The following is a 72,089-nucleotide window of genomic DNA, read 5'->3' on the forward strand; positions in this document are numbered from 1 at the left end:
ATGGGGCTTCCTGCTGCCGCCGCACGATTTCTGTTCTCATCCTGAAGCAAAGTTCTTAACCCGAGGTACTATTTCTGGGTTAGCGGAGTCTGTAACCTGAAGCGTATGTAACCTGAAGCGTATGTAACCCGAGGTACCACTGTATATAGATTTGTGAGCCAAGGATTGCACTGAAATCAGAGAAAGGGAACATTATGACAGAGGGTGATGACGGGCTTCTGGAATGGATCCCGTTTGCAACCAGAGGTACCACTGTGCTGGGCTGCCTTCAGATGTCTTCTAAAGGTTTTATCTCCTTGCCTCAGGGGTCACATAACTCCATACCCTCCAATGTTTCTCTGATGGAAATAGGGACGTGCTAAGGAAAAGCAGGACATTCTAGGATCAAATCAGAAATTGGAACGGCTTCTGTAAATCTGGGACTGTCCCTAAAAAAAATAAGGACACTTGGAGGGTCTGCTATCTCTGCCCTAACTTTCCATTGCAGAACCAAACGTTTCCACCAGTTGCCCCTGCAAAGTTGCGAACGCAGCTGATCCAAGAGCACAACTGCAAAAGGCTTTCATTTGTATGAATGGCTCTGATTTTGAATGAACAGCTCTGATTTCCCTAACAGCCTCATCAGGCTAAGGTGTGCCGTTTTCGCCCTTCCTTCCTGCCCTTTCTGCACTCTCTCCCTTTGCTGCATGAGCAAGAGTCAAAGCGCACAATCATAAAGAAATAATTCTCTGCACCCTTCCGCCTCCATTTTTTCCCCTCGGAATAAATCTCTTAGATGCTTTCTACTTCTGAAGGCGCAGATGGCTTAAGCCAAATGGCATTCAAAGCCGTTCTCCATGCGCTTCTGCTTTATTTATGTTGCCATGTCTTATGTGCTAGCGCTTGCTGAAATATTTATTTGCACTCTCAGCTCTGCACTCCTGAGTTCCTTCTTCCTGTACCTTCTTGCATATCAAACCCTGGCCAGCTGCAGCTTGTCAAGCAGTGAGAAGAAAAGGGGACTAGACAATGATGGAGTTTTCTGGAGGAGACACATTAGCTATATCCATTTCAATCTGGTTTCAGGTTATTATTTATTAAATTTCTAGACTGCCCTTCCTTCGAAGGTCGCAGGGTGGTTTACAGTATAAAAACACAGAAATACATACCATAATAACAAACAAGAACAATACCCCGCCCCCTGTATTATGGGACAGAGACGGCTTTGCTCAGCTTGGTGAATGACTCAGACTGCAGATTGGGCAAGTGGAGTCTGTGCTTGTTGGTTCTGCTGGTCTTTTAATGCCATCAACCATCGGGTCACCTTGCTGGGATGGAACTTGGAGGCACTGTTATACAGTGACTCTGTTCCTTCCTGGAGAGGCAAACCCCCAAGGTGGTGACTGTTAGCCTGAGGGTTCTGTGCTGTTCCCCATGCTATTTAATATTTACATGAAACCACTGGGTGAGGTTGTCTGGAGTTTGGGGGCTCAGGGTCACCAGTACCTTGGGTTAAGAACTTAATTCATTCTGGAGGTCCGTTCTTAACGTGAAACTGTTCTTAACCTGAGGTACCACTTCAGCTAATGGGGCCTCCCACTGCCGCTGCGCCACCGTCACACAATTTCTGTTCTCATCCTGAAGCAAAGTTCTTAACCTGAGGTACTATTTCTGGGTTAGCGGAGTCTGTAACCTGAAGCGTCTGTAACGGCACCCAGCTTTAACTCTGCATTCCACCTAAGTCCAACGAAGCTGTCTTGGTTCTAAACCGGTGTTTGTCATTGGTAATGGACTGGACAAGGGCGAACAAATTGAAACTTCATCCAGACAAGGTCAGTTAGAAGACAAAACAGGGAATACGGATTCAGCCTGTGCTGGATGGGATAACACTTGACCTGAAGACACAGGTTCGCAATTTGGGAATGCCCCAAGACTCAGCCCTGAGTAAGGATACTCAGATCTCTGTAGTGGACAGGAGTGCATTTGCACAGTTAAACCAAGTGCCAGCCACCTGCATTCCTTGAGATGTCTGATTCAGCCACCGCAATACACACCTTCGTTACATCCCATTTAGATTACTGCAATGCACCCTATGTGGGGCTTCCTTTGAAAAGCACTCAGAAACTTCAACTGGCTGAAAGAGTTGCAGCCAGATTGTTGACCAAGGCTGGCTATAGGGAACAGATGACTCCTTTTCTGCAACAGTTCCACTGGCTTCTGGTATGTTTCCAGGCACAGTTCAACATGCTGGTGATGATCTATAAAGCCCTAGACAGCTTAGGTCCAAGCTACCTGAAAGACCATATTCTCTCATACAAACGTACCTGGTTTTTGAGATATTCAGAGGAGGCCCTTCTCTCAAGTCCCGACACCCACACAGGAACACTCGGCCCCTGATAGCCCGATCCTCCATGAAGTTGGTGCCAGTAGTTCCATCTCGTGGAAGCAAATTTCATAATTTAACTGCATGTTGTGTGAAGAAGTCCTTTCTTTTGCTTGTCTTAATTCTGAACTGGGTCCCATGACATAAAAATATAAGAAAGGCCCTACAGGATCCAGCTGAAGGCCCATCAATTCTAACATCCTGTGAGGAGCAGTGACCTAACTAAGCCTGGCAGGACAGCTTACTCTATGGTATTAACCCATTCATGCATTAATTAGACTTAAGCATGTTGGTTGCATGAGGCTGTCATCCCACAGTATGCCTCTGCATGCCAGCGGTTGGGCATCACAAGCAGAGAGAGCTCTGTTGTGCTTTGATCCTGCATGTTGGCTGTTGTGAGAATAGGATATTGGACTAGATGGGCATCCTGTTGGCCACTATGGAAAAGAGATTATGAAGGAGGCAAAACTTTCCTTTAAAGTTTCCATTTTTGTTTGTGCTTCATGCTTCCAGTCACTGAATCATTGGGTAGAGTTTAGTCAGACTCTTTGGGCAGGTCTAGATAATGATTAAATATAATGATTCCCCTGATGTTTAGGAATCCAGCTACATTGATTTTCAGGCATTTGTCTTCAGGGACAGATCACATGTGTCTGCAGTTAGCCACGCATGACAGAAAAATGGATTTAGTATTGCTCCCAAACACAGCTTTCCAGCTTTTGCAGTGACCCCAGTTCAGCACATATTTAACTTCAGCATTCATAGGGGTGTCAAGGTAAGCATATGAGCACATCTCCCCCCTTGGGAGTTTTCTCTCTCGAAAATGGGGAAGGGAAATAATTTCCCACTCTATAGCTCCTGCACAAAGTGATGTAATCCTGCATGTCTTCGACTAATTTGTTTAATTAAAATATTTATACCCAAACCATTCCATCCATTCGGATCCGTGAGACAGTTTAACAACTGAAAATGGTACAATTGAATAGCAATAATAGGACAGCTGTAGGTGGAATCGGCAACAACATATTTCATGTTCTTGTTCAGAATTCCAGGAAGCCAGTTAATCTTCCCTCCACAGTATTTCATTTGCTCCCTCTAACACCTGGTTATCTATCCCACCCACAAATCCCCCACCCTCCCAAAACAGTCAGTCAGGATTGAGGGCAAAATGTACTGGAAAGTATGGCTAATCTTCCTGCAAACAAATCAGAATGAATGCTCAATGACTAGCTGTCATCATCTAAGCTTCTCACAAATGTTGTATGAACAAATCAAGACGGATGCTTAATGAACAGGTCACCTGGAAGTGACCCATGGCCATCATTTGATAAGATTAAGTCCAGGAAACTTTTTCTCCAGGGAGTTTCCTATTTGAATAACAGGGAGAAAAATATGTTATTTGATGATGGATGGGGATAAATGCAGTACATATGAAGGGCTGTGTCAAAGAAAGTTCTAATCAGGGTTGACCTATCGAAATGAATAAACCTAAGTTAGTCATACCTATGAACTTCAGTGGGTTTACTCTGAGTAGGACTAGTATTGGATACAAACCAAGGTTTTTGAGTTTGCCTTAGCAGCTCATAGGTAGGGCAAAATGTCATTGTACAACAAAGTGTTGGGGACCACATATGCTAAGATGTACATACAGCTTGTATTTTAGTGATGACCAATGGTTTCTAACAAGTAGATTTGACCAGCAGGCCCAGGGTCTTATTTCTTTATAGTTTTACAAAAGAAAATAAGCATTTTAAAAAACATGTCCTGTCTCTATTATGCTTTTCAAAGCAATTCTACTTATTCCCACCGTCTCCATCTGTTGTTTGATTGAGGATATAAGTGCTAATTTTCAGTCTCAGCTGCATTTATTCATAGAGTTGGCAGGGACCACGAGTGTCATCTAGCCCAACCCACTGCAGAAATATTTTGCCCAGTGTAAGGTTCGCACCCACAACCCTGATATTAAGTCTTGTGCTCTACCAGCTGAGCAAACTTCCTCCCAGGGTGAAATCTTTCCCAATTAGACCTATTTTTCCTGTTGTCTGAGTATTGCCAACACAGACTGACATTAGCTTTCAGGCAGGCATCTCTCCCAGACCTACCTGGAGATTCCAGGCATTGCACCTGAGACCTTGTGCATGCAAAGCAGATGTTTGCCAGCTACAGCAGCTGCCACCACCCTTATTGCCCCCATTATAGTCCTAGATCACACACACATATGAGACAAGGGTTACATCCATACTATATATTCATAGCTTCTCCACAGGATCCTGGGAATTGCAGTTTGTTAAGGGTGCTGGAAACTGTAGCTCTGTGAGGGGTAAAATGTAGTACAGGATTCTTTGCAGGAAACCATGCACCAAAATGTGCTTTAAAGTAAGGTGTGTGTGTGTGTGTGTGTGTGTAACCTACATGTACTGAGATGATGATGGTGATATTTTTGTAGTGGGGTGATAAGAGAAAAGAGCCTGAAAAATGGCAACTGTAGTGCATTTTTTTATTTTAAAAAGGGCAGAAAGAGAGAGAAAAAGTAATATAGAAATGAGTCACAGAAAGAGATAGATAAGGCATGGCAGGAAGAGAGAGGGTGAGGGAGGGAAATGGGGGTGTCAAGAAGAGAGAGAGAATGGGGGGTGGACAAATTTATTGACAGCAGCACGAGTTATTATAGCTAGGAAGTGGAAGGGGCAAGGTGAATATAAAATGGAAGAATGGTATAAAGGGATATAGCTATTAATGATAAATCAACGTGTGCTATTAAGGTAAGATAGGGAATATGCCGGAGAAATGATTTTGAGGAGATATGGAAGGGGTTTGTAGAATTTGTACTGTTAAAATGGAAAGGGGTCAAACCATCGCAAGAGGTGTTGAAATTTTGGGGGGTTGGATAGTTACAATGGAATGGTCTCGGGGGTGGGGTGCACATTTTTATTCTTATTTATTTATTCTTATGGCTTTGTCCAGACTAAATGTCTTTCCTTCTGCAGTGTTGGATGGCAGGTTGAGAGGAGTTCCCTACCAGGACAGACTTTGCTCATGTGCTCAAGACATCAATTCCATAAAGCATATTTTGTTGCACTGTGCAGAATATGAGCAAGCCAGGGCTGAACTGATATTACCCTTGCTGGTACCTTTCCTGGGAAAATCAGAGGCTCACTATGTCAGGTTCCTATTGGAAGACCGGACAAACACTAGAACATTAGCAGTGGGAAAGTTTTTAATCGGTGGTTGCAAGAACCAATGATCCTTATATTCTGAACAAAATGCTTGTTTAACCTGGAGGTAGGCTGTATGAATTGTGTATTGCTTTGTAACGATTTGTTGGGTCTCTGGACCGTAATAAAGATTGATGATGATGATGGCTTTGTCAAAATAAAAAAAATAATATAATATAATATATATAAAAGAATGTGGAGTGGAAAGAGAGAGACAAAAGGGATGGCCCGCCCACCTTTGACTTTGCCTGCACTTCTGAGGACCTTTGGAAGCTTAAGGGATCTCCCCTGAGGGAATGCAACAGGAGAAAGGGCAAAATATAGGCAGTGATTTACACCAGAAACTGGAGCAAATGGATGGAGCAAATGAGATTATTCTAGCTCTCAGCAGAGGCACCAGCTTCAGCCATATGAGTTCTGGCTTTGCTACCAGGATGGAACTCTTTGTCAAAAGCGGGCGCTTCTCCCCTTTGTCAGTAACTCCTTAAAAACATCCCTGCTGCCCTAAATGTGTTAGCCGAAAGCCAGCTGCTTTACTCTATCCCTCTCCTGCTTGATGAGGTTAATAATAACTTTGAATGCGTATGTACAGCATTAGCTTTTTGGGTAACATGCATAATTCAAATCCCCCAAAGAACAGTCGAGCTTTGAGGAAGCAAACTTCCCTTAATGTACTGGGCAACGCTCCAGCTTTTACCAGCTGCTGAGGTTTGATGTACAATTTTTGGTTAAGTGAATAATTTATCACGGATATTATCTGTAGTGTATCACATCCCGACAGTCTGTAGGCCTGTACATATGGCTCTCGAGATGGCAGAACACTGCCATATGCTTCATGGACCATTAGCACTTCAAACTCCCTTAAGATGTTCCCCCCCCCATTTTTAAGCACGATAGAAGTATAGAGACAGGGAGTGGAAGCTCCAGCCCTGTGGGAGTTGGATAGTGTGCCTCTCAGTAGATCCTCTGGCCCAGAGGCTGGCTATTTTGGCATCCCCCCCAGATGTTGCAGGACTGCCATTTGCAAAAGCCCCAGCCAGCACAGCCAACAGTCAGGGTGAAGGGAGTCATGGTTAGAGATGTCTGAATATGTCAATTTCAGCTCTTCCTTTTACCACCCTAAGGTCTAGTTCTCCACACTTCAACATCAGTTTGCAATTTTCAAAAAACACAAATGTCAGCATGAAAATTCACCAGCATTTTTGCGCAAATTTCTCCTAATATGCATGAGTTTGCGTACAATTTTGTCTAAATATACACCCTTTTTTTGCAAGCCACATCCCCTAACATATTGCCTTTTTGCATGTTATTTTCACCAACATGTGCACATATATACACATTTTGGCCTGGGAAATGCATTTTTCTGTACACACAGGGAACCACACTGCAAAATTCAGGAAATTGTGAGTTTTGAAGGATTGCTGTGTTGCGGTTTGTGTATTGTTTCAGTAAGTGCAAATTAAGTAAATAAATGCAAACTGAACTGAATTCACCCCCCATCTCTAATCACAGTCAAGAACATCAGGAGGATTAACTGCCCCTGCATTAAGAACATTAGGAAGCTCCCTTCTAAGCTTCCTTCTACCAGAGCAAACTGTGGTCCCATCTACGCGTACAATTTCACATAGAAAAACAAAGCTGTATTGTAACTTTTGGATTTTTTTAAAAAAACAATTGCAACAGTTAAGAAAAGGCCATATAATTAAAAACATGTTAGAATGCAAAAACAATAAAAAACACTGTCAGATGTCAAAATAATTAAACACAATTTCATATGTAACAACCATTTTGAACCAGACTAAAGACCTCCACTTAAACAGTTTGTTGAAAATGGCACCAAAAATACACCAGAGTACATCCAGTGCACATTTAGAGAACATGACTTCCCCCAAGGAATCCTGGGAATTCGACCTCTCACAGTTCTAAAGCTCCATCACCTTTAACAAACTACAGTTCCCAGAATTCATTGGGAGAACCCATGTGCTTTAAGTTAATGCTGTGGATGTGATCTGTTTTTCCACCGAGCTCAATATTGTCTACTTTGACTGGCAGGGGCCCCTCAGGAGACCTGTTAATTCATCCTGATGTCCATTCACAAAGATTAGACTATATCTGGTCTCTATCAAACATTGACTCTGATTTGCTTGTGGGGAGATTACGCAAGAAGCTTTTGTCTTGAAACCACCCTGATTCGTGTCTGTGGTGTCTGCACATGTTCCTGTGAATCATTTGTTCATTTTATACTTTTCAATACTGTATATTGCCCCATCACTTTCCTAACTGCAAAACATCCATTTATTTATTTTAAAGTGGATATGGGATTGAAGAAGACTTTTATCTTTCCTTACTTACCTCCTTCCTTCTGCTCCCTGGCTTTTGGTGCTGCAACGGCAGCAAGTCACATGCCAGTACAGTGGTACCTCGGTATACAAACTTAATCCATTCTGGAAGTCTGTTCTTAAACCGAAACCACCGCCTGTGCCCTTCCACTGTTCAGATTCTGTTCTTAGATGGAGGTAAAGTTCACAAACCGGGACACCACCTCCGGTTTTGCAGAGTTCATAAACCAAATCATTCTTAAATGGGACTGTTCTATAATAATAATAATAATAATAATAATAATAATAATAATAATAATAATAAAAAATTTATTTATACCCCGCCCATCTGGCTGGGTTTCCCCAGCCACCCTGGGCGGCTTCCAACAGATCACTAAAAACAGAATAAAACTTCAAACATTAAAAACTTCCCTAAACAGGGCTGCCTTCTTAAACCGAGGTACCATTGTAATAAGGTGGCAAGCATAGGATGCCTGCAGACCGTCAATATTTTGCAGGAGGGATTCAAATCAGTGGAGGCTCATGCAATAGGGATAATGGGGCACTGTTGCACAAAACTCAAACAGATCCCACTTGGACATCTTCTTATTTGCAATCAGCCCATTGGGGTGGCCCTGACGGTCAGCTTCCTCATCCTTAATCTCAGTGTTGCCCCTTGAAGAACTCAGCAGGGAAAACAATGGGGACAAAACTAGAATTACTCGGCTCTGCCCGTCCTTGGCTCTGGCTCCAGCTCCAGTTGATGTCTCTGCATTCCGCTGCATCAGTCCAAAAGGGCACCAGCCACAACTGATTCAAGTGCATATCAGAATTTAAGGTTCGCACAATTAAGGTGGATTAAATTGCTCTGTTGCCCTGGAGTTGCAAATCTACTTCAAAAATAAAGACGACTTTTTGCAGTTAAAAATACGCTGGGGAAATGTGCTGAAAAGTATGGGATGAACAAATGATTCACGGGGAGATATTTGAACACCACACAAGCAAATCGGGATGAACACTCTGTGTCATATGACCACCCAACTAACAAAGCAGTAAAAGGTAAAGGTACCCCTGACCGTTAGGTCCAGTCGTGGCAGACTCTGGGGTTGCGTGCTTATCTTGCTCTATAGGCCGAGGGAGCCGGCGTTTGTCTGAGACAACTTCCGTGTCATGTGGCCAGCATGACTCAGCCACTTCTGGTGAACCAGAGCAGTGCACGAAAATGCTGTTTATCTTCCCGCCAGAGCGGTACCTATTTATCTACTTGCACTTTGACGTGCTTTCGAACTGCTAGGTTGGCAGGAGCAGGGACCGAACAATGGGAGCTCACCCTGTCGTGGGGATTCGAAGCTCTAGGCTCTAGACCACCCTTGTCCCTTAACAAAGCGGAATGAATGCCTAATGATGACTTTGACATCTGCTCACCTCTGTGCAAGAAAATCAGGTCGAGTGCTTAATGCGATTTGCTTTCAACTGTTTTAAATACTATATTTTAAATTGTTGCAACCTACCTTGGGACCTTGTGGTGAAGGACAAGTAATTAATTGAAACAACAACAATTACTCAATTAGAAGGTCACCTGGAGAGCCCATTTCAATGCTCTTGACAGATGGATTGTCAATGTTCATGCACATGTGGCAGCAGCTCAAAAGATTTGGCTGCCTGACCCCATCCCTGCCCCACAAAAACTAGCCAGTCTGGCAGCTGAACTCAAATCTTATTTAACCCCGAGGGCGATGCACCACATCTGAAAGCAGCAGTTCTGCTTGGAGGCACAGCTTGGCCACAAGGCATCCAAATCTCCACCCTCCAAGAAAATGGAATGGTCAGGGGGCTCAGAAGGGACAGGAAAGGAAGCTACTGCCACTGCCCCTCACAAATACCCAACGTCTGCTGCCTGAGGCAGCTGTATCACGTGGACTAATGGTAGGGCCGGCCCATAACTTAAATGAATGTCTGTTGGAGAGGAGTTGCATCCACACCTCTACCCAACTTCAGAGACTTGAACCCAGAAAATGACTCTGGTGATTCACAGTGACACATGTTTATCAGAATAGAAAAAGGCATCTTCACAAAAGGCGAAAACCCAAGCAAAATGGAGACAATGATTTATCAAGCCCTGGTTCCAGTAGACAAGGATTGTCCCTGGTCAATAGAGTCTGTGATGGATTATGATATCCTTGCAGAACCACAGCATTAAAGCAAGCCCAGAACAGGAAGATAAGCATGTTTTCTTCATTTCCTGCATTGGCTAGCATCACCAGAAGAGAAGAAAAACAATAAATATGACTCAAAGACCAAGTGTGACATCTGGTGGTTCGAGGCAGACTTTCAGGTGAGAAATTCCAAAGTCCACCTTCAGGCAATGCATAAGAAGATATGAAGAGCCCTGCAGGATCAGGATAAAAGGTACATCTATTCAGACATCTTTTTCACACAATGGCCAGTCTGATGCCTGTGCAAAACCCACAAGCTGGACATGAGCACAACAGCACACTCCCCACCTGTGATTCTCAGCTGATGGCATGCTGTGGATCCTAGTGTTGCAAGCTTTGGCGTTCTCTAGAATTCTTCACCAAGCTAGATCAGGGGTGGGGACCTCAGGCTTGGGGATGGGAGGGGTGCTGCTACATGTGGCCTTCCAAGGATCTTTGTCTGGCCCTTGGGACGCTCACACGAGCCTGCTCCATACCTACATTGAGTGCTGTTGGTAAGCTGCAATATGTCTTCTTCTTCTTTGGTGATCACTCGTAGCCAAGTAAGATTGCCTTCCATAAACACGTTTTTAACAGTGAGTCTGTAAGTGACTGTGGAGGCCAATTCTGGATCCACACATCCTTCCACAGTGGGGACATAGGTTTCTAGGTGGGAGTTGATCATGGTGAGGGTTGGCCAAGTACGCCTTTCTCTTAGCATGTTTCTCCCTTTCGTCCTGAGTTTGAGCATCTTCAAAGCCCATGACACCTATAAAATTGGAGAAATCGAGAGAGATATAGCCGCACCAGCAGCATATCTCTTCTTTCTCATATCCAAAAATGCAAGAAGGGCTTTTACACTCACCAGAAGCTCGGCTCTGCCCTTACTGGTCCTGGAAGGATCCTATTAAAAAGTCCCATATGCTCAGAGACTTTGCGCCTGTCCATTGGGGGAGATAGGAAGCTCAGAGCACTTGTTCTTTAGATGTCCCTTTTATGAAGAGGCATATAGTGAGACCCTTGCTGGTGAGGCTCGCTGACCTCCTGGAAAAGCAAAAATTTGACCTTTCCCTGTTAGGCAAAGATCATAAGACAACCCAGATGGTCGCCAGATTCTGTGTACAGATCTGTAGACACAGATCCCCCGACCCAAACTAGTCCGTTAAGAAAATCCCCGAACTCGGTTCCATGGGTGACTCTGGGTCATCTCTCTGCGGTAGCTTATCTTAAAGTTTTAAGTGTCTACACGCTTATCACATTTATAAATTTAAATTTTATTGTTGTACATTGTTTTAAATGTTTGTTTTCCTTCTGGGATTGTACCCCCAAGTGTGTTTTATAAGCTGTTCTCCGACCGTAATAAATTATCTATCTATCTAAGCCCATGACACCTTTGGTAAAGGCTGCTTATATTACATTTTTAAAGATTTGCCTTAAGAGAGTCTTAAAACCTCTTTTGCTGACTACCAGCATTACACTTTCCATATTTAAGTTCGGAATAGAGTAATATGTGTTTGAACTGTGACAATGCCTCTTGTTTGCTGGAATAGAGTTCTCTCTCTGTGTGTATCAAAACCTCTGACTTTTGCATTGGGGGAATGCAGCTTACAGAACAGAGATAGGAGTCACACCTGTTGCTCCATCAACATTTCTCTTGAAAGAATGTGGCCCTTGCACACCATTTTGGAAACAGTTTGGCCAGCTTCATAAAATCATTACCCTATTATGGATTTGGGGCTTTCCCCTTAGGCTCCAGCACAGCAGCCTTGGCTTTTGGAGTAAAATTAAGATTCCCCGCCTTGATCCTGGCTCTGAAGCAAGGAGTGAAGTAACTTGCAGGCTCATTTTCTCTACCATCATTTGAGGTGAGGGGCTGGTGGGTTGAGAATTCGGCAGCAGGAGGTTCACCTGAAAAGGCAATTTGATCCCATTGTGTGGGGTAGGGAAGGAGAAGAAATTTGATTCAATTTGTGTTGAAAGGTGAATCTATCAAAATTTGCCCTCTCGGAAACAAAACGAGAACCAAAATGCAACCATCCTTTGGAATTTGCCCTTGCCTGAATTTTGCAACACAGCTCTCCAAACAACCCACATTTACAAAAATGCATATATTAGGGGAAAGTGTGCATAAAAATTAAATATATTAGTGAAAATAACATACAAAGGTGCATTATATTAAGAAATGTGGATGCAAATCAAAACTACAGAAAATGTGTTTATTTTAGGAGAAAGATGTACCAAAATGCTGATGAATTTTCTTGAGTGTTGCTGTTTTTTAAGGAAATTTGCAAAACGCTGTAGAAATATGCAGGTCTGAATTGGATAATGGATAAAAATGAGAAATGAAGAGAACCGAAACTGACAGATTTCACCATCTCCTAGGTTGTTGTCTGTATTTACTCCTGCTTGACCCTAAGGTCCCAGGGTCAGTTACAACCTTAAAACACAATATTAAAACATCTTGCTATCGCAGAAATAAGGTGGGTCCTAAAAATGTACACCTCAAGTGGTCAATTGCCAGGAGAAAGCCTTAGAATTAAAGGCAAATGACTAGAGATGGTCTGAGACTTTCAGAGTGAGCTTTTTCAGCTCAATAGGTATGGAGTCATTCTGAGTGGGTCTCAGACTTCCCTGAGGTGGGCTGACACACTGCTATATATTCTGCTACCCACCAGACTTTGCAAATCTTCCCAACTTCTCCAAGCAAAGAATGCCTTAAGTTGGGGGAACAAGGAATGGTGTGTGTGGGTGTGGGTGTGTGGGTGTGTGTGTGTGTAACAGGCAATGGGGAAGGCACACTGCTGTTTCCTAACTAGTAAATGAAGATCAGGGTTGTGCCTGCACTAGAATTTGGGATGGAGCTGAGGAGGTAAATGAGTCTTGTGCAGGTGTCATGGGGAAGACAATCTGCTCAGGGATTTTGATGATCCAAGGGAATGTCCCAGCAGGTTGGGGGAAGTGAAATCAGGTCCCAAGAACTATCAGAACCCAAGGAAGGGAACTAGAGAGCATGTGACTGGATCCTGGGGAGGGATCAAGCAAGTTGACAGAGAACTGTTCTATCCCTGTATTATCGGAAACTTCTAATCAGGTACCTCTCATTGTGGACATGGGTGGTGCTGTAGACTAAACCACTGAACCTCTTGGACTTGCTGATTGGAAGGTCAGCAGTTCGAATCTCCACAACCAGGTGAGCTCCTGTTGCTCTGTCCCAGCTCCTGCCAACCTAGCAGTTCGAAAGCACGCCAGTGCAAGTAGATAAATAGATACCGTTGTGGCAGGAAGGTAAACAGCATTTCCGTGCACTCTGGTTTCCATTATGGTATTCCATTGTGCCAGAAGTGGTTTAGTCATGCTGGCCATGTGACCCGGAAAGCTGTCTGAGGACAAACGCCGGCTTCCTTGGCCTGAAAGCGAGATGAGCGCTGCAACCCCATAGTCGCCTTTGACTGGACATCAAGGGGTCCTTTACCTTTACCTTTACCATTGTGGAGCCACCTCTGGGTCCTCCTCCTTCTGGGGAGGTGACTGAGGGTAAATTGGATGCTAAGCCACTGCTGGCTCCATGGATGAAGAAATGTCAGCACTGGCACAAACAAACTTTGGAGGCCCACCTACTTGAAGGAATGCCACTTTGCTTGCCCAGGGGCTCCAGCTGTTTCCCAGGCTAAGAGAAGTGCCCACCCTGCTCTTCCAATGGAAGATGTGTGTGGGGTGTGTGTGTGTGTGTGACTTGTTGGATCAACATTTTTGCTTGTTCTCAGCCATTCATCTAAACATTTCTTGTACCTCCTACAGGCAAAGGTAAAGGACCCCTGGACATTTAAGTCCTGTCAAAGGCGACTATGGCATTGCAGTGCTCATCTCGCTTTCAGGCCAAGGGATCCAGTGTTTGTCCATAGGCAGCTTTCCAAGTCATGTGGCTAGCATGACTAAACTGCTTCTGGCGCAATGGAACACTATGACGGAAACCAGAGCGTATGAAAATGCCAATTACTTTCCTGCCAGAGCGGTACCTATTTATCTACTTGCACTTTGAAGTGCTTTCAAACTGCTAGGTTGGCAGGAGCTGGACAGAGCAACAGGAGCTCACCCCATCGCTGGATTCGAACTGCCGACCTTCCGATTGACAAGCCCAAGAGGCTCAGTGGTTTAGACCACAGCACCACCTGCGGTACCTGCTATACCCCATAACCAACACCTTGCCTGGGTCGGAATTGGATTTACGCATCAAAAAATCTACTTGACAACCATGAGCAGAACCGGCTTCTTCTTCTGCTGTTTTCAAAAGGATATGCTGCCCGTGAATTTGGAGGGTACATCTAGAGAGCTGGAGCGGTGTAGTGGTGCAGAGTGCAGGACTGAGATCTGGGAGACAGAGGTTCTATTCCCTGCTCGTCCATTAAGCTCACTGGGTGACCTTGGGCAGTCTCTCAGCCTAACCTCTCTCACAAGGTTGCTGTGAAGATAAAATGGGAAGAGGGACAACCATGTATGTCACCTTAAACTCCTTGGAGGAATGGTGGGATAGCAATGTAATAATAATAAAATTAATAGTCTTATTTCTCCCCATGAGTTTCTCTAAATCGCCCTTTAAAGCCATCTGAGCTGATGGCCACCATCACATCTTGTGGGAGCAAATTCCATCAATGACTCACTTTTAAAAGAAGTCATTCCTTTTGTCTGTTCTGAATCTCCTCGAGAAGTGGTGGACTCTCCTTCCTCGGAGGTTTTTAAGCAGAGGCTGGATGGCCATCTGTCATGGATGCTTTATAGCTGATATTCCTGCATCGCAGGGGGGTTAGATGACCTTTGGGGTCCCTTCCAACTGTACAGTTCTATGATTCCTGCCCACCAATTTCACTGGACATTTTGGTTTCATGAGAGCGAGAAAAGCTCCTCTCAATCCACTTCCTTTGCACGATGCATTTTTAATAAATGTGTTTTTGTGTTTCTTCTAAGCATCCTGAACATAGATGTCAACTTTTCCCTTTTCTTGCGAGGAATCCTATTCGGAATAAGGGAATTTCCCTTAAAAAAGGAAAATGTTGACAGCTATGATCCTGAAACATCATAGCCTTTATCCAAGGGGAAGAAATTTGTGTCGCCCAAACCGAAAACCAAGAAGTCAGGGGAAGTTGCATCCAAAGGAAGCAGAACCTGGAATTGCCCACCAGGTGGCAGTGTTGCTACACAAGCCTGAATTCGCTGGAGAGCGGCATGTGCTTGTTTTAAAGGACTTACCTAGAGGAGCACGGCTTCATCCTGGCTGGTTGAGCGCCGGAAGCAGGAGAAAAAGACTCCAGAGAAGAAGTGTCTACTACTAAGCAGACAATTGCTGTAGAAGAGGCTGCCACTCTTCCTGTTGTGGTGCTCTGTCATGATTCAATTTGTCATTAGGACTTGCTGCTGTCAGGACCAAGATTTCTGTAATTCCTGCAATAGTAGGTATGGGGTGTGTGGGGTGTTTTGAGAGGGGTAGCACCTCTGGTGGGGGACACGTTGTGCTCCTTCTGAGGTAGTTTGTGCACCTTTGGTCCCCACCCTGCACTCAGCTCTCACCTGTGGCTCCTAGAACCTGCCAGCATAACAACAACAACAACAACAACAACAACAACAACAACAACAACAACAACAACAACAAATTTATACCCCGCCCATCTGGCTGGGCTTCCCCAGCCACTCTGGGTAGCTGGCAGCTTCCAACAAAATATTAAAATACAATAGCGTAACAAATATTAAAAGCTTCCCTAAACAGGGCTGCCTTCAGATGTCTTCTAAAAGTCTGGTAGTTGTTTTTCTCTTTGACATCTGGTGGGAGGGTGTTCCACAGGGCAGGTGCCACTACCAAGAAGGCCCTCTGCATGTGACAGCGGCCACCCCCTGGGAGCGGCTTGATTGGCTGGCTCAGCCAGATGAGGGTAGCCGATGGGTCTCAAGCCCTCGCTGACTTAGGAACTTCCCCTGCGTGTGAAGACAGGCTCTGGCGGATTGAGTGGACAAGACCAAGAGTGGGTCCAATGGTCCAGAAGGCGGCTTTTGCACTTGCTATAAAGGGAAGTAAGGGGCGGACAAAGCTCATCCGCCTGGGAAGGTAGTCTATCTAGGAGAAGGAAAACTCTGGTCCTAAACCTTCACTGCCCTATTGGACATGTTCGGGAGAGGAGAAGGCTCAGGAGTGAACCCTCCACAAATCTGGAGGAGTCCCTATAAGGTGGTTGGACGGCTCCTTGTACACCTGCTTCTCGCAACTCCTGCAGCCAAGCAGGTGCCAGAGATACTGCTCTGCTTTCCTTTGGGCCATATCAGTGAGGTCAGGAATGGGATCTTGGCGTCTGGATAGCCCAGGACCTCCATACGCACTGCCAAGACTTGCACCCATTTCAAGCCAGTCCCAAACCTCTTTGAATCTATTGTGCCTCTCTGTCAAGGCTGAGCTGAGTCATAGGTGGTTTTCAGAAGAGAGAGCTACTGGCACAGCCACCCTAGAGACAAGGCGCTGCTCAGGAAAACCCTTTAGAGCCCTTTTTGTCTAGGTGGATCCCATGGCCAGCCAGGGTGGGTGAGGAGAACACTCCTCTGCCCAGCAGGGTCCTCTAATATTCAATTCTTGTGCCTCATAATATGGGGAAGTTGCAGACAGAGCAATTGGCTCCCACTTTTAGCCTTTGCAGTCCCTGATATCCTCTTCCCAAGCTTTAGATGTGATGTCTGCTTCATTATTTTTTAAAGCACTGTATATACATTTACTTCATTAAACATAGGTAAAGGTAAAGGGACCCCTGACCATTAGGTCCAGTCGTGACCGACTCTGGGGTTGCGGTGCTCATCTCGCTTTATTGGCCGAGGGAGCCAGCGTACAGCTTGCGGTTCATGTGGCCAGCATGACTAAGCCTCTTCTGGTGAACCAGGGCATCACACGGAAACGCTGTTTACCTTTCCGCCAGAGTGGTACCTATTGATCTACTTGCACTTTGACATGCTTTCGAGCTGCTAGGTTGGCAGGAGCAGGGACCGAGCAACAGGAGCTCACCCCATTGCGGGGATTTGAACCGCCAACCTTCTGATCAGGAAGTCCTAGGCTCTGTGGTTTAACCCACAGCGCCACCCGTGTCCCTTTTTCATTAAACACCCCCCCACCCTTAAAAAAGATATTTTTCAGGATGTTGAAAGAAACGTTTTAGGGAGACGGAGGGTAGTGGCATCACAGTTCCTAGCCAATCAGAGCTGATTTAAGTGGCAAATTTCCCCTTGAGCTTAGACTTGACCTAGGAGAGAGGGCAGGGGGAAGCATGTGTGACTAAAACATGATGGCAACATAGTTTTGCAGAAGGCTTATCATGAAAATTGCAAGCATCTGGATCTGAATATGCCCTTTGGATCACTGTTCTCCAAGTCTCTTTATTCCTCCTGTACATTCACCACCTGTCTAAATACCATTTTGATTAGAGCAAAATGATGAAATGCAAACTCAGATGTGATGCTTCTCTCCCCCCGCCCCCCAATAGTTCATATCTGCTCACAAAAGGACTTCCTTGTAGCGACCGCCAGATGGATTTCCTGGATATTTGGAGCTCACACTTGCGGGCATTCTACACTCCATCAGGCTTGGCAATGAATTTTTTGCTCTCTGACAGCATAATAACCTATACCAATTTCAGTTCTGCACAATCCATCTTTCCATCTCCCTCCCACTTTATCTTCTCTCTCTTACAAGTACGCACATACCTGGTTTTCTTTCATTGCACACACAGAAAATTGCTGTTCAGAATCAGAGGGAAAGGAACTTTTCTTTGCCCTTTCTGATTACTATCTATTGGCTGAACACAAGGCTCTGTTGCAGAAAAATAGCCCTGGCAAAGAAGGAAAGGGTTTTCAGGCTGGGGCTGCCTTGAGGCATCTTGGCACCAAAACCAAGGGCTAATTTACACTTGCATGCCCACTGATGGTGCCTGCCTTTATGAACCATCCCACACTAGACATGGTGCCAAGTCTACTGAACCTTCACTGCTGATTCAGGCTACTGACAAATGCTGGCAACTCAACCTGTCTATTAACAGAGGGCAAGTATAAGCAGTTCCCTGGATGGGATTTTAATACAAGCCTGCAGCAGGGTTTTGCCTTGTTCATGGGAATGGTGGGGAACTCTGGAGGTTTGGTTCTGCTGAAGAGGGGGGGGCACTCAGTTAATTCACTATGTCTTGATACAAGACACACTGCAGATGGATTTGTGATCTCACACTCTGTTACAGGGTTCTGTGGTCTCACACTCTGATACGAACACAGGCACCAGACTCTGTAGTAGACTGAGGCGGAATCTAGACATACTGCATATAAAAAAAAAATGCTGTGAAAATGCTTAAAAACAAACAGACGTTTAAAAATATATATTGAATTTGCCATTAGCTCACCATCACCATCTAGTGTCACATTTGTATAATGCACTTAAAACACACTTAAAATGTTATTTTTGCAGCTGTATAGCTGTGTCTTGTGATGCCAACCTTGCTTTGCTCAGACACTGGTTTTAGGGCCTGAAAACAATGGCAGCCACAAGATCAGGACTCCTTCATCCCTCACCAGCGACCATTGGAGTGGGCGGGGCAGCAGGTAGAAAGGCCAACTGTAGGTGGAGCCAGAACCAATGGCAGACAGAGCTATCCCTGATTGGCTGGAAGCAGGCTGGCCTGTAGGGTCTGGCCGAGGGCAGACTGAGGTTGGTGGAGCAGTGCCCCATTCGCTCTGCTGGATCAGCCTCACCAGAATTCTTTCCAGGCACTTGTTGCCTGACCCCTCTTTGAAACTGGAGGCGCCAGGGATCAAACCTGTGGGGGGAAATAAAGCACTATTAATTGTTGTTTGATGCTGTGCCCCCCCCCAAAGACTGGGCATTAGGTGGCACAGTTTTTAATGCTACATGTTTTAATGCTACACAGCTCTAAAAAGGGAAAACCCATTTGCAATTATCAGCAGGCATCGGTCTTGATCCTTTCTGGCTTATCTACTAATAAAAAGTGGGTGTTGGCAGGTTTATCCACATGATCCATGGACGCATGTGTGAGACTGGGCTACAGACAGAAAGCTTCCTACTGTTTTGCAAGGCCCAACCTGGGTGTAAGGCAAGGTGGACCAAAGTTCAGGTGGAAGGGAAAGTAGCCCTCTGGAGAACACAGAGCTCTGAAGTTGTTCCAGCAAGGAGCAAACTGAAAACGAGCTCTTATCTAGTATTGTCTACCCACTTGTATGTAATGGGTGGAGTGTGGGACTATGACCTGGGAGACCAGGGTTCAAATCTCCACTCAGTCATGAAGCTCACTGGGTGACCTTGGGCCAGTCACCGCCTTTCAGCCTAACCTACCTCACAGGGTTGTTGTGGGCAGGGCCGGATTTAGGTTTGATGAGGTCCTAAGCTACTAAAAGTAATGGGGCCCTTTATATGTCCAGCTGTCCTTTGTCAACAACAAATGGTTGCTTTTTTGTGTTGAATATATGCGATAAGGTAATTTATGGACCTAATAGGTATCTAAAGCCATTTGCCACTGTTGCTGTATGTACATCCAGTTTTTTTTCCTTTAATTTTTTTGGGCCCCCAAGAGTGTGGGGCCCTAAGCTATAGCTTGTTTAGCTTATACTGTACGTAAATCTGGCACTGGTTATGGGAATTAAATGAAAAGAGGGAAAACCATGTATACCACCTCGAGCCTCTTGGAGAAAAAGATGGGCTACGGATGCAATACACGAATAAACCCAGAGCACAATCCTGTCCTCTTCATGCATTCATAATGCATCAATATGATTTCACTTGCATTGGGCTGCTCCTGAGCACAGCGTATGTGAAAGCTAATAAAGAAAGTTTATGGAATGAAAGTTGTAACCTGAAGAGGCAAGTACCCAAACACTTGCGGGAGTTAAGTAAGAAGGATCTCTTGATGACAGGACTAGAGAGAACGAGGAAAGGGCAATCAGTTTTGATTTAGCTGCAATGGATACTTTGACAAGAGCTTTTATGGAAGGTCCTAACTAAGAACAGTAACTTCCTTTCAAAAGGCACCATTTAGACCTTCAAGATGGTTGTTGATGATGTATCACTAGCTGTCAACCTGCTCACTTGGTACTGTGGCTTTATTGAACTGAGGGTTGTGTTTTGCTCTCAATATAGCCGAGCTTGTCATAGGACAATCGGCCAAGGGCAGGTTGTTCTAGAAAATTGTCTTACATAGTCCTTTCTTCAGCTTCTGCAATGCCTATTTCTTTGAAGTTATAGCCCATGGGTCGGCAAACTAAGGACTGAGGACTGGATCAGGCCCAACTGCCTTCTAAATCTGTCCCATGGACGGTCCGGGAATCACTGCGTGGATCGCCAGCACATGCGTTCTTTCCCTCTCGCTCCCTCTCACTCACATGGCAGCGGCGGCACCTCCTCCCTCCCTCCAGTGTGGTGTGGTGGTTAAGAGTGGTGGACTCGTAATCTGGTGAACTGTGTTCGCTTCCCCACTCTTCCACATGCAGCTGCTGGGTGACCTCACACTTCTCTGAAGTCTCTCAGCCTCACTCACTTCACAGAGTGTTTGTTGTGGAGGAGGAAGGGAAAGGAGATTGTTAGCTGCTTTGAGACTCCTTAGGGGGGAGTGAAAGCTGGGATATCAAGTCCAAACTCCTCCTCCTCCTCCTCCTCCTCTTCCTCTTCTTCTTCCTCCTGGCTTCTCCCCACCCTGCCTAGAGGAGGAAGGGGGCTGGTCTTTGTTGCTGCCAGCCCCTCTATGGAGCCCTTTCGCACGCCACTCATCGTCCCGCCGCCACCAGCCCCTGCCGCTCACAAGACACAGGAGCAGCGGTTGGCTGAGTGCCCCTCTCAAACTGCTGCCATTTAAAGCAGCCCCTCTCCAGTGCCCTTTTGTGAGCTGCTCATCATCCTTACACCGCCATTCATCCCCCCCCCAAAAAAATATAGTCCGACCCCCCACAAGGTCTGAGGGACAGTGGACCGGACCCCTGTTGAAAAAGTTTGAGGACCCCTGGTTTAGCCAAATAAACCAAAAGCCAGCCTTATCTGTCAGCTGAGCAAAGCTTAGAGTAGGACAGAGTTCTCCATCTCCACTAAATCTACTTCCTTGCCAGCTTAGTGATACTGTCTCCAGAAAGCTGCTATCTTTTTTTGCTTAACACATCCTGCGCTAGCTTATCCCCCTCCCCATTGTTTACCCCTCCCCACCAAAGCACAGGATTTCCAAACTCCCTTCCCTCCCCTCCCCCAGCTTCATTTTTATTGCACTCACAAGTGATGAGCCCCTGCATTCAAAATCTCAAGGGTATAAGGGATACCAAAGAACACAGATAAAAAAATAAAATTGATTACACCGGTCACAGCCATCTATGCTGCACAAAGCCGCAAAGCACAATTGAAAGTATTCTTTTTTTAAAAACAACAACCTAGAATAAAGTGGATAAATCAACCCAAACAGATAAGAGCCTATAGAGTTTTCCGCAGCTTAGATCAGACTGAGAAAGGCAGCAAAGTTTTGTTCTAACGGCACATCGGGATTGTGATACTCTGGAATCTTGACGCTGGGCCAATTTCTGTCACTTCCCCTTGTGTGACCTTGGATCGGTTAATCTTTCTGTACTTCAGCTTCCCCTGGTAAAGCAGATAATGCATTTATTTGTCTCTCGTATTTGCTTAGATGCTATCTTCTTCTTTTTTGTCAAGGACAAATGATTCTAGCTGTAGTCACATGCCAGGGTCTTGCATACCATCTGCTGTAGAAACTCAAAGTGCCCTGTTTTAACTCTAGACACTCCTAGTTTCCCAGTACCTGACAGTAGCTGAATGGTAGAACATCTGTTTTCCATGCAGAAAACCCCCAGGCTTAATCCCTGACATTTCCAGGTAGTGCTGGGAATGTCCCCTGCCCAGTGGCGTAGTGTGGGTTATCAGCACCCGGGGCAAGGCAAGTAATTTGCGCCCCCTAACCCATGGATTTGCGCCCCCTAACCCGTGGATTTCCCTAACCCCCAGATGTTGCACCCGGTGCGGCCGGCCCCCCCCTGCACCCCCCACGCTACGCCACTGCCCCTGCCTGAAACCTTGAAGAGCTGCTGCCAGTCAGTGTAGACAATACTGAGCTAGATGGACCAAGGACCCAGGACCTGAATATTTCTGGGAAATGCCTGGTTTGATTTGGTCTCTGTTTTTATTGTTTTTTTTTTATTAAAGATTTTCTTGTTTTACAGAAGTAAGTGTAATGTCTCAAGTATTTTTTCCATGTAACATTTTTACAAATCTGTTTCATTTGTTGAGACATTAGGGGGAGAAAAAGAAAAGGGATGGAGGGAGGGAAGATGGGTGGGAGTGGGGTCGGGTGGCGATGTTTCTTTTATGCTTAATGTATGTAGGGTTTGGTGTCAGCGTTGCTTGTGCTGTTCACTTGTGTTCCTTCGGTGGTGAGAGAGGTTGGGGTTGGCCTAGGGTGTGGTTGTTTGTTTGTGATTGGCTGTGGTGATCTTTGTTTTCGTGTGTGAGTGGGGTGGGTGGGTGGGTGTTTTGGATCAGGTTAGCCATATTGATTTGTATGCTGTTGGTGGATTATTGTCATTGTCTTGTTGGGCTGTGTATGTGATAAAGGGGAGCCATACCGGGGTGAAGGTGTCTTCTTCTGTTTGTCCCCATGTCAGTTTCAGTTTATTGGTTAATTTTTCTAGTAGGGCTGTTTCCCATACTATTTGGTACCATTGCTCCACAGCCACATACCTCCACATGTGGTGGGAGTGCCCCAAAATCCAACTATTCTGGACAACAGCCACACGAGAAATATGTAAAATAACTAAGCAAGTATTAGACACCACCCCAGAATTGGCCCTACTAAACATTTGGTCTCTATTTTGATATTTTTTGTGTTGGATGATGCCTTCTTAAAATGTTGGTCTTGAGGATGAGAAATAGATGTCTTCCTGACTGCTGCATTTAATCTGCTCCTACTATTCCAGTTTCCAAGGGACACTGTGTGGCTTCTGAAACCCACCTCCAAAGCTTGAATCAGCAGGTCCCACAACATGTCCCTTTGCTTCCTGTTTTGAACCTGTGCTGTCACCTACCAACATTAGGCTCCACCTTCTGTACTGGAGGAAATTATGGGGAGGGACCATTTCATAATTCCCACAGAGATGCTGTGGACGGAGTGGTTAGATGATGTAGAGGAGGAGGAGCAGGAGGAGATTGGGGAGTTGGAGGAGCGCAACCTGGGAGAAGGTCCTAGGGGGTTGGGGTGTGGTGGTCAGGAACCCCAGTAAGAGTCTGAGCCCGGAGAGAGCCCAAGGGCATTGGGAGGCAGAGACTTGGATCTGGGGGAAGGGACAGTCAGAAGAGTGACCTATCTAGTGTTATTGACTACACTGAGAAGAGAAGAAGAAGAGTTTGGATTTGATATCCCGCTTTATCACTACCCGAAGGAGTCTCAAAGTGACTAACATTCTCCTTTCCCTTCCTCCACCACAACAAGCACTCTGTGGGGTGAGTGGGGCTGAGAGACTTCAGAGAAGTGTGAATAGCTAAGGTCACCCAGCAGCTGCATGTGGAGGAGCAGGGAAGCGAACCCGGTTCACCGGATTATGAGTCTACCACTCTTAACCACTACACCACACTGGCTCATAATGTCAGCACCATCAGAGGTGCCCACTCAACCACATGTGCCCATTCGGCCACTTCTGTCAGCAGATAATACCCATTGGAACTCCCTGCCCATTGAGACCAGGCAGGCACCTTCACTGTAATCTTTTTTGCATCTGTTAAACACATGCTTGTTTTGACAGGCCTATTCAGATGCTTAGAGAGTTGGGATAATTTCAATCTGCTTTTGTGTTTAGGTTTTGTATGTTTTAAAGTATGGTTGTGATTTTTTTTCTCAATTTTTTCTCAATTTTTTTGTTTTACAGTTTAGAATATTCATTTAAACAACCTTAAAATATCAATGACTTCCCTTCTTCTCTTTCCATGGTTCATTTTGCATATCATAAATCCCTGTATATTTTACATAAACTACTAAACCATTCAGTATTCCATTATTACATCCATCAAAACTTATTTACAGTGTTGAATTTATCTTAATGCTGCCAATATTTTCAAATGTACACAGTTTCCTCCATATATTCAACAAACATTTCCCCATCTTCTCTAAACCTATGTTCTTCTTGTTCTTTTATTCTATATGTTAAGTCTGCAAGCTGCACGTATTCCATCAGTTTAAGCTGCCATTCTTCTGAAGTTGGGACCTTGCTCATTTTCCAATTTTTTGGCTAACAAAACACAGGCTGCAGCAATGGCATACATAAATAATCTTTTTTTGAATTTCCGTCTGAGTTATCCCCAACAAAAAGGACTTTAGTGTTGTTGTTTTTTCGAAAAGTATTTCTAAACACCCCCCAATTCATTATAGATTATTTCCCAATACCCTTTTAGCCTTTTCTTGATTTATCTTCTGTAAGCCCCCTTGAGGTTTTGTATTGTTTTACAATCAAGCAGTGTATATATTTTATTAAATAAATAAATAAATAAATAAGGGATGCTGGAGAGGGTCTTCTCGGTGGCTGCTCCCAGACTTTGGATCTTCCTCCCTTGAAAAGTTAGACTGGCTCCCTCCTTGTTGTGCTTCTGCTGGCAGGTGGAGACTTTCTTGTTCCAATGGGTTTTGGGGAACCGGCTGCTTTTAAGGAAAGGGCTGGTACCATTATGTATTTATAGCAGTTATTTCTAAGGTTTCAATAGAATTCCATCAATGTTTCATTAATGATGGTTCCCCCCCTATGTTTTTAAGCAGTTCTTATTTTTACCTAGGGACACAGGTGGCGCTGTGGGTTAAAGCCTCAGTGCCTAGGACTTGCCGATCGAAAGGTCGGCGGTTCGAATCCCTGCTGCGGGGTGCGCTCCCGCTGCTCGGTCCCAGCGCCTGCCAACCTAGCAGTTCGAAAGCACCTCCGGGTGCAAGTAGATAAATAGGGACCGCTTACCAGCGGGAAGGTAAACGGCGTTTCCGTGTGCAGCTCTGGCTCGCCAGAGCAGCGATGTCACACTGGCCATGTGACCTGGAAGTGTCTCCGGACAGCGCTGGCCCCTGGCCTCTTAAGTGAGATGGGCGCACAACCCCAGAGTCTGGCAAGACTGGCCCGTACGGGCAGGGGTACCTTTACCTTTACCTTATTTTTACCTGTAAGCTGCCTTGAGTGCTGTCAGGGGAAAATGAGGGATGGCATCATCATTGTCAGGAGACTGCTATCAGAGCAGGGAAGGGAGGCAGCGGGATACAGAGAGCCTCCAACGCTTCTGAGGAGCAGCTCCTTGTCCAACGGTGGGGAAAGCAACACCTCCAGTGGAGCAGAGGGGGAAGGAGGTAGCCAGGTGAGGGGAGGGCTCAAAGATGTTACTGAGATCCCAAGCGCCTCCCCTAGCCAGGCTGGCCAGGAAACAGACATGCCGTTTCTGCCGCCCAGCTTGCACAGAGGGGTGAAACGTAAGGAGGTGAGGTGGAGATTTGGGGTGTCTAAGTTCTTATGTTGGGGGAAAAACCGGAAAGGGGCACTCCTGGAATCTGCTAGTGACAAAGATGGACATGAACTTTGGGGTTCTGCACTGTAAATCGTTTGCACCAATAAAACCTGTAAAAGACAGGTGGGAATCCTGCCTGGTTACTCATGAGCAACCACCACCAGCATCTGATAATCATCAACATCATCATCATCATGCTTTAAAAGGTTCTCCACCCATGCCCTCAGAGGACCATGATTCTATCTCCCCTCTGAGCTGACCAAGTGAATGCCTAGGTCCAAAGGTGCCCTTGTGCTTTTTGCATAATGTGGCCCACATTTGAGGCTTGATGTTCAAAGCACACCAGGTCAGTTTAAGTTAGAAGATTCACGGGCAGATATACCAAACTCTCCCCCTTCCCCAGGAAGGAGACCAAGGAGGGCTGGGGAAATGACAGCATCAAAGGCAGGGAAAGGAAGAATGGTTGGTTGAAACAAAACAGTGTCAATAGTGCCAATAATGCAGGCAAGTGCAGATGGGAAAGATTAATGGCAGAAGACAGTGCTGCATGAAGGTTAAAGGATTTCTGTTCTTTTCAATTCAAGGAAGGAACAAGGGGGAGGCGGGGAAGAAAGGAAAAGAATCTTGATCTCCTGAGCCTTTTATAGTATTGCAGCAACTAACGGGATCAACCACATCAAGGACACTCATAATGCGACTTCTTCTTCTTGTTGTTTAGTTGTTTAGTTGTGCCCGACTCTTCGTGACCCCATGGACCAGAGCACGCCAGGCACTTCTGTCTTCCACTGCCTCCCGCAGTTTGGTCAGACTCATGTTTGTAGCTTCGAAGACACTATCCAACCATCTCGTCCTCTGTCGTCCCCTTCTCTTTATGCCCTCCATCTTTCCCAACATCAGGGTCTTTTCCAGGGAGTCTTCTCTTCTCATGAGGTGGCCAAAGTATTGGAGCCTCAGCTTCACGATCTGTCCTTCCAGTGAGCACTCAGGGCTGATTTCCTTCAGAATGGATCGGTTTGTTCTTCTTGCAGTTCATGGGACTCTCAAGAGTCTCCTCCAGCACCATAATTCAAAAGCAACAATTCTTCGGCTATCTGTCTTCTTTATGGTCCAGCTCTCACTTCCATACATCACTACTGGGAAAACCATAGCTTTTATTATACGGACCTTTGTTGGCAAGGTGATGTCTCTACTTTTTAAGATGCTGTCTAGGTTTGTCATTGCTTTCCTCCCAAGAAGCAGGCGTCTCTTAATTTCGTGGCTGCTGTCCCTTGTCCCCTTCATGGATCACTGCCTTGCCGTGGCGAAGGGGCTTGAAGAACTCAGAGAAGCTATGAACTATGCCGAGCAGCGCACCCAAGATGAACAGGTCACAGTGGAGAGTTTTGACCAAACGTGATCCACCTGGAGGAGGAACCGGCAAGCCACTCCAGTATCCCTGCCAAGAAAACTCCATGGACAAAGACAACAGGCATAATGCAACTAGGGAAGTGCAAATCTGACAATTTGGCTTTCTCATTTTTCCACTCTTCAGTTTTCAACATATCCACATCAGTTTGCAATATATTTTTTTTAAAACACTCATGAAAATCCCTCAGCATTTTACTGTGAATTTCCACTGATAACAAACATTTCCATTTGCAGTTTTCCCTCCTGCAATGCACTTTTGTAAGTTATGTTCACTAATAAATGCATCTATATCCATTATTATTATTTATTCAACTTATACACCGCCCTGTACCCGGAGGTCTTAGGGCAGTTCACAAAAAGACCACAATATATAAAAGCAAACCAAAAGCAGTAACCCAATAACTCCCCCGCCCCCCACTATTTATTTTTGTGCACATTGCTAGGTGAAAGAACTGCATTGCAAAATTCAGAGAAGTGCAAAGTATGACGGCTGGCTGTGTTTTGGTGAGCGTATAGCTTTAGAAAGTGTGAAATGGGTAAGTCCACCTTTAAATGTGAACTGCATCGAATTTCCTCCCCATCCCTAAATGGCGCTGCTCATTTGTAAAACTTATTGAGTGCAAAACGTACTTCATAACCCTGATCAAACTCAGTTAACCTCTCTCATCCATCACACCTTGTTTCAATTTGGGGCTATTATAAGATTAAGTAACAAGGTGGCCTTGCAGCTATTCCAGGAGGGAATTCTTTATAATGCTCCAGGAGATTGTGGATCTGCTCTGCCCTAATGCTATATCATCTGTGTACGGAAGAACAGAGCACTTAATCAAAGAGGAAACATTTTTAAACAAGGGACAAGGTTTTACTGAGGGACCATTTCCTATACCATTGGAAAAAATATAATTTATAGAGGGACCCAAGTCTCGAAAGAAGTGGAACTATATAGGAGTATATATTCTGGATCTTCATGGAAGCAATGTTGTCTACATAATATATTACAGAGCTGTTGCTACATATCTTATACTTTTCTTTGTATTTTGCTCATGGCTCTGTCTGTCTGTCTGTCCATTGCATATGGGAATGGAGGAGAAATTCATTTCACATTTAAAGGCAAACCTACTTAATTCACACTTTTCAAAACAAAACACAAACTGAAAGGCAGACATCCTTCAAAATTCACACAACCTCTGCAGCTTTTCCTCCTGATACAGACCAAAAGCTACAAGTCTGGATCAGAACCACAGTAAGGGCAACTGGTTAAAGAGCTCCTTCCCAACAAAAAGCATCTTCATTCAACTCCTCCTCCTGCACCTGCCACTAACCTTTTTCAAAACAAACACACACAATTCCTAAGTGAGTGGCCCTTAAATAGGCTCTTTCTCATGCAGCTCCCAAGGATGGGGTTGTTGCAGAAATGGGGAATAAATTTGATTCAGTTCACACTGGAAAGCAAACCTCCATAATTCACAGTTTCTGAAACAATAGGAGAACTTAAATACAGTGGTACATCTGGTTGTGAACAGGATCCCTTCCGGAGGCCCGTTCGCAACATGAAAAGAGCACAACCCTCAGTGGCGCATCTACGCATGCGCGGATTTTGATTTGGCCCTTCTGCGCATGCGCGAGCGGTGAAACCCGGAAGTAACCGGAAGTAACCAGAAAGGCCACCGCGGGACGTAACCTGAAAGAACATAACATGAAGCAAACGTAACATGAGGTATGACTGTACAGCCATCCTTAAAAACAAACAAACAACAACTTCCCTTTTCTGAATTTTGCGATGCAGTTCTCTCGCCAAGTAATGGTCACACAGCTGCTCAGAGAGCAGCCCGAGGTACCTACTAAGTATGTGGAATTTGGCCAAGAAAGCTTTTGAAGGATCAAAGCCCTAGCAGTAGAAAGCTAATTTTCTGTTTCTACTGGTTTTTCTTTTTTATTTGCCATATTTATTCCTCCCATTTATATGCCCCTTCATAGCCTGCACTCTTGAAGCGGTTTACATTAGAACTTAATTAAAAACCATAAACCAAGGTATACAACAATCATGGGGGGAGGACTTGCAATAAAATCAGGGCAGGAATGAAACAGTGACAGTAAAAAGAGTAGATTGGTAAACACAAGTGAATTACAGTCCTATTTTTTCTTCTTCCAGTGGATGTCTAGAAGAGATAAGATTTTGGCCTCATGAAGAAGCAGAATGAGGTGGGCACAGCCTGCTATTCATCACGGCCCAGCCCTGACAGGGATCTAGAACCTTTCTCCCTGCGATGCTAATCTTTATTTCCATGGAGTTTAAAAAAGAAAGCCCAAGGACCCTTAAAAATGGCACTACCTCTTCATTGGAGCACTGTTCGTTATTCCCCGTGCTATAGATTCTTTTCTTTTCTTTTTTTTAAATATATCATTTGATTATTGCATTTATATCCTGCTTTTTCCCTTCAAGGAGCTGAAAGTGGTATGCATTGGTTTCCTCCTCATTTAACTCCCACAACAACCCTGTGGGGTAGGCTAGGCACCGAGCAAGCTTAATGGCTGAGCAGGGATTTGAACCCTGATGCTTTTGAATTATGGTGCTGGAGGAGACTCTTGAGAGGCCCATGGACTGGAAGAAGATCAAACCTGTCCATTCTGAAGGAAATCAGCCCTGAGTGCTCACTGGAAGGACAGATCCTGAAGCTGAGACTCCAGTACTTTGGCCACCTCATGAGAAGAGAAGACTCCCTGGAAAAGACCCTGATGCTGGGAATGATGGAGGTCACAAGGAGAAGGGGACGACAGAGGACGAGATGGTTGGACAGTATTCTTGAAGTTACTAACATGAGTTTGACCAAACTGCGGGAGGCTGTGGAAGACAGGAGTGCCTGGCGTGCTCTGGTCCATGGGGTCACGAAGAGTCGCACATGACTAAACAACTAAACAACAACTCCCAGGTCCTAGTCCAACATTCTAACCACCAAACCACACTGACTCCCAGAAATTCAGGCCTTTAGTGTCTCCAGTCCCATGCTGTGGAATTCTCTCCCAAGGGAGATCCAGCAGTCTTCCTCACTGTTGGCTTTCTTTGAAAGACCCCTTTATGCCAACGGGTCTGTACAGCTGTTTAAATATTAAATAGCTGCTTGATTAGTCAGTAATTTTAATGATTTTGCATTATGTTCATGGTGTTTTATGCATTATTCTATATTAGCAGCCTTGTACCCAGTGCTGCTCTGGAATTCTAAGAAACGAAAAACATCAAGGCAGTTCTGAAATCAGTGGTTGGAATCAATGTTTTTTTTTTTAAAAAAAAGATTCTGTCCACCATCTTGGTTCAAGATGGCACCTATTGTTCCCAAACATAGAGGTAACCTTGTTCCTGCATCCCAGGAACCATTGTGCAGAATATCAGAGTATTTTGGAAAGGTTCCATCCACCATCTTGATTCAAAAGGACACCCTATTTCATCCAAATATAAGACTTGTACTGTGGTCTCAGGAACCATCATGCAAGACTTAGTTACAATATCTTAAGAGGTGTCCAAATGTGTATTGAAGAGAGATGGAACCTTGAGATTTTATATGAGCTGATAGTATATAAAATAAATATATACATAAATATAAACTTTGAAGTTGTGCTCTTTCTTTCTTTTTTTTTACATTTCTCTTTTTTTAAATTAATTTTTTATTAAGAAATTTTCTTTTACAAATTTGTTCGAATACAACCATATTTTCCAATTTACAATTTTTTTTTACTTCCACCAGCTCCCCCCACAATCCTCATATTTTAATATTTATTCTGCATTTCCTTTATAATATATTGCCAGTTTATAATATCTTTACATCTCTTTTTCTCTTTACAATACCCTTTCTCATCACAAAGCCTCTTTAAATCCAACTAGCGTTGTCTGTTCATCACAAATATTTTCCAGATATATCGTAAACTTTCTCCAGTCCTGAGTGAACTTGTGATCTTTTTGGTATCTAATTTTTCCAGTCATTTTATCTAGTTCCACAAAGTCCATAAGTTTCAGCCTCCACTCTTTCAGTGTCGGTAATTCTTCTTGTTTCCATTTTTGGGCCATTAGGATTCTAGCCGCAGTTACTGCATATTGGAAAAGTTTATAATCACTTTTATTAATTTCTCTTCCTGTAATTCCTAACAGAAAGGCTTCTGGTTTCTTCACAAATGTATATTTAAACATCTTTTTTTGTGCTCTTTCATCTCAGGGTTCCTCATTTTCCTGCATGGATGGAGCTGGCCTTTGCCTGCCTCCTTAGCATGAACAGGATGTTATGAAAAAGGAGCAATGCAGCGAGCTGCAGCTGCAGGTGGCTGGAAAGCCAAACAGGATGTTGATGTTTGTGACTGTACTGAGCACCGGATGTTAGCTCAGTGTGTCATCTGACCTATACTGGAAGTACATGGGTGGAGTCATTCTCTCTCTCTGTTGGTGTTAAGAGAGTGCAGACATGTTTCTCTGTATTGCTGCAAAAGACAGAAATAAAGGCATGTAAATATATTTCTGTCTGTCTCTTTCCCCTCCCTGGGAAAGGCAGGGAGGAGGGAGGAGTGGTGTGTTCTTCTCACGTTGAGGAGGATCGCCGAAGAGACCTCGCCTGTATCTTGCCGGGAGTCGCAGACGGGGAGGTCAACAAGGGAATCAGCCGGGTGCCTGGAGAGTGGCACATTCCTCTGGCAAGGCTTGATTTCGACACAGGCAACCCCTTTTCTAGGAGGAGACCCATAACTTGGGCAGACAAAGGCTCCTGATGTAAAGGCTGGGTGTAACAAGTCACAGGTGTTTTATCACCTTCCGATTTGATAAATTTGAAGGGAGAGAGTGGCTACCCTGGAAGACTGAAGCTAGTCCAGTTATGGCGTATAAGATGAAAGACAAACAAGCAAACCCAGCTCCCATGCTTCCTCGATAACAGTTCCAGGATGTGCATGGAGATTTGTGATAGATGCAAATAGTGATGCTGAAAGCTGGGAGTGGAAAGTCAAGAGGCGTGGGGAAGAAATTTGATTCACTTCACACGCAAAGGAGAACCTACCCAATTTGCACCTTCCGAAACAGTATGTAGACCAAAATATATGCATCCTTGGAAACTGGCACTTCTCTTAGTTTTGCAATGCGGTTCTTCAGCAGGCAATGTGTACGAAAATGCTGGTTAATGTGTTAATAAAAATGAATATATTAGTGAAAATAACATCCGAAAGACATTCTATTAGGGAAAATGGCTTCGCAAATAGGCAAAATTGCATACATGTAGGTTTTAAGACCCACCTTAATTTTTGTAATTTTACTTTGCTTTGCACTGTTTTTAATACAGTATGATTACATCTTGCACAGGAGTTATGTTCCAGGGATGAAATGTATACTCAAACCACCCCCTTGGGTGCCTCCTGTGAGCACCCTTACCTTTCTGGAGCCATGCGGCAAATGACCCTTGCCCTCCTCCCCTAAGCCTTACTTACTGGGCTCTGGGATGCCCTTGCGAGATCTTGTGGGGCCACCTGAGTTCCTGAGAGATCTCATGAGGGTATCCCAGAGCCTGCGAGAGAGTGTTCCAGAGACTGGTAAGCAAGGCAGGGTTTCAAAGCCCTTTCTGCAGCAGGAAAACCCTACACAAAAGAGTTTTTAAGCTTTCTGCCCATTTAATTTGGTTCCATTTCAACTGGCCGACCTTTAATTGTGTACGGTTGAAGTCAGGCCTAAGCAGAGTTTGTCTGAGGGTGGGAGTCTTGTTAGAATAAAGTGATAAACTCAAACAAAAAAGCAGTTGGTCTTGGATGGGGGACCCCAGTCAACTTAGCCCTCTGAGGGCCAGGCCAAGTGTACCTGGCTGTCCCCATCCCCTGGTTGAAATCACACAAGTTAGATGTGTATAAGATGTGATTGTACTGTCTTATGTTTCAGCTGTTGTAACCTGCATATGGACCTTGGGGGTGAAGGATGGATAATAAATTCTAATTCTAAAATTCTAATTCTAATTCTAATTCTAATAATAATAATAATAATAATAATACACATTGTAAGCATTTGACAGGGACATGTAATGAATAAGTAAACAATTAACTCAAAGTGTCAGTGGCAAACTTTTCCTTCTGCCTTCCCAACCTCCATTGCATCCCATTTCATTCAGTCTCATTTTTCATGGAGCACCAGGATTCATTTGCTAAGGCCTGATATGTACATAAACCAAGTGATAAAGCGGCTGTTTAATGACACTATGGTCCTTCCGATGTTCACAGTCGTCAGCACAGCATCGGTCCTACCATCAATCAAGAATGAACCAACCACTGTGATGAATGCTGGCATCTATCTAAAGCAATATGTTTCCATAAAATGGCCATTCCGTCATGGTATGTGGGTTTTTACCCTTCTCAAATATTTCTTCCTTTCTCCCCTTTTTAATAGCAGAGGTGAGAAGAACAGGAGTCATTTTGCAATTGCTGGGAAAGAGATTTGATGCAAACATGCAGGTTCGGCTCATTGATGGTAGCATCAGTGTGATGTGCATGAGCCATGATGGATTTATCACCACAAGTCAAATGTCCACATCACCCACCATAACACAAGTGATCAGTACTGCATTGCCCTTGCGATGGTGGAGACTCCCATCTGATACGCTAAGCTGGTGAGATATAGCAGAGTGTGCTCCAAATTTTCAGGGAGCAAACAGGAAGAGATATAGCTCAGTGGAAAAGTATCTGCTATGCATCAATAAGGTCCCAGGTTCAATCCCCGTCATTTGCAGGTAGGAATGGGAGAGATCTCTGCTTAAAACCATAAAGAGCTGCTGCCAGTCAGTGTAGGCAATGCTGAGCTGGGGGAACCCAGAGCCGTCTTTCCCATAGGGCTTAGTGGCTCATTGCGCCATTGGTCTCTCAGGGGCACCCCAGCAAGTGGGGGAGCTGCGCGGCTTTGCCTGTGGCCTCCCCTTTCCCTGCATGCCACCAGCTGCACCCCGCCAACCATCTTTCCTTCCTACCCTCCTCAGTCCGCCCCCCTCTGCGGGTGGGCGCATTGTTGTTGTTCCTGCTACTTGTACTGCTCCCACAAGCGCTCTGCGGCAGTGGCGCGGGCTGCGTTGAACGAGGAGCCGCTCCTCAATTCTGAGACGGCAGCCAAGGATGGGTCGCTGCCGCCGCCTCCCCCGCCTCCTCTCCCTTGGCCGCAGGAATCCTGTGCTGGTCCCGGGGGGGGGTTACCGTGCGGTGTGGTCGGAGTCCAGTCCTAGGTCGAGGGTATGGAGGCTGTCCGTCAAAGGCGAAGCAGAGTCCAAGGCAAGGAGCTGGGCGTGGTCAGGGACTCTGGAAGAGCAGGACAGGGTGCTGGCAGGAACAGGTTACCAACGATGTTGCTCCCGCAACCTGGGACTGGGTTGACTGGTCTTTATTTCCTCTGAGGCATAGGGCGGTCCTGGCCCACAGGTGACTCGCCTCTCCTGGCCTTAAGGCGAGCACTCCTCCTGAGAGAACTTAGTTTCCGCTGCCTCTCTGCCCTGAGCCTCTGCAGCTCCGGAGAGGCTGGAGGGTTCCTGGACCCAGAGGCAACCTCACCTTCCCCTGACAGGGCTGGGAGAGGAGCACCTGTAGGCACTGAGTCCTCAACCACCTCTGGAGCCAGAGTGGACTCACCTGGTGTCTGCTCCTGAGGATCCGGCACAGGTGAGGGTCCTTCAGGTTCAAGCCCTTGCCCCAGCTCAGCCAGCCCTGGAGGCGGGGACTCCTGTGCAGGCTGGGATTCCTCAGGTTCAGCCTCTGAATCAGATTCCCAGGCCATCACAAATCCCCTGAACCACCACTCAGCGAGCAGCTGTCGTCTTTATCTGAGGAAGCGGCAAGAGTGGCAGTGGCAGGAGCGGTTCCGAAGGCGCCTCCTCCGTGTCACCGGTGCCCACCCCCCCCACTACTCCCCGGGGCACAGGAGGTGCCATGGCAACTGCCTCTTGCTTGTCAGGCCCTTGGGCCACTGGGCAGCAGCAAGAGCACCAGCAGCGGGCTGTCGATGTCAGGCAGTGGAGGAGGCGGAGGTGCCCTGGAGCCTCGCAATTGAGCAAGGGGTTCCAGTGCTCTGGCCAGCGTCCACCACATCAGCAGCATCTTCTGTGGGCAGCAGCTCCCAGGGCTACAAGGTGGTCTGCGAGTTGGGCCCCGAGTTCTAAATTCTGGGAAAGGGAGAGGGCACCAGAAGGGATCTTTGCACCATAGTGCTGGATATGCTTAAGACAGCCCTGGGTGAACCAATAGTTTGACTCAGTGGAAGGTAGCTTTCTATGTTCCAATGCACTGGGTATGCCTGCATCTATTTGTCTATGTTTAAGGGGAATTTTGGAGGACTAGGCTAGCTTTGGACCCCTTTGATCTCTGTCTCTTCCAAGAATGCCTTTGAAATACTGGTACATGCCCGAATTTTGGCCATACCAACATTGGTGTTCTGGTGTTGGTTGGTACACCATTTCAGGAACATCAGTGGTGGTGGGGAGAGAGAATCGTTAACCACATCTTTGGAGATGGGCCATAGCTCAGTGGTATCTGCTTTGTGTGCAGAAGATTCTATGTTCAATCTCATGCTGTCAGAGGAGCTAAATTGCAGCCAGGAAGCCAAATCACAACTCGTTCTTTTCTTGAAATTAAAACAGAGTCCAAACACTGGGGAGCATTCCAGAATTAAACACATAGTAATACATTTAACCATTCCCAACTTCCCAATTTCAGTAAATTAAATCACCATGCTTAACATCCCAGGCATCACCAAGTAGGCCTGGGCGAGACTTCTGTCTGAAACCCTAGAGAACTGCTGCCAGGCAGTGTGGACAATATAGAGCTAGATGTACCAGTGGTCTGATTATAGGAAAGAAAAGAAACAGACATGCAGAATGGTCACCTGACAAGTAGGCAATAAAAACAGCACATCATTTTCAAATGAAGGTTTGATGAACTAACCAAGTCCATGCCTAAAACAAAGTGGCCAGTGGGGATTGCTTGCCTTCTCTTCGCAAAACATTCCCTGCTATAGAGCACGAATCCCACGAATGTGGAATGCAAAGCTTGTTCTCTGCACGACATCCTTTGCAATGTCTTTGCACCCACCCCAAATTCCACTGGATTTTCTGAACCTTGGCCTTGGAGGCTCAGCTCATTTGAGCACAAAGGGAGCCTCGACTGATCTGTCCATCTTCCAGCTGTCAGCTTCAGGAGAGCAGCAGTCAATTTGTTATTCTCTGCTAAGTGCTCCTGAATTCTGTGAGATTCCTGGGCAAAGAGTCCGAGATGACAGGTGCAAGACCCTGCAGTTGTCAATATTGTTTTGGCATTCAATGGATATTTGCTGACATGCTTGAATAGCTGTTGAACTTTAGGTTAAATCCTGCTCAGGGGGGCTGTGGGGATTGCAATCCATCAAGCTGAAGCAATTTGGATAAGAGAAGGCAGAAGGAAGGAGTTCTGATTATAAGAAGCCAGGTAGTCTAAGGCAGTTTCTATTGCAGATTCAATCCCTGTGTCTGCAGTCATGGGATTGTTGTCTATCACATGACGGTGTATGTTTTCATTCCACAGAGTTGGAAGTGATGGAGACAGGATGTTTGTGTTACTGTGTTCTGTGAAGTGGGATTATTGTCCTTTGTTCTCTCTCTTTGCTGTCTGATGAGAAAGAGGAAGAAGCTAAGTCAGAATACTCCGAGTGTTTTATATGTAAACAAAGTAGATTAGCCAAAATGCTGAGTTGCTGAGGTCTGTTACGCAAGCTGTGAAGACTCTGCGCATCCCTAAGTGTGCTTATGTCTGTTGGCATCAGTTGCTGTGATGTTTGGGCAGAAGAAAGCTTTTGAAGCTCCTGAACGATCAACCAGGAAGGAGAGAACATGCCAGTTGGGCATGTGTCTCTGCCAGGGTCCTACACGAGAGCAGGATGGCTCCTAACAGTTTCCCCCCAAACTGGTATACCCCAGATGATCCGGACTACAATTCCCATTCCAGCCAGACAACATGGCCAATGGCCAGGGATGGTGGGAGCTGTAGTTCAAAACAGCTGGAGGACAGTATGTTGCAGAAGGCTGGCCTATCAGCATGAGCCACACCCCACTAAAGACAGATATCCCATTGGTGGCCACCCTGATCTCTCACAGTGGCCACCCAAATACTGTATTGGGAAGCCCACAAGGAAGAACTTGAGAGTAAAACCAACTCTCCCTACCTGTGGTTCCTAGCAACTGGTATTCAGAGACATACTGCCTCCAATAGTGGAGGTAACAAGTGAATTATTATTATTATTATTATTATTATTATTATTATTATTATTATTATTATTATTTGTGGTACCCACATGCACATTACAACTTCTCACTCTCCCTGTTGAACGTTGTAAAAATCCTTTAAAAATAAGGTATAATGATACAGGAGGACAACGCCACCCTGGCATTAAACTTTGAACCTATCCTTTCATCAAGGCAAGATCTGGAGGACCAGCAGTTCCCCAACTCTGCTTCTTTCCAACCACTACACCACACTGTCTCTGATCAGCCTTGAGCTCCAGGAAACAGGATTTCAAATGTGTGGAGCAGACTTCAAGAACATGTCTTCCTCTGTACATCAGTTGATGTCTCCAGGGTTGCTGGCTCAAATATATTTTCAAAACAAAGAGTGGTTAAAAATCAAATCTTCTGCACTGCATGAAAACATGACAGCTGAGAATTGCAAACATCTATCATGTCTGGAGGGATTGCAATGAAGAAATGACGGTCCTCAAATCAGAAATTCCTGTTGGTGACCTTTACAAGAAAAGACTCTGCACCCAGCTAGACACCTGAAATTTTAAGTGGTTCAGTACTGTATGTATTGATGCTAATACTAAGGAAGACCAAATTATGTACATTCTCCAGCTCTCTGAATACCTAACCACACTGTAATTGGGCTGGTGAGGGAGGAAATACTTTGTTCAAACTGCACTCCTCATGCTTGGGGTCTCATTATTTTTTTTGGTATGCAGAGGAAAGAAACATAGTTCACTGAGACAGCTCTCTGTGAAAGATGGTGTGTCTGCCCCCTGCCCTTATTATTCTATGTCCTAAAGGTATAGAACTGAGCTTCCACATCAGGGCAGAGGAAGCTGTCTGCTCTTTCCCTCTTCTGACCTATATTCTTTATTTAAATATGGAACAACCATTTAAAAGGGGTCTCTAATGGGCCAGAATGAGGAAGAAATAATGGCGGAGCGAGCCATCATCCAACAAAAAAAGTGATTTGCAAGAAAGGTATACAAATACAATATTCCTAGTCCTAAATCATTCCTTCTCGGTGGCTTGCTAAGGGTAAAACAAAATTGGTGTAATTTACAGCTGTTTTTCTGCACAGCTTGAGGTAGTAAGTATAGGAGAGACGGTTCTGTAAGAGAGTGTAGAGAGGGTCTGTGATCTCTTCAGCAAGCCTATCATCCCAAGGCAAGCAGCAACCCTGTTCTTGTGCATGTGGGTAGTAGGGCCATTGCTCAGTGGCAGAGCAATGTCCGAGGTTCAAACCCCAGCATCTCCAGGTAAGACTGGGAATGCCCTGTCAGAAACCCCACTGCTTCCAGTCGGTGCTTCCAAAGCTTCTATGCTGAGCTCACGTGCTGAGTCCATATCACTGGGTATCAGTCTCCCATCCCCCTCAGTTGGTCCATTGGGTGGCAGCCACAGCAGGGGTGCCATGTAAGGGGTACTGGGGGGCTGAGCTCCCCCAAAAATTCAAGGAAGAGGCTGAACCCCCTCAATATTCTGCAACTGGATGGGCCCTATCGGGCCCTCCTGCACCTGTGATGGGTCCTCTAATGGTTATATGGGGTTGCTCGTGCGTAAGTTGCCGCCACTCCTAGCTAGGTGGCCTGGTTAAACCTTTCCTGGCTGGACAGCCCCTCACTTCGTGGCTGTTCAGTCGCTGGCAGAATCCGACAGTGGGCATTTCTTAAACCTTTTCCAACATAAAAGTTGTTTGACGCCCAGTCTCTTCCTACTCTCCCTGCGCGGAAGTCTTCTGCGCAGGGAGGGCGTGGGTAGTGGAGGACCTGTGCTCTCCCCCCTGGTGTCCAGTGAAGAGTCTCTGAGCCTGCTCTCTGCTTCCCCCATTGGCCCCCCTCCATCCCTGGTGTTGCGCTGATTTTCTTCCCCAACAGGAGACCTGCCTCTCTCCCTACTTGTCCCCTCTCCAGCATCGTCGGGGAGCCTCGCCTCCTCCTCTCGTTCCAATGGCAGTTCCCTGACAGGTCCCATCGGTCCTTCTTCCACTGTGTGATGTCAAGCACATGTGCCACCCCACCCCCCAAAGTTGGGTGGAACCAGGCACATGTGAGCCACAATGATGTGGTTGGGTGCTCAGCACTGGGGGTGGGTGAAGGCTAAAGTACCACCTGAGACCTCCCTCTCCCATTCTGCAACACAGGGGTTGGGGACATTTTTTCATTCCAAAGACTGAATTCCCTTCTGAGCAACTTTCTGCTGACCACATTGCAGTGGTGGGTGGGTCCAGAAGCAAAAGTGGGCGAAGCGATGAATGTAGATTTTAATTTTGTACCGTGAGCTGGCTTCTGCAGACACACACTCCTGTCTGTCCTCCATTTTGGCAGGCAAGAGGTATGATCAGTGATGGGAAATACAGTAGGCTAGTTTCTACACACACCTCTTTCTATGTAAGCAAGAAGCATTATGGGAGTTTAAAGGCACATTCCAGCCAGGCATAAACACTCAAGGAGGATGCAAAGCAGGGTTGGAGAAAGGTGTAGCCTGGGGAAAGTAGATGTAAATAAAAAGGTGTTTACCCTGGAGATACTCCCATGGGTCAGGTAGGGAGTCCTGGATGGTTTCCAAGGCTTGCAGTTCCCCATCTCTGATCTAAGGCAACTTTCAGAAAGTTCATCCGCCTTTACTGAATAGGCAAACAGACCCACAATGATATGTCTGCTTTGGGGTATTAGCAATACTAGTCCTTGGCTTCCTTGTCTAGTCGCTCCTGCCAACAAGGAAGGGTGCCATTTGTGCCATTGGCTCCCCTGGATGCAGTTGAAGCATCACAAATATAATGAGCATTATCATTGCAATCACTGGGGATCTGAACCAGGCAACTTCTTCATGGCTAGAACGTGAAGGAAATTTCAATAAGCTGCCGACATAAAGCTTCTGTGCTTTCCCAGAAATCTTCTCCTCATCCCGCCGGGGACAACTGCGACACAAATGTTATTTGTCCTTCCCTGGAGACCCATCTCAGTCCCGAAAGCTGGGTTGTTGGGACTTTGTTTACAAGCCAGGAATAATGAAGGCTGCTGGCAGGAAGGATGTGCTGCTGAGGATGCAGTTGCCAACTGGTTGGTGTTTTCCCTCATCCTGGACCAGCCACATGCACAACAAAACGGCCAGCTTTAAACCTGGCACATTAGCATGAATTGTGGAAATGCTAATTTAAGTTGGCACTGGCTTGCTCGCCACCCCACAATTGGATGTGATGATAAACTTCATGGGTTATTTCGTAACAGTCCAGGATTCTGTTCTTACACAGATGCCGATAGGAAGCCCACAAGCAAGATGCAAGTGCAAGAGCATTTAGATCCAGCTGGCTTGAAAACAACCAGAACCACCACCACCCCACCTCCCAGTTCAGGAAATAAGTTCACTCATTTCCAAGCAAGATCGAACATCGAAATGAATACAATGGCGATGGCCATCCCGCCTTGGGAACTCCCATGCAGAGCTTGATGGTGATATATTGAGAGCCAGCTGAACCTATGCCAAAAAAGGAGTGAAGTGAGTGGGAGGAGCACTGGGGCTGGCTGAGGTAAAAGTAAGCGGGTGGTGCTGTGGTCTAAACCACTGAGCCTCTTGCTGATCAGAAGGTCAGCGGTTCGAATCCCCATGATGGGGTGAGCTCCTGTTGCTCTGTCCCAGCTCCTGCCAACCTAGCAGTTCGAAAACACACCAGTGCAAGTAGATAAATAGATACAGTGGTACCTCGGGTTACATACGCTTCAGGTTACATACGCTTCAGGTTACAGACTCCGCTAACCCAGAAATAGTACCTCGGGTTAAGAACTTTGCTTCAGGATGAGAACAGAATTCGTGCTCCAGCGGCAGCAGGAGGCCCCATTAGCTAAAGTGGTGCTTCAGGTTAAGAACAGTTTCAGGTTAAGAACGGACCTCTGGAATGAATTAAGTACTTAACCTGAGGTACCACTGTACTGCTATGGCAGGAAGGTAAATGGCGTTTCCGTGCGCTCTGGTTTCCATCACGGTGTTCCATTGAGCCAGAAACAGTTTAGTCCTGCTGGCCACATGACCCAGAAAGCTGTCTGTGGACAAACGCTGGCTGTTTTGGCCTGAAAGCGAGATGAGTGCCGCAACCCCATAGTCACCTTTGACTTGACTTAACCGTCCAGGGGTCCTTTACCTTTGCGTACCTTGGGGCTGGCTCAGCTGGGGATCAGGAGTCTTCCCACTCCCCAGCTGATTTGCACAAAGCTCCTGCCGCTCACCTGCTACCAAACAAACAAAAAAATCCTGGACAGTTTAGCATTTTTTTAAAAAAAAAAAACCTGGACCCAAATTCTCCCCCCTCCCCAAACAAGAGGATGTTTCTGGGGAAATCCGGACATATGACAGCCCTACTTCAGAGACCAACTTGGCTGTGAGACCTGGAAGACCTGCTCGCTGCCTTGCAGACCTTTCCCCACCTGGTCCCGACTGACTCCAGCTACAAACACTGAGGTTGCTGAAAAGGCTAGAGACCATCTTTGCTGTCTCTTAGGGCAGACCCAGGTCACTGAGCCTGAACTTCTACAGCCACTGCCTGCCATGAACCACCATTGGTAGGATGGGCAGCAACAGCAGCAGATATGTTCAATGCTTGTGATAATATTTTATTCTCTTGTTAGTTTGCTATTTAAAAGTGCACTTTATATTTGACTTCCTTTAGCAATGCTTTCTTTTGCAATTGTAGAGTTGGAAGGGACCTCGAGGGTCATCTAGATCAACCCCCTGAAATGCAAGAATCTCAACATGTGGTTTCCCATCCAATACGAAACCATTCCAGACTCTGCTTAGCTTTGCAAATGTGCTAGCAGTTTTATTGCTGTACCGCTAGGAGGGTGTTTAAGATTTTTTGTTTTAATGGTTAACTTTTCTGTGTTAAATTTGCATTCTGTAGCTGATCTCCTTCGTAAAGTTTTATTTTGAAATGGTTAAGATAATTTTTTAGTTTCCTGTTAATTATGTTGCTTTGGTTGTATACTATATATTTGAATTTCTTCAGTAATATTTTATTCTGGATTGCTCTATTCTGATGTGTTTATGTGCCGTAAACTTTGAGATTTTTTCCCTTAAAAATATAAAGTGGTACAGTGGTACCTCGGGTTAAGAACTTTATTTGTTCTGGAGGTCCGTTCTTTACCTGAAACTGTTCTTAACCTGAGGTACCACTTTAGCTAATGGGGCCTCCTGCTGCCGCTGCGCCGCCGGAGCACGATTTCTGTTCTCATCCTGAAGTTCTTAACCTGAGGTACTATTTCTGGACAAAAAAATTCCTTCCAGTAGCACCTTAAAGACCAACTAAGTTAGTTCTTGGTCTTCAGATACTGGAAGGAATTTTTTTTACTATTTCTGGGTTAGTGGAATCTGTAACCTGAAGCGTCTGTAACCTGAAGCATCTGTAACCTGAGGTACCACTGTATAGAAATGAAATGAAGAAGAAGAAAGCAAATGCTCACTCACTGAATTACAGTCCTTCCAATCAGTGTTTGCACAAGCAGCCAAACAGAAGGGCCCCCCCATGTCCAAGCCTCTTCTCTGAGATATATGCTCCAAGACAACCTGCTCTCCAGGATCTCATCTCTGCTACTGCACAATGTTCAGACCATGGCAGGTTAATGGGAGAAGAAGCTAGTGGTGGAACAAATGGGGTTTAGCCTGTAATTTCACCCTGGAGGAAGCCTCCAGTGGGCACAATTGAAACTCTAAGGTCCCTGTCCCCTCCCACCAATCTGCCATGAGCCTGGCCTGCCCAACCACCCTTCTCCATAGCTCCAAAGCAATTTCACTTTTGGCTTTGAAGCCTCCCTCCTGTGACTCCTTGGCGGCAGGCGGCTCCCTCCATCCCTCCAGGGCTCCTTGTCTGGGGCAGCTATTTTTCTCTCCCCCAGAACATGGCCACTCTGATCTGTAAGTGTGGTGCTTTTCCTGCTGTGGTGCAGAGAACAGGGAAATTAGACAGGGAGAACAGGGGTTGGAAAGCAAGGAAGATCTTTATTTTCTTTTGCAACACAGTCCCCTCCCCCTTGCAAGGAGGACCCTGAATGAAAGTGTGTAACAACTTTTAAATACTTTAGAAATACATTTAATGTCTAAAAACAATTAGTAATTTCCCGATCCCTCTAGATATGTAACAGAACCTTAGGAAAACATTAGGATTGCAATGGAAGGGCACTTTGTTCTTGCAATTAGACACACAAAAAGCATTTCTTCACCTTACACAGAACCAAAAATGACTACAAAAGTATAATTTCCTGAAATGAGTAACCAAACAGAAATAAAATGGAAAGGAACCTCATTGAAGGAAGCTTTCTCGGGAGTAAAGTCATCTTTCTGTAAGTGTGCTGCTTGAAAGAGTTTGCACAGAAAAAAGAAGAGAGGTGGCAAAAAGCCTCAAAGAGACTAATTTTTATTTATTTATTTTTAAAGGAAATCTGAGAGTCTTGTGTGGCCTTTTAACAATCCTGTAACCAAATATGCTGCATATGGAAGCTCTACTTTTGACAAAGAGTTTACTTTTACTGGAAGGGACCATCATTTTCCCTGTGGTCATACAGTCATAATACTTACTAGGATTCCTCAAATGATCTTTTTACTCTCTGCCTACTTTTATGCCCTTTAGGAATAAATGTGGTGAGGGGTTGTGTGAGCATATGCATGCAAATGCACATGGGAGGTGGGGCAAACTGAGTCTTTGACCTGAGTGAAAGAAAGTCCGGTTTAACCACTGGAAGAAGCCTGGGGGCTTGTGAAAGGAGTGAGGAATAAGGGAGAGGCAAGGTGAGAATGTGGGCTTGTAAGGCATTGGAAGGTGTGCAGAAAGTACAGTTCAGCAAATGTCACCGTGACCTTTCAAGCACCATGCAAACAAGAAAGATCAGAGTGAATTTGAATCGATAGGTTTTAAGCGATCGTGGTTATTGTGACTGTGGGCACTCTCCTTCAACACACACGCTTCCCAGCTTCAGAGGAAAGGAATTTGACTTAAAGGAGCTCAGGTTCCCACTTTGATTCCGTTATGTACTGAAGTTCTCACCCTGGGCCAGCAGGGGGATACAGTAGATAGTTTTCACTCAGGTCCACATATGCAAATAAGGGATTGAAAGTGACATTCAGTGATTGGATAGTTACAGAAAATGGTTACTGTTGCGTTCTAGTGGAGCTCTATATAAGCAGGCTGGCTGAACCCTTCAGTTCAGTTCTGTTCTGGCCTGTGAATAAACAAGAACTGTTTGAAGAATCGCTGTGTCGTCTGATATGTTCGCCCACAACTTAACAGATTCCCATGCAGTTCTATTGGCCAAAGTTCAGGGAGTCACAATGGAACAAGCAGCCACCCACTTCTGAATGGCTTCCACTTGCCAGCACACAGATATGGACAGGTGCACTTTTCATTGACAGAATCCATGATGCAGCAAAGCTGTGGAGAAAAGACATTGGCACAAATGCCCAGGGCCTTTATTTCAAACTTAACAATTAATGATAGCAATGAAATGGCAATACAAAAGGAACCACCTGGAATAATTTATTATTTGTACCCCGCACCAGTCACTCTGGGAGGCTTACAGCCTATATAAAAACATAGTAAATCATTAAGCCTTAAAAAGCTTCTCTATACAGTCGTACCTCGGAAGTGGAATGGAATCCATTCCAGAAGTCCGTTCGACTTCCAAAACATTCAAAAACCAAAGTGTGGCTTCTGATTAGCTGCAGGAAGCTCCTGCAACCAATCAGAAGCCCCAGAAGCCCCATCGCATGTTCGGCTTCCAAAAATAGTTCGCAAACCAGAACAGTCACTTTCAGGTTTGCGTCGTTCGGGAGCCAAAATGTTAGGGAACTTATCTGTTCGATTTCCAAGGTATGAATGTACAGGAGCTGACTTCAGATGTTTCCTAAATGTTGTATATTATCTCTTCAACATCTGATGGGAGGACATTCCCAGGGTGGGCACCACTACCAAGAAGGCCCTCTGATCTCAGTCTGGTATACTGGTTCTCCAAATGCCCCTGGATATACTATGTTTAGCTGTTGGGATTCATCTGTCTCAGGTTTGATCTGTCTTAGGTTTGATGAGGCCCTAAGCTACTGAAGGTAATAATATAGCCCTAAGCTATATATGTCCAGCTGTCCTTTGTTAACAACAAATTCTTGCTGTTTTTTGTGTGTTGAATATTTGCTATATGGTAATTTATGGACCTAATAGGTATCTAAAGCCATTTGCATACATTGCCATGCAACCAGTCCATGCAGAATGTAGGCACCCTATATATAGAAATGAGCAAACCAGTAATATTTTAGGGAGCAGGCTAGCAGGCGGGGCCCATTACTTACATCATAGGAGCCTACATAACACAAAACACTGTTGCTGTATGTAGTTTTATTTTATTTGTTTTTTATATTTTGGAAATGTACATCCAGATTTTTTTCTTTAATTTTTTTTGGGGGGCCCCAAGAGATTGGGGCCCTAAGCTATAGCATAGCTTGTTTAGCTTATATGTAAATTGTTATGCGTAAAGTCAAACCATTAGAGTGGTTGTAGAAACCAATGTGGGATTGATAGGTTTTATTATAGCTGGGGGTGTCTGGTGCCCCTCCCAGGTGTCATTCCCCCTATGGTCACTGTTGTGGGTATGTAACCCATCTGTCTGTCTCCAGGCACTGTGGTTGTTTGCAAGGAATTCCCATGCAGTGGGGTTAATGTTGCCTGCCTTCATGTTTAAATAAATACATAAATCACCCCCTACAGTATGGTCTGACCATGAAACCCAAGCTACCATCTCTCAACATAACTTACCTCACAGGATTGCTGTAGGGTTTGAATGAGGAAGGGGAGAACTAAGTATGCCACTTTGAGTTCCTTGGAGAAAGAAAGTGGGATATAAATGCAATAATAAAAAACTAAACTTCCATTACTGAATATATGAACCCAAGTCAGTCATGTCTATTAATTTCAATGAGTGCTCTGAGTATGACTGACACCCGTTTAAAACCCTATGTTCTGATTCAAAATAAGGCAGGTCCGTGGAATTGCTAGAGCTTTCCTCCCCACCCTTTGACACCCAGCAGTATGTGAGTACTGCTGAGAAGACCATTTAAAGGCTGTAAATGGCATTAAGGTCATAAAGACGAAAGGGCCCAGATTAAAGACATCGTACAATTTTATGGAAAGATGTGAAAACAGCAGTTTTACAACCTACTTTTGATTATGGAATTTTATTGCACGCCAAGGCAAACTGCCTCTGTCCTCACTGCAGGAGTACAAAGGCTCTTCTGCTGACACATTGGGATCGCTTCAATATGTGTTGTGATGACCTGCCCTGCAGCCACACACAGTTTTTCTCTTACTCTCACAATGCTAGAACTCATAGACATCCAATGAAGCTGGAGGTTGGAAGTTAGACACCAGTTTTGTTGTGTTAGCTATCTTCACAATTAAAAACACTTGAAACAGGATCAGCCAGTGTGGTGCTTTGGCAGGTTTTCTTGGTCTAGAAGAAGAAGAAGAGTTTGGATTTGATATCCCGCTTTATCACTCCCCTTAAGGAGTCTCAAAGCGGCTAACGATCCCCTTTCCCTTCCTCCCCCACAACAAACACTCTGTGAGGTGAATGAGGCTGAGAGACTTCAGAGAAGTGTGACTAGCCCAAGGTCACCCTGCAGCTGCATGTGGTGGAGCGGGGAAGCGAACCCAGTTCACCAGATTACAAGTCCACTGCTCTTAACCACTACACCACACTGGCTCTCAGTCTACAGCTCCCATTCACCCTTGTCAACATGGCCAATGGCCAGGGATTATCTTTATTTCATTGCCTGATGAAGCCTCTCCCCTCACTTGAGCCCAAGATCAAGTAGCCAGGCTCTGCTTCATGAAGGCTTGTTTTCCCAGGACAGCCAGTATGCTAACCATCTTGTAATTTCCTGGATAGTCCCCCTCCACACACATGTGGGATGTAAAGTTGCAGTCAAGTGCAACATTCTGACAGAGGACTAACGGCCTCCATGTTCTAACCGGTTGCTGTGACAACCAGTTTGTCGGTTGCTGGTAGTTTTGAAAGATAACTACTCAGTTGCAGTCACCTCAGGACCAACTTCCCTCTGGTATAGTTTATTTGCTTGTTATGTAATCTAAGCCTGCCTAAAGTACAGTTCTTTAAACCTGAATGAATCCGAGAGTAAAATAGTTTTATATTAACATGAATCAGATTCGTGTGTGTATTCTTTAAGAGGGATTCAAATGGATTTTTAACCAGTAAGGCATCTTTATTAACAGAACTCAGACGAGTCAGCAACAAGCTGATCGCTGCATAAACTTGAAAAGGGGATTGTTTAACTCTGCTAAACTAAAGTAAACCTTACCACAACACGCACATCCCTTTTTTAAAAAATGGACTTACAGTACCTGTCAAACTTGGCCTATTGGGATGAGGAGATAACAGTCTGGTCTGCTGGAGTAAAAAGTCTCTCCACTCCTGACCTAAATAAATAAGATAAATTATCCATGAATGGCAAAGAGTCTGTTTTCCAACGGAGTTTCAGCCACTGTTGCAGAGTGTTGCTGTGTCACAGTGCCTCCCGTCACCCCCAAAGGGAAAAAAGCTTCTCAGTAGTTGCTGTCTGTAAATGGGCATCACTAGAGAGAGTGGGTGGGTTTCCATTGTTCCCCTCAGCCTCCCAGGGAAGTGGCTACTGCTTATCCTTATTACTGAGATTGTACTGCAGAATTAGGAAAGGTGCAGAGAAGGGTAATGGGCACATTTAAAAGGTCTGGAGGGTTTTGCTGGGAGGAGAGGTTAGGGAAATTGGTTTGGGATTCATCAGGAATCAGGAGATTAAGCACAGGCATGATTGAGATGTAAAATTCTGGCAGCGCCAGGCATTGTGGATGGCATGAATGGAACCTGAAAGAGCAGGATCTGGCAAGAAGCAAACAAATGAAACAAAAAAGGCCTGTGTGTTGGGTTCAGGAAAGTGGCAGAGCCGTCCAGCTGTCATTCATCTGGCCCCTGGATGAAGAACCACCATGGGAATGGCATTTGAAATGTCTCTTGGCTGCCACCAGGAAAGCAGTCTTGGCTGTGGCTGGTGCTGTGTTGAATATTTCTTGCATGTTTTCCCCTCCTGGAATATAAGAACATCAGAAGAGTGCCATTGCTGCTGCTGGATTGATGCAAACATCTGTCTAGTCCAGCATCCTGTCCACACAGTGGACAACAATATGCCTCTCATTAGTGAGGTCTGTTTTTCATTCTTTGTATGCTTACTATTATGTATTCAGTGGTCTGTGTTTGCCTGAGCTTGAGTCTGGAATAAGGATTCCAAGCCCCTGTGTTCTGATTCAATACATGATATCCATTCACAGAACATTTCAGGATTTGGGCCACTCCCATTGGCCCTTAAACTCTGAGTTATGATTTGCAGCTTGGGAGTTTAGACAGCCAATCACGTTGAGAGTGGCCGTGGCCCAAGCCTTCAGCAATGTATATAGGCAGTTGCTTTGCCCCTGTTGTCCAGTTCAGTTGGTTCAATAAAGGTTCTTTACTGTTTCTCAAAAAGTACTTAAGGAGGGTAGGTGTGACCTAGGGTAAGTTCTGAATACCAGAACTACCTCCTTCTCAGGGAGACCTAGATGGCCACACAGGGTGCCTGAAGCTGATGTTCCCCACCCCTGAACTAAAACGTAAGTGATGACACCTTAGTAAGGTAAACGTAGCCTTGTACTCACTGAAATTCTAAAGAAAACCTTAGATGTCCTGTGACTGAGGCAAAGCAATGCAAGCCCCTTTTGTAAAGGGAGGGGGCTTCAGAGAACTTGGAGTAGAGGCTTTGACACACTACGTAGATGTGGCTCTGTGCCGTGAGTCTGTGTGTCTCAATCTTTTCGAGCACCTGCTACTTGGAAGCAGTGACGTAGCGTGGGTTGTCAGCACCCGGGGCAAGGCAAGTAATTTGCGCCCCCTAACACGTGGATTTGCGCCCCCTAACCCTAACCCCCAGATGTTGCGCCTGGTGCGGCCGGCCCCCCCTGCACCCCCACGCTACGCCACTGCTTGGAAGACTTGCCTCTTCACCTCCAGTCCAGGCATAGCAAACTGTGAGGAAGAGGCTGTCAGTAATTGAATTTCTGTGCAGATTCTGGATAGGCTGAGCTTTTACGGATGGCATGGCTAACCGCTTCAATTTAGACTGAACAAATACACAGCTAATGCGCCATGAGTGTGATGCCCTGACGGGGGTGAAAGGGCTTCTGTAAAGACCTGCTCATCAGCGGCCCTCCCACTGCCAACGCCACATTATTGCGAGGAATGCTGATGAGCTTGGAAATGGATGCGCAGCTGGCAAATGCCCATGGCTGGCAGATTTCAATCAGTATAAAAGTCTGGTGGAGCCCAGGCTGGCACAGGAATAGGCAATGCCTGCCTGATGCCCTCTGGCTTACTCTAGCCCATTTCCAGTGAGAAGCATTTCATGTTGCTGGCTGGAGGGGCAGGAAAATCACTCACGGCGTGCACATAAAACACTGCATCCAAAGCAATGGATTCGAATCACAAGAAAGGAGATTCCGATTAAACATTAGGAAGAATTTTTGGGTGGTAAGAGCTGTTTGATAGTGGAAGAGGCTGCCTGGGAAGATGGTGGACTTTGCTTCCTTGGCGGTTTTGAAACAGTGGTTGGCTAGCCATCTGTCAGGGATTCTTTAGCTGCCATTCCTACATTGTAGGGGGTTGGACTTGACGGCCATTTCCAGCACTACAGTTCTATGATTCTATGAAGCACCGTGTCTGTCACAAAGCTTTGGCAGGCGCAAACAGTATTGAAAGTATGACAGTCCAGACAACATCATGTGCACAAATCATTTTGAAAACACAATAAAAAGGGTGTTTGGAGGAGCCCACAGTCACCACAGGTGCCAGGATCAGTTTGCCTGTCTCTCCATTGTACAGCTAAGGCTCAAGCCTTCTCGCTGCCATGTGCCAAACCAGCCTTGGTTTGTGTCTGTGGATCAGTGTGGTTCTGCTGCTCATAAAAGCAGCCCGAGGCTCCACCTAAGTCCTAAATCATGTCAGCAAAGGAGCCAGCCTCTAATGATAAAATATGATCATTGCCCCTGCCCCTTTTTCTGAGTCGGCAACATTGGAAGTTGCCTCGGCGTCAGCGTCTTCCTTGTTACAAATCTCTGCAACTAAGGGATGTGACAGGGCGCTGCACTTTACATATGAGAAGCACCTTCTGTAAATCCTGCCACATTAACTGCTGAGCTGTTTACTTTGACTTTCCTCTTTATTTACAGCCTTTCAGCAATGAGACCAGCCTAGAGTCGGGGAGATGAAGAGCCGAGCTATTCATTCTCAGTGTCAGCTTGTCCTAACATTTGGACATAGGAGAAAAAAACAAACTGTTGGGCTGTTGATTTTTCTCTCTCTCTGGTTCATGGTAGCTTTGTTTGAATTGGCACCGCACCGAAAGTTTTCCTTTTCCTTATTTGTTTCCTTGGCAAATGTGAGGTGGAAGGAGGTGGGCGAATGGGGAGAAAATTGCAGTACTGCAAATCATCCTCTCATAAACTAAAGGGCAGAGCTCAATCGAGCTTCTTTTTTCCTTCCTTCCACATGACATGATTTTATTACTCATACAAATATTGAGGCACAAGGTTGCCCCGTGTCACCAGTATATGCAAATGTCTGGCTCATCTAAGACATTATAGAACATTTATTCTCAATAATGATGGAACTCACAAGTACAGAACACTTTTATTTTTACATATCTTTATCATTTGTAAAGCAAATTATTTGTATGAGATATTACTTTTTTCATCCTTTTGGAGCCATGTACTTTTGTCATTCCAAACCTTGAAGCTTTACATTTTTTTTATTCTATCTTTTCTTTCTTTCTGTTGTTTGCCCCCTTTGTTGTTATTAAATCAATAAAATCTGGACAGGGGTAGCCTAGCTTGTGTAGTCTATGCTCTGGTAACCTCTCTGTGCTTTTATGTTCGTACATACTTTATGGGCTAATAGCCGTATAAATAAAGAATTGAATTGAATCTGGTAACCTCTAGGTTAGATTACTGCAATGTGTTATATGTAGCACTGTCTCTGAAAATATGGTAGTTTGGAAACTTCAGCTGGCATAGCATTTGACAGCCAGGTGTCTTACTGGGGCAAGATGGTTTGAGCATATAATACTCATCCTGGCCAAGCTGCACTGGCTGCCAGTTAGTTCCTGAGCCCATTTCCAAGTGCTGGTTTTGACCTATAAAGCCTTAAATGGCTCAGGACCTCAATATCCCAAGGACCACCTCTCCCCAATATGAACTAATCTGGACGTCTGAGGCCCTTCTTTGTGTGCCCCCTGCACAAGATGTCTGGAGGGTGGTAACATGAGAACGGGTCTCTTCTGTGGTGGCTTCCCATTTGTGGAATGTTCTCCCCAGGAGAAGCTCACCTGGTGCCTTCATTCCTCTATAACCAGGCCTTGGGCTGATTAAACAATCTATGGGCTTTTAAATTATGGATGTCTCTCTGTGTTTTGTTTGTTATTGTGTTATGTAATTTTGTGCTTTATAACTGCCTAGTGATCCTCAAATGGAGGGTGGTATATAAATTTAATTAATTGTTTAAGCCAAGCTAGGTAATTTGCACTTCTTTCTCTTTTCCTCAACCAAGCTACTTTCAGGAAGTGTGGGGGAGAAGCAAGGAAAAAAGAAAGTTTGTTTTTCCCTTACAGCACAATAGCCACTGGACCTATTTGTCTAATTTTTTATATATATAGCTAGGGGCACCTCCCCCATATCCCAGAGAGAAACATGAGACAGGGATGTGATTTCTATTCTGCCCTTGAAGAAGAACCACCTATCTTTTAAAAATATTGGTTGTCTTCATCTCTCAGAAATGGTGACCATGTCTGAAGATTGAATTTGACACGGGCAGAAGATAATGGCAACACTGGCAGAAAATAATTAAAAAAGTTAATGACTCCTCCCTCCCACCACACATTCAAACTTTGGAGATTATTTATGAACCACCCTCAGATTTTGTGATGAAGGGCGGTATACAAATCTAATAAATAAAATACATATAAATAAATCCTGAAAATACCTGGATGGATCTGCTTGGCACTTGGAAGCATTATGTGATGGCCTGGAATTCTGACTCAGATGTTGAACCTGAGGGATCCCAGCCTGCACAGGATTCCCCGCCTCCAGAACCAGCTGAGCCGGGGCTGGGGCATGGGCCTGAAGGGTCCTCACCTGTGCTGGATCCTCAGGTGCAGGCACCAGCTGAGCCTGCTCTGGCTCCTGAGGTGATGGAGGACCCATTGCCTGCAGGTGCTCCACTCTCAGCCCCGTCAGGGGAAGAGGAGGTTGCCTCTGGGTCCGGTAACCCTCCAGCCTCTCCTGAGCTGCAGAGGCTCAGGGTAGAGAGGCGGAGGGAACTAAGTTCCTGCAGGAGGAGTGCTCGCCTCCAGGCCAGGAGAGGCAAATCACCTGGGGCCTGGGGCCGTCCTATGCCTTGGGGCAGATAAAAGCTGGCCAGCCCCATTCCCAAGTTACGGGAGCAACATGGTTGGTTGCTAGTTCCTGTCTGAATCCTGTCCTGCTTTCCTGCCTGAGCTCCTGACCCACCCTGGCTCCCTGCTTGCAAGCCTGATGCCCTGCCATGCACCCAGCTTCAGCTACTACAGACTGCCTCCACGTTGCACCTTTGACCACTTATCGGACTTGGACCTTGCCTCTCAGGTAACCCACGGGACCAGCACACATTAGTCCACTCTGGAAGGTTTCTCTGCTTGCAGATTTCATCCACTTATATGAAAAAAGGCCCATGCACCTTGTTGAAGCAATAGTTCCCCTTCCATGGGTGAGAATACTCCAGCCGGCAATCTCACCGTGCTCTGTCCAAGGTGCTGATCACTTCTGCCCTTTCTAAACCAGATCCTGCTATTCTTTCCTTGATCTGACCTTACCTGACATTGCCCTGACTTCATCTTCAAGGCATTGTTAGAAACTGAGATATGAAAGCTAGGAGCTAAATGGCACCTCAAACCTAGATTATGGGTGCAACACTAGAATGTCTAGGCATGCTTTTTTATAACAAGAATACAAAGCTGAAAATGAATGAACTGCAGCTAAAATAGTATGTTCATTTTTTCACTTGGTCTAGTCCATAGGTAGGCAAACTAAGGCTGACCCCATGTTCTGGAAATGGCGGAAATGACTGGCAGAATCCGAGATCAGGGAGAAGAGTTGGTGGAAGAAGATTGGAGGAAATTTAAAATTTATTTACAGAAACATTGTAAATTTTTTTGAACGTTGATGACATTGAAATGAACTGAAGGGGTTCTAGCAACAAGGCAAAAAAAGAAGAAGATTGGATTGGTAACAGATAAATTAATTGGATATGAATTTGCTGAACAATTTTTTAAAAAGGATACAAAAAAGGGAGGCATGAGGAAGTCAGGAAAATAGGTGAATCAAAGATGAGAATTTAAAAAGAGGGATTTTTGTTTTTTCTTTTTGTGTATCTTTTGTGTATTTTTGTGTTTTTCTTGTGTTTTTTTCTTTTTTCTGTATGTTGTTATTCTTAAAACTTAATAAAATATTATATTAAAACAAAAAGTTTGCTGACCCCTGGCTAGTCCTTCGCCTGCCCACCACCCTAATATTCTTAAGAGGGTCTCTTCTCCAGTCTTCATAGAGTAGCTAGACGTGGGCAGGCAGAAAAAGGTCCTCCTTTCCTTCCACTCTGCAGTTTTAATCTGAAATCTTAGGCGCAGTACTGTGCTCGCACTAATGAAATTCCATGTCACAAAATGCACCTAGAACAATGGGAGTTTCTAGCACTGCTTCCGGGGAATGATCTTCTGTTATGCTGCCCTGCTGGCAAGTGACATTGTTTCAAGTTTGCTTCCCCTGTGATCTCAGAGCCCAGCCTGAATACGATATTCCCTTGCCTTAGACCACCAACAGATGCCTGCACTGCTCTTACTCTGCAGAGAAACCTCTCATTTACTGCTCTTGTTTGGAAAGCTGGGGGGGGGGGCAGGGATCTCTATTGCCCTGTACTTCTTGAAGCAATAAATTGAGATTTCACTTCTGGAAAATCTATTTCCTTGCTCCTCTTATGGTTCTGGCAGGAGCTCCCGCTTCTCCCCCAGCTGCCTCGCAAGCAGCCAGCTGTGTCACAAGAGCGAGGGACCATCTGGCGTGTCCTAATTTTACCAGCTTTTTTTTTGGGGGGGGGGTCAGCATGGTGCATTTGCAGGTTTCCAAAGTTTGTCGATGATCATGCAGGGACCTTGAGAAGAACATCATGTGCAGTCCTGCATGGCTAGATGGTGATAGTTGCTGTAATGCATGTGTCAGTATCTTGGGGGACGCATATGCTGTGACTCATCACAATCATTGAGTACAATTCTGTCACTGCTCAGCATATGGGATTTTGTAACAGCTTGGGTCCATGCTGCACCTTTGTAAGTTTTCACCATGTTTCCCCACCTGTTCCCCCACCTGACACATCAAAGAATGGGCAATAAATTCAGTTTAATTCACATTTTAATGTGGATCTAATGTGAATTTGCCCTTCTGTAAACAAAAATGCAGCTATCCTGCATTTCACACTCAGATATTTCTCTCTGTCCTCCGTCCAGGCAAGAAAGAGGCATTATTGGAGTTCCAGCCATGCAAAACACTGAAGGAGGGTGCAAAGCATGGCTGGGAGGGGTGTGGCTTGGGTAGGACCAGAGAAAGAGACCTGGAGGGCTGCATTTGGCCCCTGGACTAGAGGCATCCCCTGCTATAGATCTCAGTTAACCCACCCAAAGCCCTTTCCACACTTCTGCTTCATTGAGCCTCAGATCATTAAAATCTACTATATATATATATATATTGCTTTGTGTTTAAGGCATCCATGACAATTTGCCAATGTTTTCAATCTGAGTCAAGGAATGATGGCCTCTGTTGACTTCATGTGGTAGGCAGGGCAACAAAGCCTCTTTCTTGGTTAGTTCCAACCTGGCACCCCATAAATTACTGCACAATCCAAAAACCCACAACCGCACACCATGATTAGTGTCTCATTCCCTTGTATGCTGAAGAGCCATCGTAACTGAAAACTGAAGTAGAGGAAGGAAAGAACGACGCCACCTGCCAGGAACAATTAGTTTGTGATTTGCGATTTTTGAACTTGCAAAGGATCATGCTTTGCAGCCTGCCTCATTAAATAGAAGTGCAGGCTTCTGTGCGTCAGATCTTCACCTCCAACTTGGCAGATCAGGAGCCTGAAGCACACTGTGCATCAGTCCCTTTGATCCTTATGAGAGGCACCTCTGCTGATGCTACACACATTTACCTTTGCCTCCAAGACTCTTCTACCCACATCCCTCAACACCTAGATGTCTACACTCTCCACTGATGCCACACCTATCGCAGCCATACCACCCCTTTCTTCCCCAGGATATTCAGATGGATAGTGAACCTGGGAGAGTAGAAGGTGGGGAGCCCAAGCTTGCAAAAATTTATCATTTGCCCGATAATAAATGTTGGAAATGTAAAGAAAATGAAGGTACATTCTTTCACCTTTGGTGGACGTGCCCAAGGATTAAGGCTTTCCGGGAAATGATATATAATGAAATGAAAAAGGTATTTAAATATACCTTCCTGAAGAAACCAGAGGCCTTTCTCCTGGGCATGGTCGGCCAATTGGTGTCAAAGAAGGATAGAACTTTCTTTATGTATGCAACAACAGCAGCAAGAATACTTATTGTGAAGTACTGGAAGACACAGGATCTACCCACTCTGGAAGAATGGCAGATGAAGGTGATAGACTATATGGGACTGGCAGAAATGACCGGCAGAATCCGAGACCAGGGAGAAGAGTCAGTGGAAGAAGATTGGGAGAAATTCAAAGACTATCTACAGAAATATTACAAAATTAATGAATGTTAGAATGATGTCGGATAGAAATTAAGCGGTTTCTAGCTGTAATGTTTTAAGAGAATATGGAAAAAAGGTTTAGAAGCAGGTTAAAACTTACTGATAAGGATTTGCTGAACTAACAATTGAATTGGAATACAAAAAAGGGAGGTATGAGGAGGTCTGGGAAATAAGTTAATGAAAAATAAGTTATTGAAACTTTGTGTGTTTTTAAGTATTTTCTGTTTTTGTATTTTTGTTATATTTTTCTGTTTTCTTTTTGACTTTTTTATTGTATTAATATTGAAAACTCTAATAAATATCTTAAAAAACAACAACAACGAAAGCATACCAGCGTAAATAAATGAATAGGTACTGCTGCGGCAGGAAGGTAAATGGTGTTTCTGTGCACTCTGGCATTCATCATGGTCCTCTGTGTGCCAGAAGTGGTTTAGTCATGCTGGCCACATGACCCAGAAAAGCTGTCTGCAGACAAACGCCGGCTCCCTTGGCCTGAAAGTGGAGATGAGCGCTGCACCCCATAGTCGAATTTGACCGGACTTAATTGTCCAGGGGTCCTTTACCTTTAGCCTTTAATTGTGAAGTGTTTGTAAGTAAGAAGGATTGGATGTGGTTGGTGGTGCAGTGCCCTGTTCAACCTAGTGGACCAGCCCCTCACTGTTTACTACAAGGCTCATATGTGCATTGTCTGGGCCCTTGTGAGAAAAACCAACAAAGAGATGTCTGCCTGCAACAAAAGGGCATCCAACCCACATTTACTGCAAACCACCAGGTTTGCAGAATGTCCTAGTTTGGATCTGAATAATTTACACATCACACACAAAGCTCCTAAATAAAATATTTTCTATTTCAGGACTCTGGCAAACCTGCAAAGGAGGGAGTGAAAGAGTATCAATCCTGCCACGGAAATCATTTAAGAAAAGTTGGCATTATCGTTTTGCCAGGTGTGGGCTGTTCCCCTTTTGGTGGAGGGGTTACCCCTCCTAGCTTTCATGCTTATTCATCTTTGTCAATAAATAAGCCCATTCCAGAGGTGGACTGAGATTGCTACAATGAATAATCTCCCTCCTCAGACCCACTCCTGTTTGGATGCAATGAATATCTCCTAGAGTGGGGCTGAGCAGAAACAATGTTTCCTCTTCCGTTTAATTGCTCTCCTGTGAGCTTTGGAAGGGCTGCAGGCCTAAAGATGAACTAAAATGAGCAAGGAAAAGGCAAGCAGTAACAGAACAGTTACAGGTAGGTAGCTGTGTTGGTCTGCCGTAGTCGAAACAAAATTTAAAAATTCCTTCCAGTAGCAGCTTAGAGACCAACTAAATTTGTTATTGGTATGAGCTTCCGTGTGCATGCACACTTCTTCAGATACCAGAATAACATAACAGAACAAGCACTATGCAGCTGAGCAACCCAAGATCAATATTAAACAATATCAAAACTCCACATGGGTAAGTGACAGAGGAAACACATGGATTAATTTTCATTTGCTCTAGGGACGGTGATTGTGGAAATCTCTTTTGCATCTGACCTCTGGCACATGGCCACCAAATGGTTGCCCAGAAAGTAACGTGGCCCAGGGGCTGGATAAATAGTTCCCCATCCAGAAAAATGAGAGACTGGGATAAACCAAAATGGACAGATTTCTCCACACCACCAGGCCTCTCTTATAAGATCGGGGGAACCCAGATTGACAGCAGTGCATGTGAAAATGAACTTGGGGTCTTAGTAGACCACAAGTCAAGAGTGTGAAGCAGCAGTAAGAGAAGCTAATGCAATTCTAGTCTGCATCAACAGAAGGAAATTTCTCAGATAAAGTGAAATCGTAGTACGATTCTATTCTGCCTTGGTCAGACCCCACCTGGAGTACTCGTCACCACTGTTTAAGGATACTGAAAAGCTGGAATGTGTGCAGAGGTGGGCAACCAAGATGATAAAGGGTCTGGAAACCAAGGCTTATGAGGAACAGTTGATGGGATTGTATGTATGACGCCCTCAAATATCTGTCACTTAGACATGGGGCAAGCTTCTTTTCTCCTGCTCCAGAGGGTAGGACTCAAACCAAGTTTCAAAACACAAGAAAGGAGATTCTGACTAAATATTAGGAGGAGCTTTATGATGAGAATAGCTGCTCAAGAGTGGAATGGTCTTACTCAGAAAATGGTAGACTGGAGGTTTTCAAATCAGAGTTCCGATGGCCATCTGTCAGGGATTATTCAGCTGTGATCCCTGCATTGCAGAATTTTGGACTGGATTACCCTTAGGGACCCTTCCAGCTCTACGGTTTTATGACTCTTGTTTCTTCTGAGAGTTTGTGTGCCACAAACGAAATGTGGGGAACCAGAGCTGTGCTTAGATAGAAGATGAGACATATGAGACATGCCCTTACCCTCTGAAAGGACAAGGATGCTGACATTTGCGATAGCTGCTCCTGTGTGATGCTAAGGGATGTTGAGCCTCACTGAACCTGCAGATTGAAGGAGGCCAGCTCATGTTGAATGGGATTCCCGTTCATTGAAAGAATAGCAAAAATGAGTCAAAGTCCGAGAGATGTTTCTTGGATGGATTTTGCCCTTGCCATTGCATTCTGTTTGCCTAATGTCTGCATGCAGTTGGGAATAATGTGATAGAACAGGGGTGGGGAACTGTGCTCAGCCCAAGGGCCACTTTCCTTCTGAGGGTGACATGCCAGTGGTGATCAGAGGCACAAGTGGCTGGAGTAATGGATGTAAATTATACCTTTGTAGAGTAGGCTGTTTTCCACACACTCACTTCCATACCACTTTCCCCCTGCCATCCTGGTAAGTTAAAGGCATTATCAGAATTCAAAGATGCATTCCAGCCAAATAATAATAATAATAATAATAATAATAATAATAATAATAATAATAATAATGTGGTACCTTCTGGAGCCCCGTTCGCATCCTGAACGAAACCTGCGTCTGAGCGTGTGCAGGTCACGATTCGCCGCTTCCACGCATGCGTGTGACGTCATTTTGAGCATCTGTGCATGCGCGAGCAGTGAAACCCGGAAGTATTGTGCTCTGTTACTTCCAGGTCGCCGCAGGGCGCAACCCGAAAATGCTTAACCTGAAGCTACTTCAACCTGAGGTATGATTGCAATAGTAATAATAATACTACACCACCCATCTGGCTGGGTTTCCTCAGCCACTCTGGGCAGCTTCCAGTAAAATACAGAAACATAATAAAACTTCAAGAACTTCTTGATACAGGGCTGCCTTCAAATGTTTTCTAAAAGTTGTGTAGTTCTTGACATCTGATGGGAGGGCATTCCACTGGGAGGGCACCACCGCAGAGAAGTCCCTCTGCCTGGTTCCCTGTAACTTCACTTCTTTCAGTGAGTGAACTGCCAGAAGACCCTCAGAGGTGGACTTCAGCGCCTGGTCTGAACAATGTGGGTGGAGATGCTCCTTCAGGTATACAGGGCCAAGTACCAACACTTTGAATTGTGCTCGGAAACATACTGGGAGCCAGAGAAGATCCTCTAGGACTGGTGTTATATGGTCCTGGCGACTGCTCCCAGTCATCCTTCTAGCTCCACATTCTGGATTAAATATTCAAGGGGGGTAAGAAGTATTGCTGGTGAGGGGTGTGGCCTAGAGAGAGTCTCGAGAGCCAGAAAGAGAGGGCAAGAGGGCCACATTGGGCGCACAGGCATGAAGTTTTGTCCTGTCACTGGTATGACAAAGGGGATGTCATCACTTTCTCCTCATTAAAACTTTGTGGGGTTTTTTTTTAAAATAATGCTGCTCCTTGTTAGCTCCAACTGTATTTTTTTAATAAAAATACATTAGATTAGTAGAGAATCTTCTTGCTTCTTAATGTGATCGTTCTTGACTCCTATTGAGCTTTCGTTTTAATTATTAGTGTCAGCCAACTGCAATTGCAAAACAGATTGCTTGCAGCAATCTACAAGAAGGCAACTAATGCATGGGATCGTGTAAAATTATAAAGGTAACTCAGTGGTCATTTAAGCCAATCCTCCTCAGAGGAGGAGCTGCAATGCAGGTGCAGATGGCTGCCTAGAGATGCTGTAGTTGGAGAGTTCCTGTGTTGATGGGGAGGGGTCAGACTACATAATAATATAATAATAATTTATTATTTATACCCTGCCCATTTGCCTGGATTTCCCCAGCCACTCTGGGCGATTTCCAACTGAATATTAAAAACACAATACAGCATCAAACATTATAAACTTCCCTAAACAGGGCTGCCTTCAGATGTCTTCAAAAAGTAAGATAGTTGTTTATTTTCTGGACATCTGATGGTTCCCTGTAACTTGGTGCCCTGTAACCTCTCTTCTCGCAGTGAGGGAACCACCAGAAGGCCCTCAGTGCTGGACCTCAGTGTCCGGGCTGAACGATGGGGGTTGAGATGCTCCTTCAGGGCACTCCTACAAGACCCTTCCAACACTAAGACCCCATTTGCCCTTTAAAGCAGTACCAAGCCACTTTAGTTGTGGCTTCCTGAAAAGAATCCTGGAGAAAACTGTAGTTTGATAAGTGTGCTGAGAGTTGTTAGGAAATCCTTATTCCCCACGTAAAGCTCCAATTCTGAGAGCAGTTGAACAATCAATCCCTCTTGCCAGGAAACTCTGGAAATTGTAGCTCTGTGTGGGGAATAGAGGCCTCCTAACAATTCTCAGCACCCTTAACAAGCTACAATTCCCAAGATTCTTTGCAGAAGCCACAACTATTTAAATTGGTGTGATACTGTTTTCAGTGTGTAGTGCAGATGGGAGCCTGAGGCTGAAATCCTATACCTGCTTATCTGGGAGTCTGTCCCATTGGAATGAGTGGGACTTAGTTCAGAGCAGGCTGGTATTCTAGGATTGCATTGCTATGATTCTATATGTGAATAAAATTGAAACGTATCTCATGGGGGAAGGAGCAATTGCACATTCATTAAATGCAGAAACACTGGAATGAGCTATCAGGAAAGGCTAATAAAGATGCACACAGCTGTATACTTAAATCACACTGTGTTACCTAAGGGCATGAATTGTTCGCCTCAATTTAATTGGCCATTCTCTCCCCCCTTTCACAAGGCTTCCATTGATCCTGTTATATTTTATTACTGTGTGAAAGGGAACCTTGAAAATGTGGTGTCACAAAATATTGGCCAGTTTTCTTTGGCCTTGCTACAGTTCAGTGGAAAATCTTTACCTGTTCCCCCTGGGGACAGCATACTTGTATCTCCAGATTATTACCTCTCTCTCTCTCTCTCTCTCTCTCTCTCTCTCTCTCTCTCTCTCTCTCTCTCTCTCTCCTCTGACACACACACACACACCTGCACCCCTGCTCACTAGCCCCCTGCCATTCCCTTCATATTAACCCCTTAAGAGCTTCCCCTCCCACTTCATGCAACTACTTACTACTTAGCTTGGTACAACTCCATTTTTGAGGCCACTTCTCTTTTCTATTCTACATTTCTGCTTTACACCCTTTTTTTCACCGTCACCCCCATGTCCATGTCTCTCCCCACTCCTATTCTACAACCTATTTCCATACAAACCAACCTTACACATACCCTCCAACATTTCTTCGTTTAGTTGTTTAGTTGTGTCCGACTCTTCGTGACCCCATGGACCAGAGCACGCCAGGCACTCCTGTCTTCCACTGCCTCCTGCAGTTTGGTCAAACTCATGCTGGTAGTTTCGAGAACACTGTCCAACCATCTTATCCTCTGTTGTCCCCTTCTCCTTGTGCCCTCCATCTTTCCCAACATCAGGGTCTTTTCCAGGGAGTCTTCTCTTCTCATGAGGTGGCCAAAGTATTGGAGCCTCAGCTTCACGATCTGTCCTTCTAGTGAGCACTCAGGGCTGATTTCCTTAAGAATGGATAGGTTTGATCTTCTTGCAGTCCATGGGACTCTCAAGAGTCTCCTACAGCACCATAATTCAAAAGCATCAATTCTTTGGCGATCAGCCTTCCTTATGGTCCAGCTCTCACTTCCATACATCACTACTGGGAAAACCATAGCTTTAACTATACAGACCTTTGTTGGCAAGGTGATGTCTCTGTCCTATTCCATCATCATCATAATTTTATTATTTATAACCATCTGGTTATCAAAGCCAGCATATCTAAAAACAAAATAAAACATTAAACTTTTTTTTTAAAAAACACACAGCCTTTGCTATACACGGCTGCCTTCAGATGTATAAAGAATGTATAGTTACTTATCTCCTTGGCTCTGGGGTCACATAACTCCATACACTCCAATATTTCTTCAATGAAAATAGGGATGGTGCTGTGGGTTAAACTACAAAGCCTAAGGCTTGCCGATCAGAGGGTCAGCGGTTCGAATCCCTGCGACAGAGTGAGCTCCCACTGCTCGGTCCCTGTTCCTACCCACCTAGCAGTTCGAAAGCACGTCAAAGTGCAAGTAGATAAATAGGTACCGCTCTGGCTGGAAGGTAAACAGCGTATCCGTGCACTGCTCTGGTTCACCAGAAGCGACTTAGTCATGCTGGCCACATGACCCGGAAGCTGTACGCTGGCTCCCTCAGCCAGTAAAGTGAGATGAGCGCCACAACCCCAGAGTCGTCCGCAACTGGACCTAATGGTCAGGAGTCCATTTACCCTTTACCTTTAAGGCAGGCATAGGCAAACTTGACCCACCAGATGTTTCAGGACTACAACTCCCATCATCCCTAGCTAACATGACCAGTGGTCAGGGATGATGGGAGCTGTAGTCCCAAAACATCTGGAGGGCCGAGATCTATATCTGTCATCTATCTATCTATCATCTATCTATCTATATCTATCTATCTATCTATCTATCTATCTATCTATCTATCTATCTATCTATCTATATCTATCATCTATATCTATCTATCTATCATCATCTATCTATCATCTATCTATCTATCATCTATCATCTATCTATGTATCATTTATCATCATCTATCTATCATCTCTCTCTCTCTGTGTGTGTGTGCTGTGTGCTGTTTTTGTCTGATGTACATGCAGATAGCCATCTTCGAAGGAAAGGTTTGTGTTTGAGTGCAATGACCATCTGAGCATAAAATAAGCAGCAATGGATTAGAATATTAGGGAGAAAGATTAAAACACGACATATGAGGATTAAAGTGTTACTACAGCTGCAGCTAATCAGGGAGCCGGTTATCAAAGTCAATTGCATGCAACCCACTGTCAGAAATATTGAAAAAGAGAGAAAGGAACGAAACGGCTCAAGGTGACAAACCATTACAGAAATATTTGACCTCTGTTTTATACCCATTGGCCATTTCTAGGGTTAAGTGGATTTCCATATGTTCCAGCTTTGGATTTAGGGTGGCGTGGGTGGTCCCCCCCCCAAGGGCACTAAGCCAAAGGAGTGTAAAACTGAAAAAACCACAAAAAACATTATTGAGAAGATCTATTTGGGGGTGCCATTTTTTGGGGTGTTTGTAAGCTTGTCAATGGGTTTCGATTATAGACTTTTAGAGGACATCTGAAGGCAGCTCTGTTTAGAGAAGCTTTTAATGTTTGATGTACTACGATATTTTAATATTTTGTTGAAAGCTGCCCAGAGTGGCTGGGAAAGCCCAGCCAGATGGGTGGGGTATAAATAAATTATTATTATTATTATTATTATTATTATTATTATTATTATTATTATTATTATACGTGATTTCACTGATGCACATGGCACCTTAGAACATAACCCTAACATAAATGTGGCAGTGCCTGTACTCCAATCAGCTAAGTCCACTGAACTGTGCTACATTTTCTATTCTAAGCTAATGTGGTATAGTAGAGATGCAAAACCGTTTTTTTCTTTGTTGAGCATCACATTCCAGCCCTCCTCCCCTGGGGGCACATGCAATCAGTGGCTTGTGCAAGAGATTATCTCTCTCATTCTGCCACCTTTCTCCGCCCTCCCTCTTTCTCTTTATGCAACACCTTCTCTTTTGACCGTACCCTTTCATCTCATTCTGTTACCCCCTCCTCTCATTTCACCTCTCCTTGCCACCTTCTTGAAATTAAGCTAAGGGCTGCATGTGACCTTCAAGCTGCAGGTTGACTACCCTTTATGCCTAGGAAGGGTCAAACTCCAGAAGGAGATAAGTGACTAATCTACACTGGTTGGTTATAATGTTAAAAATGCATTATAAAAATATGACGCTGCAGAGCAGCTATCTGCCATCAATGGAATGGGAAATTGCATTGAGAGCTATATGACCTTTTTAAAAAAGCATTTTTGCAGACCAGTGTAGATCCAGAGCTGGTCTCAGACCATGCCTTTACTATAAACCAGGAGTGGCCAATTCTCAAGAGACTGCAATCTACTTTCAAGAATTAAAAACTAGCAGTGATCTACCCCTGGGGTTTTTTTGGGGGGGGGGGGTCAGCTCAAATGCCCTGGTTTTTTTGGGGAGTTACACTTTTTTTTTTTAATAAATATTTATTAAGATTTTTAAAGGAAAAAAAAACATTAATAATAAACAGTATTGTTTTGCTTTAACAAAGTTTCATGTCCTCTTTGAACTTCCTCACGCCTCCCGCTCCCATTTACATCATTGATAACTTTTTGTCAAGCAAATTATCATCTTATTTCCAGCTTGTATACCAATAAAATACATTAAAATAATTCTCCTTCAACTTTGTTTCTCTTAATCTCTCTTATCATCATTTCCTGATCTATTTTAGTGATGGCCAATTATTTATAACCAAGCATCTTTTTTAACATTCCATTAAATCACAATATTTTTGTAAATAAGTCTTAAATTTCTTCCAGTCCTCTTCCATCCTTTCTTCTCCCAGGTCTCGGATTCTGCCAGTCATCTCCGCCAGTTGCATATAGTCCATCAGTTGCATCTGCCATTCTTCCAGTGTGGGTAGATCTTGAGTTTTCCAATTCTTGGCAAGTAGTATCCTTGCTGCTGTTGTCGCATACATGAAAAATGTTCTATCTTTCTTTAACACCTTCTGGTCGACAATGCCCAGGAGGAAGGCCTCTGGTTTCTTAGTGAAGGTATACTTAAATACCTTTTTCAACTCATTATATATCATTTCCCAGAAGGCCTTCACCTTAGGGCAGGTCCACCAGAGGTGGTAGAATGTTCCTTCATTTTCCTTACATTTCCAGCATTTGTTATCTGACGAATGGTATATTTTGGCAAGTTTAACTGGGGTCATGTACCATCTGTATATCATTTTCATTACATTTTCTTTCAAAGCATTACATGCAGTAAAATTCAACCCAGTGGTCCACAACCTTTCCCAGTCCTCAAACATAATGTTATGCCCAATGTCCTGTGCCCATTTTATCATAGCCGACTTAACCATTTCATCTTGTGTATTCCATTTCAACAGCAAGTTATACATTCTTGAAAGTACCTTAGTCTTAGGTTCTAACAGTTCTGTTTCCAACTTCGATTTCTCCACCTGGAATCCTAACTTTTTGTCACTTTTAAAAATTTCCTTAATCTGAGCGTAGTGTAACCAGTCTCGCACTTTATCCTTCATTTTCTCCATACTCTGCAATTTCCAATTGTCTCCGTCTTTTTCTAGCAGTTCCCAATATTTTGGCCAGTAGGCTTCCATATTGGTTCCTTTTCGGGCCTTAGCTTCCAAAGGTGAAAGCCACCTTGGTGTTTTATTTTCCAGTAAGTCTTTATATTTTGTCCAGACATTAAACACTGCTTTTCTGACAATATGGTTCTTAAAGGCCTTATTGATCTTAACTTTATCATACCACAAATATGCATGCCAACCAAACGCATTGTTATAACCTTCCAGATCTAAGACATCAGTGTCCTCAAGAAGTAGCCAATCTTTTAGCCAGCAGAAAGCTGCGGCTTCATAGTACAACCTTAGGTCTGGCAGGGCAAAGCCCCCTCTTTCCTTTGCGTCTGTTAATATCTTAAACTTGATTCTGGGGGGGAGTTACACTTTTGGGGGGCTAAAGGCAAGGGACAAAGGGGTAAGCCTGCCACTCACAAAATGATTGCTATGGATCAAAACAGCAGCACAGAGATCATACAACAATGGAGGGTGGAGCGAGAGGGTGTGGCAGGAGTCAGTTTTAGCGACGCAAAGGAAAGGGGGCCAGAGATCGACCACAATCTACCAAAACCTCACAAGTATCTACCAGTAGACTGTGATCGACCTGTTGGACATCCCTGCTATAGACCACATGAAGGAGTGCTTTCTTTTGTGTAAGAAAGACCCTGATAGGTGAAGTCAATGGCCTATCTAGCCTAGCATCCTGCTCTCACAGTGGCCAAACAGAGGCCCATGGGAAACGCACGAGAATGGCCTTTGTATAACAGCACACTTTCCCCTTCTGACTCCCAGCAACTGACATTCGGGGCAGTGGAGGTATTACATAGGCATGGCTGCTAGTAGTCATTGATGTCTCTCCTAAGTTTTCCAACATTGACTGGCCCCCAGTTCAAGTACTATGGCAGGGGGCACTTTTCTCCATGCATTTCCTCCACAAAACTTTTAGAAGCAGTGGTGTAGCGTGGGGGGTGCAGGGGGGGCCGGCCGCAACATTTGGGGGTTAGGGTTAGGGGGCGCAAATCCATGGGTTAGGGGGCGCAAATCCATGCATTATGGGGCACAAATTACTTGCCTTGCCCCGGGTGCTGACAACCCACGCTATGCCACTGCTTAGAAGAGCTCCAAAGTTTTTGTCAAGATTTACTTCAAGAGCTGTGATTGTTAGACACTGAAATTGAATGAGTTTGGAAGAATAATTTTCCCTGCCCTCCTGCCGTTTAGATACCACCGAGGTCCCCCATTGTATGTCCTCCCAGTGGCCTTCTTCTATTTATTACCAAATAAATGAATTCCTACCAGGGAGCTCCTTTGTCACTTGGCATCAGTAACGGAGACCATAATTGAAAAAGAAGATGAAAATGACGGGAACATAGAAACCTCCATTAGTTGCCCACTTGTTTACACACAGCGGATATTTTTTTTCTCCACTAGTTGACCTTTGTACATAATAGGGAGGAGAGAAAAAATCTCTTTTGTTTTTGAGTCCTATCCCCTGGTGGGTTTATCTTCAAGATGAAGAAAAAACAAGTTCATTACTAGAGGGAAACCAAGTAGAGGTTGCCCGTGATAAGGTGAGGAAATGGGATTTTGTTGAATTCGGTCCTTTTATGTTGCCACTTTCATCCATGCAGCTGCTAAAGAGAACTCACCGGGAGCAAACACATCACAGTGGCTTTCTCTGTTACTGGTCTGTTTTCTAGTTATGCTTGCCTATTCAACCGTTATCTGTTTTAGCCCATGTGGAGCTGTGACTATGCAGTTTCTCCCTTCCTTTCATATCTCTCTCTCTCTCTCTCCCCCTCTCTCTCTCTCTCTCTCTCTCATAACCAAAAATAAAATAAAACAACACAAATCATTTTTGTAAAAAAATAAATACATCACATGATGCAGCTTGACTGGTTCATTCCAGCTTTGTCTCTGATGTTTCGAAAGCCTTCTTAGCACCACGAGTCTTAATTTTTCATGTGACATGCGCTTGCCAGAAATTAGGGTTATTCAGCTAAGTGAATGTGCTGCTTGGAGGGTTACATTTCACTCCAGGCATACTGGAGCAGAAATCACAAGTTCAAGGCTCTGTGATTGCTTTTGATGAAGGCATAATTAAAGTGTGTGTGTGTCTGGAAGACAAGAGATTCCTTTAGAAACATGTCACACATAAAGGCTCCTAGCCTAGCTGGGTGCCTCGAATTAAACTTTGCATCGTGACAATTACATTTATTGGCAATCCTAGCATTTGAAATGCTGTTAAAGCCGACCCAGCAGGCTTTCTTCCCTCCTCCGTTTGCTAATTATTGAAGCTTATCCAGATTTCTTTCTTTCTTTCTTTCTTTCTTTCTTTCTTTCTTTCTTTCTTTCTTTCTTTCTTTCTTTCTTTCTTTCTTTCTTTCTTTCTTTCTCTTTTGCATTACTAAGGATATTTGAATGTATTTTGATGGGACAATAAAATTTAACAATTCTAATCAAACCTCAGTACACTTAGCCTAAACAGGAGCCCAAGCATCTGGAGGAAAGGGTGCCTAGATTATAATCACGCCATGTCCCTGGTTTTAACAGCCAGGTGATTATTGGCAGCTGGATCTTATCCCTTCCTCCTGAGTTGGCCCTTCCTCCCCAAAAGACACCCATGGTGAATGAGGGGCAGGTCCACACTATACATTTAAAGTATATTTAACACACATTAAAAGCACATGACCCAAAGAATCCTGCGAATGTTATTTTCCCCTTCACAGAGCTACTGTTACCAGCAATTTTAATAAATGATAGTTCCCAGGATTCTCTGGGAGAATTATGTGCTTTAAATGGGTGTTTAATATTCTTTAGATGTACAGTGGTACCTCGGGTTAAGAACTTAATTCGTTCTGGAAGTCCGTTCTTAACCTGAAACTGTTCTTACCCTGAGGTACCACTTTAGCTAATAGGGCCTCCCGCTACTGCCGCCACGTGATTTCTGTTCTCATCCTGAAGCAAAGTTCTTAACCCGAGGTACTATTTCTGGGTTAGCGGAGTCTGCAACCTGAAGCATTTGTAACCTGAAGCGTCTGTAACCTGAGGTACCACTGTATAGTATAGATCTGCCCAGAGTCTACTGGAAGCCAAATGGGTTCTTCTTCCCCAGCTGTGGGTTGTCTTTGCTCTTGGGATGCAGATGGCGAATCAGAGATCAAAGAGGGGCTTAGGATATGGTTGGAGAGGTTATGGGGAGGGGAGGCATCAATGAGACAAGGCAGTTTAGGCTTCCTTGGGAATATTGGGCAGCCCAGTCTGGCATAGTGGTTTGAATGTTGGACTAGGACATGGGAGACCAGGGTTCAAATGCCCACTTGGCCATGAAGCTCTCTGGGTGACCTTGGGCCAGCCACCAACTTTCAAGCAAACGTATCTCACAGGGTTTCTGTAAAGATAAAATTGAGAGAGGAAAAACCATTTATGGCACCTTGAGCTCTTTGGAGGTAAGGTGAGCTATAAATATAATATCAGTCCTCACCTGTACACCTGCCTCTTCCCCAGAGGGGGTCTGGGTGTGGTGGGATCCTAGCATTTCTTCTGGATCCAACCTTATGTGGTTTTTGTTTCTTTGTTTGGTGTGGATCAACAAGTCCTCCACAGGTTTTACTTAAAGTTAAATGGACCCCTGACCATTAGGTCCAGTCGTGACCGACTCTGGGGTTGCGGCGCTCATCTCACTTTATAGGCCGAGGGAGCCGGCGTACAGCTTCCGGGTCATGTGGCCAGCATGACTAAGCCATTTCTGGCAAACCAGAGCAGAACACGGAAATGCCGTTTACCTTCCCACCGGAGCGGTACCTATTTATCTACTTGCACTTTGATGTGCTTTTGAACTGCTAGGTTGGCAGGAGCAGAGACAGAGCAATGGGAGCTCATCCCATCGCGGGAATTCAAATCGCCGACCTTCAGATCGGCAAGTCCTAGGCTCTGTGGTTTAACCCACAGCGTCACCCTCTAATATGTTGTTCTGATGCTGAATGTTGTTCTACTGGGTTTGTAGCCCAAGCAAACATCTTGCTAAACTGGGATTTGGGAGGAGTGGAAGTCCAGGGACTTGTGAACCACGGCATTGGTATTCATACTTATTGCAGAATCAAAACTAACATAAAAGTTGAAGTCTGACTCACCCATTGCACCCACATTACTTCAAAGTCACTGATTTCCGTTCTCCTAAATGGGCCTGGAGGCAGTACAAAACACACTGAAAATGTAAATTCATGCATCATCATCGCCATCATCGTTATTAAGATATACTCAACAAGTGTTTTGTGCTTCAATTATATTCCTAGGAAAATTCTAACGTAGAGCTCTGAAGGCAATTAACAATAATGAGTTTACCACTTACATTGCACTTGACCAATACAAAGCAATGGCATATTTGTCCTTGAGTCACTCTCCTGAGGTGACAGTGTGATTAATCATGGCAAGTCCCCATTTTAAAGGGTTAGTCATGGAGCCTCCCATAAATTCAGCTTGAGAAACTCCCCAGGAGGAGCAAAACCACAGCCATGTCTTTGCTTATTTTTCAACCCAGATTCTTTTTGTGTGCATTTAAATTAATAGTGACAACAACTAAATGATCTTCTCATTCCCTATACACCCAACTGATTATTGTGTTCTGCAGCAGAGGACACCCTGCAGATACCATCCTATCTAGAAGACTGTTCCATGCAAAGTCAGAATCGGGTCTTTTGTGTGGTGGCCCTAACCCTTTGCATCTTCCTTTTATCAGACAAGTGCCATCTCTGTTACCATTTGTCACTTCTCGAAGACTTCCTCCTTTCAACAGACCTTCAAAGTAGAGATTGTTATGTCAGTAGGGATCTGTGGTGGATTTAAAACTAATTTTATACATGACATTGTTATTGTCTTTTAGCTGTTTATTATTTTTAAATTCCTTTTCTATGCAATTGTTGGGAGTAACCCAGAGTGGCTGGGCAACCCAGTCAGATGGGTGGCATAATAATAATAATAATAATAATAATAATAATAATAATAATAATAACAACAACAACAACAACAACAACAACAATTACTGTTTTAACCATTTTAAAAGATGTAATTGTTTTAAATATGTTTTATTGTACTGTAAATCACTTTGAGGTGCCTCAGGGGAAGTGATTAAGGAATAATAATAATAATAATAATAATAATAATAATAATAATAATAATATCATCTGTCCTGCCTTGGCCCAAAGCAGCAGCCAGTCATGGCCCCCTAGTCTCTCTCCCAGCCAGTGTGCATGAAGTCCTGCCCAATATTCTCCTCCTTGTTCCCAGAACACGTTGTCAATAAAACCCCTCTGTGTAAAAGGACATTTTTTTCTGTGTGATATCACACTCATGTTGCCCTGGCAAGCTCCCCCTCAGTTACCGGTAGGGTCTTTGTCTCGTTGGTGGCTTTTGTGATGGGTTAATGCCAGGACCATCATCTCCCTCTGCCCTTCTGTCTGGCAGTAAAAAGCAAGCTCAGCCTGTCAGCTCTGATCAGACCTCAGCACCCAAGAATCTAGAGGGGGGAATCTGTCACCCAGGGATCTGGGGGGGATCCCTGTTCCCACACTAACCCATAACACTAGCTGTAAAGCACATAGTTAAGTACATCCTTACTTTACGTCATGCCAACCAACTTCTTGGTATGGATCCTGAGTTCTGGTATTACCAAAGTCGGAGAAACATTTCTGCAAATAAATCAGCATCCCTCTGCTGTACGGCATTTCTCACTGATAGTGTCTCTGTTCATTTCTTTACATTTCTGGGTCACTTCCAGAGTCAAATACAGTTTATGGCGCAATGCTACAAAGTCATTGCAGCTCAGCGAGTGGAGAACAGTCTACTGAAAGAGTTCAGAGGGGTGTACCCTCTGCATGGCAGCATGCTGTGCTATGGGTTAGATCCCCTGTCATTTCTAATGGGCCTCCCATCCATCTTGTTCTGAAATACCACTTTGATCTCAGCTAGTATTAAACCAAAAAGCTCAGAGATGAAAGGCATCACAACCTCAGGTACTCAGAAAGCTTCACAACTTTTCTGTGTGGTGCATTTAGTTACACGCCATGTCAAATTTCCACATGCTGATGCCAATGACCACCTTGTGTTTTCTCCCCTCCTCCTCCTCCTCCCCCTTTGGGCAGGTTCCACACCATTCCCTTTCAAATCAATATACGAAAATGGAGAGAGGAACAAGGCATTCCTTTTAACAGCAAACATGGGCAATGAGTGCTGGAAAAAATGGGTCCACTGAGAAACAAGTAAGGATGGATGAATCTGTCAAATTTTTTGTTTCTTATTTTTCCAATCCTAAATTCATTTCTCTGTATTTCCACAGAAGTCTGTG

The sequence above is a fragment of the Podarcis melisellensis genome (genome assembly GCF_964234715.1).
Source record: "Podarcis melisellensis genome assembly, chromosome: 16".
NCBI classification, from domain to species: Eukaryota; Metazoa; Chordata; class Lepidosauria; order Squamata; family Lacertidae; genus Podarcis; species Podarcis melisellensis.